Genomic DNA, 60,948 nt, shown 5'->3' with positions numbered 1-60,948 from the left:
GACACTAGTCATCTCCCAGAAGACACTGACTTTTCCTTGGCAATTGAAATTTAACTACTGTGCAATACATAAAAAATCGTTCACCTAGAGTATTAATCAAAATCTCATTTAATTGCATATTTAGTTCATGTAATTTCTTACTGTTAGCATTATCAGCTTGCTCTGGTTAGTTACAGCATGTATTTAATCCCGTAGACTGCTCTGGTATTACTTAACTGGTATGACTGAGCCTCAGTTTGCGAACTGCAATTTATACATATATAGTCAGAATCTCTCCCATCTTGTCCATCAGGGAGGAAAGGAAAGAAGGGTTCACTTGGCTGAGGCTCTAAGATGAGCTGGCTAAGTTCCATTAAGCACTGTTTGTTAGCCTCTGTATTACAAAAATCTGTGAAGTAAACCGAAAACAGGGCCTCAAACAACTGGAGGAAGGAAAAACAAAGGTTGAGGAATAAGGGTTCTTACACCACACTGAGTATCAGCTACATTCCTCTTGAGTATGGCAGATGTTTTAATCCAGACTAATGCTTTTACATGGATCCCGCATCAGCTGGGCTTCTAATTTTTTATTTTTTTTTTTCCTGTGAAATAGAACATAAATTGTTTCTGTCAGGGGACTAGAACAAGGCTGTTTATTCTAACAGACTCACTCAAGCTATGATTCAGTGCAAGGTCTGTTGTAAGATACTCTAGTACAAGCCAAGACAGACATAAGAATCCAGGAGAAAGCAAGAAAAGTGAATCATCACCTTTCAAGACTTTGGTGCAACTCTGTCTAAAAACATCTTAAAAAGTGCAAAACCAACTAAGCAAATACCTATCACTGCTGAGCATTTTAGGCAAAATCTCAGACTTACCAGGCAGCCCAGATTAAAGCACAATCTTTTAATCAATTATCTATATACTTTTGAGAAGCAATAGTACTGTTGCACAAGCCTTTTAGCATCAAGCCCACACAGCAAGATGGAATCCTTGTGTTCTAAGTAAAGTGAGTCAGGTAAGATGAATTAAGGAAACTTTTCAGATTGTCATCTGCAAATGAATTATATTTTCAGAAAAGAAATCTCAAAACCAGGTAAGAAACACTGCTGTCAGTTCTTTGATAAGGAATGGTCATGGTAATTTCAGAAGTCAGGTTTTTAAACATGTCCTGATTGAACTTGTTCAGTAGCTGGCTGGGGCAGGCAGACACAGGGCTGCAGAAGTGGGCTCTCTAAGAAGTCACCAGGAGCTATCCCCAGTTTGCACAGAGCCAATTCCAGCTGTCTCCATGATGGACCTGCCACTGGCCAAAGTTGAGCCTGTCACCAAAGCTGCTGGTGTCTCTGTGATAACATATTTAAGAAAGGGTAAAAAACTGTGTGGTGGCTGGGAGACAGGAGTGAGAAAATCCAAAAGAAACAGCCCTGCAAACACTAAGGACAATGAAGAAGGAGGGACAGGAGGTGCTTTAGGTGTGGAGCAGAGATTCCACTGCAGCCTTTGGAGAAGACCATGGTGAAGTAGGCTGTCCTCCTGCAGGGTCACCCCACGCTGGAACACATGCTGAAGCTGTCCATTTCTGAAGGACTGCACCCCATGGAAAGGACTCAGGCTGGAGCAGCTTGTGAAGAACTGCAGCCCTTCCAGATATAACTCTCACAGGTATATTGTGGAGTCTTGCAGAGGATGTATCTGCAAGTGTCAAGGATGTTCTCTGTTACTATGACATGCTTTACAGTGCAAATTCTCCAAGGGTTTCTCCCCCACACTACATGCCTCATTTTCAACCAAATCAGTTTGTTCTCCTGCATGATGATCATTCTAGAGTCATACTGTTATTTACACAGGAAAATAATTTTTTTTTTTTAAGTAAATAATTCTGCGTATGAAAATCAGCCCTTCTGGCAACAGCATAGGCTCTGCAATCACAGATAAGATGCAGTAAGTTATCTGTTGTTAGTTTTGGGTTTTTTTCCCTGAGATGTGTTCAACTCAAACCCAGACATTTCTAAACACATGATCCCTTTTAATAAATCTTAAAGAGGCAATAAAAAAGTTTGACTAAAACCAAACTTAAAACAATACATTATGATTCAAGGAAAAGATTTTATTTTAGAGCTAACAAGTTGATAATAAATAAAGGAATATAATAATGTAATAACAGATGTTCTCATGCACTTAACACATACAATAATGCTGGCTTACACTGCTGTTTGGACAAATTGAGAAGAGGTATTTGGCAATATTATAAGTTTGAATGGTTTAGAGATTATAGAACAAGAAATTATTTCTGCTGTTTTTACATTTCTTTTATACAAATTCAAATAAATATTAATACATCTATTTTTCCTCAGATTTTCTGTTAACTTTTAACATGCCTGATAACTAAGCCACAGTAATATACAACTGCCAAGAAAGAGTATTTATGAATTATACTTATTAATATTCCTAAAAACGTATCATATTTATGTCACATTGTGCAAGCTCTTTAGGTGAAATTCGATTTTTAGGAAAAATTGCAGAAAATTTAAACTCATTAAAACGTATCCAGTGCAAAGGCCAGTCTAGTCCACACATTATGGTACTGTAATGTAAGCCAATATAATTTAAATAATGAAACATGCCTATATGATTCAGAGGAAGCTGACTGTTTTATGTTTTAAAGAGCTGACATCTAATATGCAGATTCTGCAATATCAGACATTTTTCAAATCTTCATGAGATGGCAAAATAATGTTAAGACATTATAAACAGGCGCTTTTTTTTTTTAGGATAACTCACATTAACAGTACTATAGTGGCCAAAAAGACAAACTATTATAATAGAAATCAATCTGATTAAAAAATTAAATATTCCAATTAACACTGAAAAAGTGTTTTGCAATAATTATTTACAGTTCATTAATGATACCAGTGTATAACTTCACACAGTCAAAGTATACCACTTTCCAAGCAAACCCCCATTCAAGCATTCCATAGCAGGATGTTGTTAATGCACAACCTATCAGTTTAAAGAAGGAGATCGATCCGTGGTCCAGAGTAACTCTATATATGGCCACTTGGTCTGCAGGCAGCGTTTTACAGGAGTGTCATCAGTCTGAAGCATTGGTTCTTCAAAACCCATTACAACTGCTGTGCCTTCTACATACATGACCTGTCAGAATAAAACCAATTATGTCAGCCAATCTTTGTCTAGAAAGTCTAAAATGAGATTATTATTTTTATGGGATTAGGAGAAGATTTGCTACTTTTTTTTACTACAAATATCAAATCCGTCTAGTTCTATATACATTTTTTTTTTTTAATGAAATGAGGTATGAAATAAAATGTAAGTTAATCTCTTAGACTTAGTGCCTGAAAATCCAGATCAGGCCATATTCATTTGACTGTTTAGTTCAACAGACAGTAAAGGCAAAACTGGGGAAAAAAAAAATATCTATGCAAAAATTCTGTCACAACAGAACTACTACCACTGCAGTTGCTAAGTTTGCTGTTGTTATTTTTATGACAGTGTTCCTTAGACCCAACTTTTGGAATTAATTTTCCATAAAACAGAACTTCTGTTGCAAATCAGCTCTATTCAAAACTGTTTAAAATGGTATAAGCAGCATCCTCTGAAAACAAAAAAAAATAAATTTTCTTGATTATGTATAGATCACAGAATCATCAGAGTTGCACGGAACCTCTAGAGATCATCTAGTCCAACCCCCTGCTAAAGCAGGGTTGTCTAGAGCACGTTACTCAGGACTGCATCCAGGTGGGTCCTGAACATCTCCAGAGAAGGAGACTCCACAATCTCTGTGGGCAGCCTGTCCCAGTGTCACTCTCACCCTAAAGAAGTTTTCCCTCATGTTCAGATGGAACTTCCCATGTTCCAGTTCTCTGTTTTCAACAGAAAATATAAATGCATCTTGGAATGCTTTTGCCTGTGTTTTGGGGTATGAAACTGCTGGAGATTTCACTGCCTTAATACTCTTCTACCTTAAATGGTAACTCAGGAACTAACTTAGAAGCAGTCCCAGCATGTCACTAATACCTCTCCTTCCAAGAAAGCAGAAAATTAAACAGGTCATTTTTGTCCTCAGGTTCCAAAAAAATACTGATTTTTGATGCAAGTCTGTAGTACTAAAATATTTCACAAAAATTTCCAAACATCTCAATTTAGGTGTGTGGTCACTTACAGAAGCAGTTGCAGTTTATCTATGTTACAAGTCTGAGCTTTACAGTCCAGATCACCCTTCTCACAGATAAGCACGAGAAGTGCTCTATTCAAACCACAGGCTGAAGAGATAAAGTCAAGCCAACTGATCGAATGGACTTACTACAATATGATAATGAGCACAAAGCAGTTTCCAATTCCAAATATATCACTTTGGAAGAAAACTATCAATGTAATAGTTTTGTATAGAGTCTGTTTCACGTTAAAGTATTTTCCCTGTTACGATTGTCAGTTTTACAATTTAATGCAGGAAGTAATCTCTTGTTATTAGAGCTAGATTTTTGTTTCTTAAATCTTACCTTTTCGTTATAGTTAGATTGCTTCAGTCCATTGTAATGGTAAACAGTGAATGACTCTGAAACCCTAGAGTCCTAGTAGGAAGAAGACAGTTAATTCAATGTAACCTATACACTGTGCCTTGACAATCTCCTCTCTTTACAACTAGCTAGACAGATGCATTTAAGCAGGAAGAATCAAGGAAATTGTAAAAAAGTAAAAATTTCTTTTAGGTGAAATCACCTTGGAGATTTTATTCATTTTACCTTTCTTGTAAGAAATTACAAAGATATGTCAGTAAATTAATGGGTAATGCCCCCAAGAACAAATTGTAATTTTCTGTGTTCATCTGGACACTTAAAGCTACAACCTCCACCCTAAGCAGGTAGAAACTGTCCTAATATTTCAAGTCAGACCACTTACATAGTAGCCACATGCACATGTATTTATGACTGTTGAATGTTACTAAGTTAAATATTTACTAAGGACCAGATCCAATCTCTAACCTTCCATTTGAGAGCTAAAAAGTAGTTTATGCTCAGGCTTGCCTATCTGTAAACTAACAGTGAAGACACCTGTTCAGCTGAGGCGTAACAGCAGATGTGCTGCAGTTGTCTCCCTTTACTATTCCAGGTTTTTAAATACTGTAGTCCTAAAAGGACTGAAAAGCTTCACTGACTCAGGAAAAAGAAATCAGATGTAATACCATCTCTTTTATGCCTATTGGACCAGGCTCCAAACAAAAGTCTATCCCTTTTTTAAGTATATGGAGGTAAAGGCTGGAACGAGAAGCAATCTGCTCAGATTACATCCATCAGATTACAAAAAGCCCTCGTTCATTTTTCTCCTCTTAAATGATTCAAAACCTTATCTCTGTATGGGTCTCTCACAGCAACCCAGGCTATTTAGTGGACGGAGGGTGGTGAAAAGGGAGGTAAGCATTAACTCCTTACTCAGAGATAAATAAAATCAAGCTTTGCTGGGAAAGAAAGAGGACACTTGCTCTTTTCCCTGAGGAAGATATGCTCACCCTGAAGGAAAAGAAGTGCTGCCTTCCTGTTCCTGTCCCATGGATGTAAAAAATTTTGTGCAGTTATTGTTTCCCAAAACCAATAATTCCCTGGGCCACCAGGGAATTGAGGAGTCATTGGGCTTCCTGTCTCAGGCTGAAGCATCTTTGAATCTTTTTCTTCTAAGCCAACAGCTTTGAAATAGAAAGATGAAATCCCTTCCTGCTTCTGAGATGGAGTTCAGCACTTTCTAGGAGACTAAGAATGGGGTTTTGAATATTCTCAGCAAAGAAGGAATCAAATCCAGATCTCCTGAGCACTACCTACATATTTAAATAATTGCTTAAAGGGGAACATCAACAATTCCAACCATCACTGGGATCTGCTGTTTTCTCACAGTATTTTGAAGAAAGACATTCATCTTCATTTCTGCAGAATTTCACTTTCAGAAAGAATAATGAGGTGTCAAGATGGGTAAGGGTTCCTGGTACCTGATCTACAGAGCACAGACAAATTGGACAACATATCCATGCCCTCAGCATTCATTCAGTAACTGACACTGGCAGGTCCCAGTCCAAAATGTGCTGGTTGTTCAGACTGTACCCTTAAGGCAGTAACACTTCCCATGTTTTGTACTGGTGCCAGTGAAGGTTCAACAGCAGAAGCAAAACTGAGTGGTGGGAAATGAAGTGCAGCAGGGAATTAGTACTTGATGGGTAAGCATTGACTAGGGGGCTCCAGCTTTACAGGAGGGAAGAGTTCCTCCACCAACTCTCAAGGTAATTAAGGTGGGGATCTGCCCATTTTTCCACTATGCTGCCTCCTTCAGCTGCCCTTCTTCACTCAGTGATGCTCTGCAGCAATGGGCAACACAGGCATCAGCCACATAAAATAGCAGTTTTCTCCTCCAGCTACTTATGGCCCATAGTACTGGAAAGCTCAGGTACAGCCAATTATGGAGGATATGCTTTGGCTTTCTGAATTTCATTCTACACATCTTGGCCCTAAAATCAAGCACTGGAGCATTCTGGATTTGCAAGTGTAATATAATTATAAGAAATAAGATTATATTAAATTGTAAAGATATTTCTACTTCTGGATATAAAAATAAAAGGAAGAAGAAACAGTTGGCCAATATACAATGCAGATGTAATTCAGTAAATCTGGAGAAAATGAGCACTCTAACTTCTTTATCCTCTAAATGATGAGTCATCTCTTAATGATGTATTCAGTTCCTACCATCTTTGGAAGTGTAATTCTGATGTTTTCTGCATTACCAGACTGTGTCATGGTACAATGTACTACATGCAAACAGTGCTGCACAACCCTTAACAAAAAGTCTTCCCGAGGGCATTTAAAAATATGTTTCACATGTCCTTGGTTGTAAAAATTAAGCCATATAGTCTCAATGATATGTTAAGCACAAAAGGCTCCAGGAAAGTACTCCTCAGCCCTTCTCTTGCCTCACCAGCCTATCTTTCTGTCACTGGGGAAACCCTCTCTCATCTGCCAATAAGGCATTTGCAGGGCCATGGAACAAGCCTCCATAAACCTGCAAAGAGAGCTCTCATCCACACCAGTTCCCTGTTCTGGTTTATCATGTATCTGTACAAAGAAGTCTCTGGTGGCATGAGGGAGGCAGTGTGAAGGCAGAAAAATATGGCCCAGGACAAAGGGAGAAGAGGACAGCAGAGCTGGGTTAACGCATGCTTGCTTCTCAGTGATGGTGCTATCTTAATGAATATATGTAACAGATTGAGAGACTGAAAAATTTTCCATTACCCTGGCAGATAGTAACTTCCACATATACTAAACAGAACTCTATCATGTAGTTTTGTTAAACTGTCAAAAATTTTACATTATTAGAGAAATACATAAAAATATATGCAATGAAATACATTTATAACCTTTTCCCATTAGCTAGTTACAGCAGGCATTTGTAATATTGACAAAAAACAGTATGGTAATTTATTCTTACAAAAACTAAACTCAGATGAACTTTCTGAGGAGGGAACCAGTTGAATTTCGTGTGTAAAATGATTATATATTTCCTGAAGTTAATTTTAGAACTTGTCACTACAATGAGTTTCCTTCCAGATGTAAAGCTGACAAAATCATGTACACCTTATGCAAAACGTTAAGTCTACAGTTTGTTGCATAATCCATTAAGTTATTTGCTGGTCAGCTATGTCAAACAAATATAATGCTTGTTAAAAACAGTTCTATGATATTGGTGGAAATGTTTAATGAATCTCAAAGACAAGCAGAATAGACAAAGCTCTGCAGTAATAAAGCTATATTGATTACCTGCTCAGGGAAAAATTCTTGCAGAAAAGGACCCAGTAATATGATGCCTAGTCCTTCTGGGTCTAATTTGGTCTTCATGAGATTTACACTATGACAAAAACATTGAATATAAAAGTATTAGTAAGACATTTTAATTCTTGCATGACTAAGTTATGCTGTGCTACTACAGCACTGGCTGCCAAGTATAGCAATACTATTCTATTTTTAATCAGTTGTGACAACTGCACCAGAATGGCATGCGAGTTGCCGAAACATGGTTATTTTAAAATGAATCTGTTATTTTAAATTAAATAAGTGATAATTCTGCAGGATTACCATATTTGGTAAAATAATTTGAAACCCATATAATCTAAAACTAGGTTTACAGCCCAAAAGGCGCTTTGCTGTCTTGTAAGCATTCTTGAACTCAGATACATAAACCAGTCATCCTTTAAATACAGCTCTGTAACTGCCAAACAACCTGTTTTTAAAAGGAGATTTGAAAAGCCTCCAAGATTTTCTAAGTAACACTGAACTACAGTTAAGTTTAACAGATGCATTTCTTTTTTACATCAGGTCCTTGATATTAGAGAAGCCAAAAGAATACTAATCTGAAAGCCTTACTGCATGAATATGGGATAATTTCAGGTCACTACAAATGAATTCCAATTATAATGTTATATTTCTATTTAAGCAATGTATTTCTATGGGCATCAAACATCTACTTGCATCTGCCTGTCCTTTTGCCTAAGTTGCAAGCTGTATCATACAGAAGAATGTCCTGACTGGGACAAACCAACAAAGTATCTGACCCAGTATCCTATTTCTGACATTGGTCAGCAGTGGATGCTTACAACAGAGTACAACAGGGCAAACACACAGTGACATCCTTAGTTTACCCTCCCCATTTCCAGCCATCTGCTGCTCAAAGACATCTTCATTGAGAGGCCGTATCTAAAGCACAAAGATACGTATTTTTTCTTTCCTGCATGTGCCTAATTGGCTTTGATCCCAATATTCACTTGTGGCGTTTAATGAACTGCACTTGCAAAATTAAAATTTATCTATAGATTCTGGAAGTGTCTCCTTCTGATTTGAACATGTAACCTGCTAATTCAGTTCGATGACACCTCAATTTTGTACTGTGAGAGGCAATTAACAATAATTTCCTACTGGTTATGAAACTCCCGATTTTAGAAACTTCTCTTATATACCAAGGGTTGTCTCTTTTCCATGTCAAAGAGTCTTAACCTGGTTGTACTAATACCCATTCTGTGCCTTTGATTAGTCTTGTTGCCTTCCTGATACCTTTCTGCAATATTATTTTTTTCAGGTAAGAGTGAAATGCCATTTATACAATGGCATAAACCCCAGAAATCCCACTGCAGTGTCTACCACTGTCGTTTGAAATCTAAGATACATAGTATCTAGTTCATAGCCCAACAATGTGTATATAAAATCAGGATTGTTTTATCCCAGGTGCATTCAATTTACATTTACTGTATTGCAACTTCTGTTACCCTGTCTTCCAGTAACTTCTGCTGCTCTTCCATGCACATTTTTAATATCTCAAATACTTCTGTATGAGCAGCAAACTATCATATTCATCCCTACCTTCAAATTCTCACCAGTGCCATGACAAATTCACAGACCTGATACAAATTCTTGTAAAATTCCTCTGATCAGTCCTTTATCTACCAAGAAAAACTTCCTTCTTATCCCATGTTTACACATAAAACATTTGCATGTGAATTTTCCCCACATTGACCTTCAAATCCTTTTCCAAGTACTGTTAGTCATTTGACACCTTCTCGTGCTGGTACTACTTAGACTAGTAAGTAGTAGACTTCATAACATTTGAAAGGACAGAAAATGGCGTCAATTAAATTTCAAATGGCTGTGCTAAGTAAACTGGTAGTCTCCACAGCCATTTTATAGAAACAACTGGTTTAGACCCAAATAAACTAGACCATATGTTTCCAAAAATGCAGAACCATCTTTTGGAGCTGTAAAAAAGTAGAATCACATAGCTCTTCTTTCTGGGTTATGCATGTAGTGGCAAAACATGGTAAGCTTTGACAACGAAGGTAAACTGCTGCCACCGAATATTAGTCCTGTCTGTCCACACCAGATTTAAAATAAACTACCTTTTCCTCTGATAAATTTAGCTCTAAAGTTTACTCAAACTGTAGCATTTGGTGGAAACAATAGTGTAACTGAAGCAGATTCAGCTTCAAACTCTGTAGAGAGATCCAGTGCTGATGCAATGATAAGCTGCCTCTGAACACCTTGACTCTGTCTCTTCTGTTGCACAGTATCACCCTCATTAACAAACAGAAATATATTTATGACTATCTCCTGAATATATAGTAATGCAGTAGCTTAGAGGGGTTATTTTGGCTTCTCATTATCACTATCAAAGGTAGAGACATTTTAAGTTGAATTCCTCTCATTTAATTTAAAGCTGGCTTAAACACTTTACAAAGACATTCTGTGCTCAGAAAGAAAGCTAGAAAAAAAACAGAAAAATCCCCAAATTATAATTAATATGTGGTTAATTAATATTCTGTGGTATTTAATATACTTACTATTCAGGATCTGAAACAAGGTCCAGAGCCTTCATTACATCTTCTAGCAGAGTGTCAGGTATAAAACCATTATCTGAAGAAGTATCAAAGCTTCTCATTAGAAAACCAAATTTTACTAGTGTAAATACTGCATATCTTTATCTTTAAAATTTGCAAACAAATGGTGATGTTCTAGAAGAAACAGTTTTCAAAAAATTCTCTCACACTTAAAAAAAAAAAAGAGGAGTGCAACACAGGAACTGCAGTCTTCACACACTTAAAAGCATAATACTTGCTAAGAACTAAATCTCTATATAGCAATCTCTGCTAGATACCTGAGCATAACTGCATTTTTTTCCCTTTTCATTTGTTAAAATAGTACCTGAATATTAGACTTTTCGAAACATAAGAAAATTTTCTCTGTATGCCACATACATTCAAGAACAAAGATCATGAAGATTGCAATCACAGCAGGTAATTTGTTTTATGAAAATATAATATGCAATAAATCAAATTCTGTTTAAGCTTTATGTTAATTACAAAGAACATTACAAAGTTAAAAAGATTATGCTTGAAAAACTCTACTTCCTATTGCACTATGTTATAGTCAGCTTCCCTTGCTGCAGAATTATCAGAAAATTTATTCATGTCACTTGCAGATTTAACTATTGAAAATTAGTTGTCTCAGGTATTTAATTTCTCGCAGCTCAGGTATAAACAGTATATTACCCTGGCATAGAAAGGTTAATGGATTTGAAAGTGCAGTACTTGGAACAAAATTTATAAAGTGGTCCTATTTTTTAAGAGATATCCTACACAATGCATTATTTATTACTATTTGGAATTTCTCTCTATTGAATGAGTACACTTTCATTAAAAAAAAAATATTTCAGCGAGAAGTACAGCCCTTACCCTCAGGGTCATATGTCTGGAAAACCCTTCTTGCTTGTTCTGAAGGCGCTTCAGGAGCAACAAGGGCCATATCCTTAGGAAAAAAAAAAAGAAAACTTAAAGAATATTCTTAATTCAGATACAGATTACTAAGGAAATATTTAGACATTCTACACAGCTTTGGATCTTAAATTAATAGCAATTTAAATACAACAAAAGACAAATTAAGATAATTTGGAATATTACTGGAAGTGGCATAAACTGATTATGAAATGCATTAAAGATTACTCCATGAACTTCTAGACAAATTTTATGTTTTTTTCATGCAGATGTCGTGGCACAAAAGCTAATCTCTGGTGGAGATTCAGATCTACAGTATCATTACTCATATCTGAAAATGCACATATATATCCCAGTGAAATTTACTCAGTGTAGTATGTGTACACTGAAACATACAAAACTCATGTAGATGCAAAGATGTGACAGAATGTTTTGAAGCCCGTTTCACAGAGTGGCAGAACACAGATTTGTTAGCTGTACAAAAAAGTATTATTTCAACAGTAGCTATTGTAATGCTGGTATTTATCTGTGACTTTTCTCATCTCAAATACAATTATGCTTCCCAAAATATATGCAGAGGCACATGTTGTCTCCTATTATAAAACCAACAAAAAGCATAGTCCCCTGGTTTTATGCCAAAAATTTTTTTCTAAAAAAAGTTGAACTGAGAAGTTATTTATGAGAAATGAAATCTGGCATAAAGGATAAGAAATGCACCTCTTCAAGACATCCTTTAGTTTAAAAGATACAAAGACTTGATGTTCAAAGAGAACATGAAACTCCAAAATAGATCTTCAAAACCTGCTCAGTAGGTAGGAGTACTTAAAATCATACATCTCCTGTTGCAAATTTACAATCATCTATGTTTTTTTCACATACAAAGGAAAATTTAAAAATTGCATAGAGGAAAACACTGCATTTGACAATATCCTTTCTATAGTTTTTCGTCCTCTCAAAGTGAAATTGTAATGCTACCTGCTATGCTATGAACAGGAAACACAAAATCTCAGAAACAGCAGCATTGACAGGAATCTGAACAATGTTAAACTCTGGCAAATTTGCTTTTCTTCGTATTGTTTTAAGTAAATTGATTTATTATAAATAAAAAAGTTACCTTCAACTGTTTAATACAGTATACATAATATCTTTTCTTATTATTTCTAGTTCAGCTCAACTTTGCTTTCTGAAGATGACTTAGACATTCTTTAAATAAAGAATCATGACCCGTATGTACTAAAATTGAGCTCTGGTCTAAACCGTACAAGTCTGTAGTACTTCATTTAAAGCAAGGCACAGAAAAGAAACCAGAAAATGTAGAATTAAAAGATGCAGAATGACCTACTGTTCTTTTAACAGATTAAGAAAGAGAACTGCTTTCAGGAAAGAATAGAATCAAATAATACATCTGACCAGAATTCTACTCTTACTCAGTTTCAAGTAATAGCTGACTCCAAATCAGTTAAGAATTTTAAGTATACACCTAATGGCATCCAGCATACACTTTAAAACTTTCCTGAATGAAAGCCAGCTGCCTAGGACATGCCAACAGGGATAAAATGGAACACAAAATACACTTAAAAATAACAGGCAACAGTTTTACTTTAAATAGATTAATGGTACAGCTATTACTGGCATAAGGGGCATACAATGGGGGTTACAGAGCTCCCCTCACTTCCACATACAGAAGAGACAAACATTAGGTATTATACAAGATTATATTAGACAAACAGTTAGGAGCCATCTGCCCTGTCCTCCAAGGCTCTAAATCACCAGCCCGTTATATACTTTCACTCCTATGGGCTACTCCTTTGCCACTCAAGCAGGATGCAAACATCTACATTGCCAATCGATGCAGTGCACAGAGGGAAGGATTTGGGTTCAATTGCTGTGGTGCATTGGGGGGTCCTGACGTCGCATCTTTATTCGCAATTCAGTTTGTGCCAAATGTCAGTCCTAGAAGCACACGATGCAGAGGCAGAGCCCGTTGCTTGAAGCTCTTGTCCACACTGCAGGTGAGGCTCTCTGAAAGGCTCCCTACTGTGCAACTTCCATGTGTTGGCTCCACCAGGAGAGGAACAGCTTTCAGGACTTCTGTATTGCACATGCCAGCAGGATTCCAAGTCTAGACGCAATTCAAAATAAGCTCTCCAACATGCTAAAGGACTAATGTAGATGGATCTGGAACACCATGTCTGTGGAAATTCTCCTAGTTTCTGAGATGTGATTTGACTTATCAGGACTAAATTAATTCTGGCTCCAGCCTACTGCCTCTCTTGCTGCACAAGTCTTACCTTTCACTGTGACTGGACCGCAGAGCTCATCTTTAGCTCAGTAGCAGGCTACCCTGCAGATAAACTTCTGTACGCTGCAATTTCTCCAATCATCCTGTCCCTGAAAGCTCCACGTGTGAAAGTGTATATAATAAATTAATTTGGCACAAGTCCCTTTGTCCCTCAAGTCTCTCCTAGTGAGAAGTGCTTATAAATTGCCTGATACACTGTAAATATAAAATATAATTTTTATATTAATTCAGTATCATAATAATGTAATTTTAAGGATCTATAGACATGACTAATTTGTAACAAAAACATTTATGAAAAATATTCCCGTGATTTTATAAATTAATAACTAGAACAGTTAAAGAAAAAAGTAACACCTCCAGCTCAACATAATTAGTTTCATAATGCCAAATGATGTATGAAGATGTGCAGTTGTTGCATATGTAGTCTGTTATAATGGGTAATAATTATGTGATTACATAAAATACCTACATACTGTAAAATTTGGTAATTTGATATACTTCAGAACTGGAAAAAATTAATTTTGGGGGATCAGTATTACAAAACTTAGTAAATAAGGGTAGTATTCACTATCAGTGAATTATAGTAAACTATTGCAATTAGTTCTTCATTTAAAGTAGATGATGCCATAGTATGTATAGGTTATTAACAACAAAACTATCAGTGATTTCAATATTCAAGACTTAACTCTAAAGAGGGGCTATTTTTAGTAGGTTCTTATTAGTGAATTAGCAGCTCATTGAGCCAGTGTAACAATGAAGACCTCTTAAAATGGAAGGATATAACCAAAGTAACTTCCAACTCCACATATTATTTCAAATGCAAACTACATCGTTACACTTTGATTTGGGAATATGCAGTTCTTTCCATAAAATCTTAAAGTAATCCAAGAATAAAGACTATAATTTGTGTTGTACTCCCTCCCTGCAAATTATCTTGTTAATGTATACTTTCCAGTATCATGTGATGCAAACCAAAATTTTACAAAATATGCCTCCTGCAACTAACAACAACTATAATTTTTGATAGTCTAATTGCAAATACTGTTTATTTTTCTTGGCATTTTGATTTTCCAGGTCCTTAGTTATTTCAGTAGATGTGTATGTGGGAAGAAGTTTGAGAGTAAGTCAGTGACTGCATTACTCAGTACTGAAATCTCTCCATGTCTTTCAGCTTAACTTTTAAATATGGTAAAGTCTCCCAATTGTTACATATAAATGCTTTTTATTCATTAAGTGTGATTTACTGATGCTCTAAGGAAGTTAATTTCAGAAGGAAACTTAGAAAAGTTACTTGCCTTGCAGAGACCCCACCCCTCATCTTCAAAATAATTCTAACTTTTCACTGAAACTGTTGTCCTATAAATAGTTTAAAAAGCAAGTTTTTAATTATGTATATAAAAATCCCATGTAATTCACTTCCAGTATCCAGAAAACTTTGAAGTTCCAACTAGTCCATATATTTGTATCTAGGGAAAAATAATGTAACTTATCTCCTTCAAGCATCAAAGCTGAAAATGTGACAAACATCTAACAAAAACATACTTCAGCTGCCCAAGCTGATATTTCATTACGTGCCAAAATACATCCCCCATCCCAGCCTTATGAATTGTATTTTGATGTATCCCATGCATTGAAAGGTCCTTATAAGGGAATCCCATCAGAAGTTAATTATAATAATTATTTCCAATATTAAGTACAACATGAGCCAAAAATATTTTTTCACTCATTGGGTCTTACGATACACAAACAAGTCATTTTATATTACTTTGAAAAGTTTTTCACATCAGTAGTACCAGTTATTTCAAGATCCCATGTTTAGCCTCAGAGGCAAAAAACACTCTTCCTAAGTTTTAATGAAAACATTCCAGAAGTTTTCATTCTACAAATCAAAAGCAGAACACAATGGCTAAGCTACACTGGCATCCTGGCTATGAAGTCTTACAAAGATCTTGCCCTGAAATACCTGTTGCCTCTGAAAATGGAATCTGTTCACATATGGACTGCTTTACAGTCCTATACTACCACTGTTGAGTGACACATGGAAGAATTACATATTGTAGCACTCACTTCTTAAAAACTTGCCAAAAGACAATATAGAAACAGTGATATTTTATCAATTATTTAACCTGCCATAATTTACTCCTATCTGAAAAAATGAACATTATTTAACACACTCTTGCTATAATCAGTGTTATATGCTGGGGAGGAACAGAAGTTCCCATGCAATGATAGTCATCCACAATCCAGTGTTGTGACGATTTTTGAGTCTGGAGGGATCAGATAGTTTCATCACTGTTCCTGGTCCAGATGTAACAGTGGGGTTGAAAGACTACCAGTCTGGCTCTAAAAAGAGAGATGTTCAAGAGTCCCATGTGTGCTCAGGGTCATCACCTGCACTAATAGTTCGAAGAGATTATGGTTAACCAATAAGCATTTGGTATATAGGGTTGGGGTTTTTTTTGTGTTGGGTTTGTGTTGGTTTTTTTGTGTTGTTTTTTTTTTTAATTCATGGTTACTAACTTGTTTTGCTCATCATCATAGATGAAAGACTGTGTTTCAAAACCAAAAATACATTATTGAAATTGCAGTCCAGGAGTCAGCAAATTTGAGTTTACTGGAACTGTAATCTCTTGTAATCTGCTCTTCAAAGCAGGGAACATGGTGAAGAAGCTCTTACTTTGTTACATGTCAAAAAGTGAACTGTTGCCTTCCTGTAATGTTTTAAACTAAACACCAACATCTGTGGCAATGTAACTGTCAGGTGGAAAAAGTCATGGCTGCAGAGCTCTTCTTGTATAGTGTTAGCCAAGGCAAGGACTTTTACTTCAGTTCCTCCATATATAGCCCTCAAGAAGGAAAATCTTTTAATCTTTCAAATGTTCTTCAGGAATTTTCCAGCTGTTTGACATTTTTTAATGCTTTCTCTCGTAGAAGGTAATATCTCACAGAGCAATCTCATATTCCACCAGCCAGCACATGCATTGTAAGCATTCTGTAGAGGGTATTTCCACACTGCAACAACTATGGGCAATGGCACCACTGGATTGATACACTTTTAGGAAAGGAGTAATCTATTGCATGAAATGAACACCCTTGTTTCCATTCTTCGCTTGATGCCAGATTAACTATTAAGAAACCTAATATTTACTTCCTAATTGTTTGTATACTATGCAATGATCTGTAAAGCAGCAGGAAATAAAAGCACACAATTTACTGAAGTCAAAGCTTTTGGGCTGAGAGTTTAGAAGGTCTTCATGAGAATGAAAGAGAAGTTTATGCCTGTCTCTTCCATCTCCTCACAAATACTGAATGACCTACAAATTGATGAGGGTGTAATAACACCTGCTCTACTATCAAGAGTGGAGGATAGCATCATGATTTTGGGAAAATGTGAAAAATATCCAAATATATGCAGAAAGCTGAAGTGCAAAATAATTTTGAACACTGAAAAGCCAAGGTATAAACATCCAAATGAGAAAAGGGCTTGTGAAGCAAAGTTGTATTTTCTAGCTAAGATCTACTGTGATCTGAACATTAACATAGACACAACTTGGAAGCCATCAGACACCAGAAGGATTCTAAGTCGTGTAGTAACATATTCAGTATTAATAACCCAACAGAAGGAAGAGGTCTCTAAATCAATAATGCAAAGACATACATAAAACAAGACCTAATTTGAGAACGTTACCAGCAGACTGGAATAGCTGCAAATATAACATGTGCCAAATGCAGAACCAAGAGAGCAACTAGCAAATGTTAACACATTGAGTGAGGTAGATATGCTTTGTGACCAGCAGGAAAAAAAACACAACAAAAAAACCCCAAACAAAACAACAAAAAAAGGGAAAATTAATGCAAGAGCACATTATATTAAAAAAGGTGTGTTTAAAAAACTTCAGGTCAGTACTCTGGACAGCTGTATCCCACTGCACTGCTATCTGAGCAACAGCACAAACAATACCTCACTATTTAATATAGCTGTAAGCAGAACTAAAGTGATAATTGTGGCAGAATTGAGTGGGATATTACCTGGAACAGCCAGGGAAGCTGACTAGTGGAAGACATGGATGATGGAAAAAAAAGCCATCAGCATTTTGTTTTTCACATTATATGGAATTAGGAATAACAATTTTTTATGCAACAGGTTTCTGTAAATAACAATTTGTTTGATATTTAAAATCTGCAGTACCACTAAAAACTCTATAAATTTATTCATAATTTAATAATGAGCCAGGATGCCTGTTCCTCCTGTTTGACAAACAATGCCTATGCAGCATCTGATTACTCAGGCCCAATGAATTCATTACTTTATCAAATACTCTGGAACCAACATTGGTTTCACACCTAAAAAGGACACAGAATACTATAATGATGTTATCAGCCTTTGTTTCTCTGCAGTGTGCTGACTTCAGAATTTACTTGATACAGTGACTTATAAATTGCATTTAGCAATGCCTTTGATGCATTTACTGTTTGCAAGCCACTCTGTATATACTACCAAAAAGAAAGAAAAAAAACCCTGAAATGTGTTTCTTTAAAAAAAACAGTCTTTCATTTGATAGGCTAACATACACACCAACTATGTGTTACCGATACCCTCCTCTCCTGAAACAGGAGACTATAAATCCTCCTAAATGCTGGTGAGTACTCTGATGGGGTAGGACCAAATCAAATTACTTTGCAGTCCCTAGTTTCAGTTTACATATGAAAGTAATTCATTCTAATATGAAGGAAAAAATACTCCTCAGGACTAGTCTGCTAAGAAATGGACAGGAAATTAATCACTATTTCTGTACTGTTTTTTGTCTTTTTCACAACAGGTGCTTTATACCTTCACCACTACAAACTATTCCACTAAAATATAGCCAACGAAATTTCAGAAACGATATATTATTCAAATTATAGTAAAAATATTGTTTCATGGAGATGACTGCACACTAGTAATTAGTGAACATTATGTTCACAGAGTCTACTGCTCATCTTTAAAAATCAGACAAAAGTTTGGTACTTAACTAACTGAAATGCAAACTCAGAAAAAAAAGGTAAAAAAAGCCTATACTTGGAAGGGAACTAGGAAGTTGGAACACTGAATAAATAGATTACTACTATAATCACTTTTCTTCCTAATAGTATTTAAAATAGACTCAAAATTATTGAGGAGTATGATTTTTGTAAAAAAGATTAGTGTGATAGTCATGGTCATTAGTTAAGTATATTTACTTTGTAAGTTTTCCAAAGCAGAAGTGCTCCTACAATACATTAAATTGAGAGCTTAGCAGTCCATGGGAAATACATTCAGTTTTAATTTGTGAATCTAGAAAAGCGTCCCTTAATTGTGCTGGTTTTTCTCTCCTTCCTTGTTTCATCCCTCCTCCTTTGTTTCAGAGGGCATCTCATACAACAAATGGTAATGTTTTATTTTGAATTTTTAGATTATATTTTGCTGGCTCAAAAGTTCCTATTGAAACTGCTAGAACTACCCTCCACCCCCAATCCATTTTACAAGTTTTCATCTAGGCTTGGAAATAGCATGCAAGGAGTCAGTACAAAGTCATTCTCTTATTTACCTCAGCATAAACCAGTATCAAAATGTGTAACATTTCAAGAGAAAGAATTAAGTGACAAAAAAATTGGAATAACTCAAACATAAACACACGAAAAGTGACATCATCTCTCAACTACTTCATATAGAAACACTCAACCTCCCCTGCTGAAAGAAAACAGATGGATGACAAGTCTTTTCCCAAAAGGAAGTAATTTGCTTATTTGCTTAGAGGCATATACAATTACATTTTGTGGTCTGTATCAGCCAACCATGAACAATATCCTTAAATGATCATTGTGAAAGCTGTATATAATGGGATGAATTAACAAATTTCTAAAACTTTGGAGAACATATAGATATGACTGAACGGCTGAAATTAGTCAGAGAATTGGGGTAAACAGTAAGTACTATTCTTTTAGGATGGTAAATCCCAAAGAATTGGTTAGCTTAACATTCAGAGTCTTATGCCTCTCAGTTTAAATGACCCCTACCTTACAATTTCTGTCTCTCAAATCTAAGAACAATTACTGCAAAACCTCATGACTGAGTTACTTCTGTATGATTTGAGTAGTAAGTCCTCATAATTGCTACTCACTATATTATGGGAAGCATGGCACTTCTGACAGGAGCAATGCAAGCATTACAGGACCTTGACCTAACTCCTAAGTGTTCTCACTTCAGAGTTTTTGCCACAAATGGTCAAAATGCCTATCACTGCCCAAAGATTCAGCTTTTCAGCATTCAAAGATGTCAACTTCTTCACCACACAACCTCAGAAAATGGAAGACAATCACACTGCTCTTTAATACTTTTTACATGCAATTTCCTCAATATATATGGGTATATTACCATACTCCAGTCTTGGTAAAAGTCAATAATGTGACATTAGGTTCCATGGTTACAGCTTTCTCTGCCCAGCTCCACATTTTTAATTACTAGACTAGGCTGAAAAATTTAACAGCTCTATAGCTAGATATCTACTTTGAGGACTCTTTATAACTGTATGGCAGGGACTCTTAAATTAACACCTAATAGAAATATTTGAAGATTTGCTGCTGATTTGGCAGGTCAGAGCGACTTTCAAGAACAGAGCAGCATTAATCTCCATGCTCTTCATCAGTGCACAGAAAATTTAAATCCTACTTTACCCCAGAAGTTATTTTTGCAGTTGCTTCATGCATCTCTGTTCTTTCTACTAGATATCCAGACTGTCCCAAAGAGAACCAATTCCACTTATTCATGGAAATAAAAGAATCTGAAACCACATGCTCTGTAACCATTTCCTGAAGTGGAATTCATCAAAATCTAATTTTTTTTTCTTCTCTGAGGAAGTAGTCTGATTACCTGCAATCACTGGTTATGGGTGTAAAAAAACAAAAGGAAAGGCATAGATATTTCTCACTTCTTGTCCAAAGTAAAGGAGTTCCTAAGTTAAACCATAAGCATAATTTATTTGGATATACAGAGGTTACTTTTGCAGAGACCAGAGTTGTTAAGACATATTAGTAACTGTTGAATTTTTACACGTACGTCTTATTTTCCTTCATGGCCATTGTCATTCTCTGTTGGTATTCTGAGATTAAATGCTGTATCCAGTAACACTCCCCCTTACCCCAGTTCTGGTAAACACCACTGACCCAAATTCAAGATCTCCTATAGCAGTGTCAGTATTTGCTCAGTTGTCCCTCTGTTGAACTTTAATCAAAAAGATTGTTTAGGGAGAGAAGTGAAAGTTCTTTCTTCTGAGAGACAGTACTATCAAGGATGCTGAAGAAAGGTCCTGAGAATATGTAGAACAGGTTACAATGATCAAAGTTAGAAAAATAAAACACATGTAATACAAAACCATAAGTACAGTCCTAACACAATAAAACAGGCACACTTTGCTTGAAAGGCAGGAATTGGTAACTTTTTCAGATACCCCAGCCAGGTGTTTCCTCTGCTTATCTGATTCTTCAAGCTTAGATAAGCTACAATACTGTTAACTGAAAATGGATAGCCGATTCTGTTGTGACTTGTGTGCTCCAAGACCTGGGAAAAGACTAAGGGATTTTCCAAAACATTTTCAGAGCTCTGAAGTGTCCCCACGGACAGTTTCAATCACCTGAAGTCACCAGACACTCGTTCCATGCTGTCTTTCCACTTTTGAAGAGTCTGATTTAAAACTTTCAGACGATGTGAGTCTGTATGTCAGCAGACAGTATTTAGAAAGCAGCTCTTAACCTGCCACTGTTCTATTGTTTGTGCTGAAACATCTTGTTATATTTCACGTAACAATTCAACCTGTTTATATTCTTTTATACAGTGTCTGACTACACTATGACATGCCTCAAACTTCTGACTAGTCTCAGCTTGTTATAACTTCCTATGTTACCAGCATCATAAAAACAACCAGGAACAGACCATAGAGTATTTGATCCACAGCACCACAGTCTTACCCCTACATTAAATCATTTAGGGCTCCCCACTCCTCACTTCTTTTTCCCTGCAACCAAATGAAAGGCTGTAACTTTAAAGTTGATTTTTAGAGGACATTTACAATATTATCTATTTGTGTTAGCACCATCTGACAGACCATGCAGGGATATTTACTGTGTCAGATGAAAGCTCCCTTGTTTATTTCTGTTGGTCTGAGGCCATTTGAAAGATTTTCATTCACTGATAGAAAGGGAGGGCAGGGAGAGGCAGAACTGATGGCTGCTTGGATTTAGTTGCTGATGAAGAACCTACATACTCAGTTTTTTCAAGGAAAATATAACTTTTTGCAAATTCAGAGTCCATGACCACTAGGAGTAATAGCCACCCTTATTTTTTCCGTAATTGTTAAGTTTGGATTGCTGAGCATCAAGCAATTTTCTGGCCTTATACACACACAGTTGTAATTGAAAGAAAGAAAATATGCTGGTACTAACTAATTACAGTTCCCTGCTAATATTTTCCTCCCTTCCCAACTATTCACACGTTTTTCCAGCTCTATTAAAATACACATAAGCATCAGTGTTCTGAAGAACTAACTACATAGGTAATACAAATGTTTGGATCTCCTTTCCAACTTCACTACAGCTTGTTCTGCAGATAAGCATACAATATTTTTTGCTTAATGCAGTCTACTTTAGAAATGAAACTAACAGAAGATGTGAAGTGAAGCTTCATTTCGTATGGTTCCAGATTCTGCTTTCTTTCATTTATAAAGAACACTTCAGTGAAGCAGGTGACTGTGGATCAAAACACTGTGATGAGTACTTTTCATGTTTCCATGTTCTGTATAGATTATCCACTGCATTCCAACTTGCTGTGTCTGCATGGTGGCACCAAAATACCTAACTGTAACTAAATGTTTGACTGGGGACAAGTCAGATAAGTCCCAGGACGAAAACCTACTGATGGTCTCTTCAATAAAATGTGCTTTAATCAAAATTTTAAGGAAGAAATTATTTCTGAAGTCCTTTTTTTCTACCTGAAATTTATTTTAGCAAAATGAGGCTAATCATATTTCTGTACATACCAAATAAATTTTGACAATCAAGATATGGAGATGAAAAACATGCAGAGAGAATAAAGTTGCTATTATTTTAGTAATGGAGGAAACTGCTGATCCTGTAGACATTTTTTTAAAAGTAGGAATTGACTCATCTGTCACTGTTCATGCAGAGGCAGTTATAAGAGAACTTAAGCCAAATTACATGCTTTAGTCCAGATTTTTATTTTCACTTAAAGTGTTATCTTCAGCCCAAAGATGCTGTGCTGCAAGTTGCTTATTCATTGAAGAATATATTCTGGCAGACAGCAACAGATGTCTATAGTATGTAATTCAAAATGTTCTGAGACAGAAATACAAAGTGGATAATCCTTCATTCCACAGTTATGAGGACAATGTTTACAGCTGTACTCCACATCAAATGTAAAAATCTGAGTGAAGCACCTAAGTACTCAAGAAAAGCAGCTACCTTTCTTTGAGTAGGGTGGTATGCAGAATTTCAGTAAAACTTTTTGCTTGTGCACTCAAGAAAGGTCCCCAAGATTTCAATGAAGATTCTGTCCTGTTCCCTAATTTCCCTACACAGTAGTGTAGTGTACGTAGTGAAGGTAACAAAAAAAAAAATTCCTTTCTTCTAGGTTTCCAGGCCCAACTGCTCAGCTAATGATGAAAGTGACTACTATTCTGCTTAACAATTACCTAATGTTCTTCTATTTAAACATAAGGGCTTAGGCTTCTGTAAACCATATGCAGCTTGAAAGAATTAAAGTTGTATTTGTTTTTTTCAAACATAATCTGCACTGATTTTGGCTCCACACTCCATTTTCCTCTTTCTATTCTGAGGATTTCTTTCTCATGTAACCAACCCCCCAATAAGCTACAAGTTTTATCCTCAGTATCAAGCACCATTGTGACAACCACACACACTACTTTAACAACTTGCTGACTGACCATTGGCCATGGACTCAAGTTCCTTGCTGTACATTTTTGCATCTAGCTTCAACTGATAAAATAATGGATTGCTGACACAAATCCTGCTTCCACTGTAGCTGACAATCCTGCTCTACCTGAAATGCTCACGAACCCTCACTTTAGGGAAAGGGTGAGTTAAGATATGCAAAGTAAATATTCAAGGACTCTTCTTTTCCCACAGAAAAATTATGGGAAATTCTTTGACAAGCCCATATTGCTTCCTTTTCTGACTTTTTAGTTCCTAAGATAACAACGACAAACTGAAGTTTTCACAGCCTAAGTGGAGTTCAGTGAAGAAAGAGTAACAAATCAAGCTATATTGGAGGCATGAGATGCTGATGACCAGTTACTTAAAAAAACCCAGCAAACAGCTCTCAACATCCTAAAAGAAAGAGCTTTAGAAATTATTTCTACCTTGAAATGGTCACTGTATACACTAAACATTAGAATGTAATAACATTCTGGACTAGTACACTTGACTTGTATACCAGAGTAATTATGCCTATTTGCACTATACTGCAATCCACACAAGGTAGTGACTTTGATGATATAATTCAGAAAAATTGTGGATAAAAATTCAAAATTGAAATAAAAAAACTTTTTAAGGAAAGCCTGTTAGAGGAGAGAGTAAGGCAGAAGGAAAAAACATTCAAAGGAGGATAAGGATTTTTCTATTACCATGGAGTAGGGAAGAGTGAGCATTTATCAGACACAAAGAATTCAGAGAAGCTCTAGTGTAGAATTTGCAACAGAATCTGAAAAAAAATATTCCATGTGCAATATGGACTAATTAATTTAGAGGATTTCTTAATTTATGTTTAAAGGTAAAGAAATACTGCTAGACATAAGCTTCCAATATATTGTGAGGGGTTGGTCAGTTTGCTTTTCTGAGAAAAATTTCTTACTTTTTTGTGTCCTCTTTTTAAAGATTAGGCCAAAGTTTTTCTGGAGAAATTCAAAAGCTAAAGAAATTATGGCTTTAGCTGTGCAATATCTTCTAGCACTTATTTTCAAGATTTATACCTAAAATATTAATATGTAAAATATGAAGTACAGGAAAGTTCATTACTAATAAGTAGTAATAAATATACTAGCAAGCATATTCAATAAACATTTTTAATTTGAAACAAGTGTTCTATAAAATAAAAAAATAAGGAAAACAACTTAAAATCTTCACCTAAAGTAATAGAAATAGTGTAATAAAATTTGGTCCAAGATGTTAAACTGAAAACTCATCTCAAAAGCATTTTATATGTTCCACAAATTACAGTGTATCCCTAAAAGAATAATATAAGGAATTATCATAACAGTCCTGATAAGTTTTTTTAATCTAGAAGAAAAACCTATGATTATAGATTAAAAATTGCAAAAATACTGTCAGGAAGATTAAACAACTAAGTGGCACCTACACATAATTTCCTCTTTATATGTCTCTTGCACTATAGGAGTTTAAGACGATCCTTATCCCAGTTATGGTGTTCTAAAGCAAACCCTTCCCCAAGCCCAACAAATTAAGCTCAAACCAAAAGACTTCACTAAATTTTATTAGATAGCATTAAATCATTTGCAAAACTCTTGTCTTCAGGGGAAGGCTTAATTAAAAGGTTTGGTGACTACAATTTTACATTAAAGCCACATGAAAATCACCTTGTAGCAAGATCCAAATTATGAATTTATGTGGTACCTAGCTGCCTGAGGTTACCAAAAATCAAATCTAACATACCTTGGCAAAAAAGACTGTGAGGTGTGTTTCACTGCCAAGTATCCAAATGGGAAATTTTGGAGACTTCAAATATGAACCAACCTAAAAAAGTAAAACAAAATCAAAACCACATAGGAAACCCAAAAACCACATCTAGTTAGTGATCAAGTTAATGACAATCCAGTTAGTGAAGTCCCAACTGCTCTGAAAACTAATATAAAACATTCAATAATATGACTTAGAATCTAATTTTCATTACTGATTTCCATTTGACTTGGAAAACAATATAGCTTATGATAGTTAGCTGAAATAAGACATCAGTGAGAAAGTAGCATCAATAATATACCTTATTCCAACCTTGGACACATGCTTCAAGTGCTGCACACAAGTAAGTACTCCTGCACTTAACAATACTATAATGAGATGCTAAACGAAGCCTAAATCCACTTGACTTACTAGCTGATTTTGGATTAATCAATTCAGAATCAATGCTTATTTAATAAATGGACAGTTAGTTACAAGTCAGTACACAAACATTCTGCAAACTACATAATCCTCTCTAAGACTGACATAAATTAAAGGAATTTGATAGAAATTGAAAAGGAAGTAAAGAACAACTAAAAAGTCTGTTGAAATTAAGAGTATTAATGCTGTTTCAAAAGCATTATTTGTAAAGCACAAAATTTTACAAATAAAAACCTTAAATTAACAAGTTGTATCACAACAGGAAGTAACTATATGGATTAGGTTGCACTTCACTTACTTGCAGATATTCACAGATGAATACATAAGGTAACTTTTAGACCTTAAACATTTTACATTCAGAATATATTTACTAGTAGTTTTACCATTTTATTATGTCTACTTATTTTAAATGGAAGACAGTTATAGCATAAAAAACAAACAACAAAACTGCAACATTCAAAATAGCAAGTCACTTTGGGACTTTACAATTTTCTAACTATCCACATAACTTGCATTATATTTTATTTTAGTAAAAACATATGCTTCTAACCAGCTATATTAAGCAGGTGCAATAAAGTTATAATTTAAATAGCATCAAACAACATTTATTCAAGAAGATACATTTAACAATTTTATTATGTATCTGTTTTAATATAGTAATACTCTCATTTTTAATCTGAAGTTGAACATACTTTAAAAGTCCTTTAATGTCTCCAATTGTGACATGAAGCTTTTAGTAATATTGTCCAAGAAACCCACAACACCTTAATGGAAGAAAAATTCTGAATTATGCATAAAACAGCTTACCTTACAATATCTCAGAGATTCCATCAATGTCAAAAAGCCTACTGTTGCCTGTTTATGTATACCAAGAAGTTCTGTTCAAAAGAAAACGAAAGATGTATTCAAGAAAAAGTATGCAAAGCCTCTTTTAAGCCATTTTTCCTTACTTTCTAAGTTTATCAAGTAAGAACAATTTTAGAAGTCATGCAGTTTTGGCAACAAAGGCAAACCATCAAGGTGCAGTCAAAAACAAAAGTTTAATACTTTCTCTCTCTACAAAATAAGAACAGCCAAATGGATGTTTTAAAAAGTTTACTGTTGATAGCTCCTTTTCAGAAGTTTTTGTATTTATTAGGTGATGAAGTACTTAAAACCGACACAAAAATTATTCCCAGAAAAACTTAAGACAAAGTTATCTTGAAGAGGAAAAAAGTATATATGCAGATACGCATTTTATTTTCTTTCCTTTTTTTTAAGAGTTCCCTACCTATATTTATCTTAACTTCACATTCTGAATAATAAAACATAATTTTTGCGAATAATAGTTCTGTTAGTAGGAAAGAAAGCATTCACTTAATTTGATTTCCTGCAGACTTCCATACAATGTACCATACAGCTCTCACACACAGCTGTCAGCAGTAGCTTAAATATATTTATGCACTACTGATTGGAGGAGCACTTACAGGCCTTATTTGAGGCTCTCCAATAAAGAATGAGAAGGCTCTCTAAAATTCAGACTTAGAAACTAGTTATAATCATAGTATTTGAAGAAGCTCTGGGCTTACACATACATATCCTCAACAGTAAAAGTACTTGAAACAGCCCTGCCAGGTCCCTGAACATTGTCTAAACAAAGAGCAGCACATACCAGATTCTGCAAATAAACATGGGAACATGAACCATGACAAATTTAACAAGATCTGCATTTCCTTTTTTCAGAGAATGTTGATTTTTGTATTTGAAAAATGCTTCTAAAACCCTAATTCTCAACCACATTTTTAAACATTGATCATTCAGGTACAACAGCGTAAAGCTACAATGTCTTTACCATATAATCTAAGAATCATAGAATGTTGTGGGTTGGAAGGGACCTTAAAGATCATCTAATTCCAATCCCCCTGCCATCGGCAGGGTCACCTCTCACTAGATCAGGTTGGTCAAAGCCCCATCCAGCCTGCCCTTGAACACTTCTAGGGAGGAGGAATCCTCAGCTTCCCTGGGCAACCTGGTCCAGGTTATATCCTATATCAAGCAACATCAACAGTGTATCTGAAAGCTATTAGGTTAACTTTAGCCTTTAGTCACTGGTCCACCCATGCCTCCTTCAGAATTAGTCAACAGAGAAGACACACACAAAAGCAAATCATTGTTCTCAGATGAATTATAAGGAAACAAGGGGAGACAAGCTGCCCTAAATCAAAGTTCATCCCTGTGAATATCCTCACCCCACAGAAACAAAAAACATCACTGGAAGAGATCTGATAACACCAAAGTGCATCTAAGAAAATGAATATGCACGCATCTTGTCAGAAAGTTGGCCAGTCCTTTTTTTAAAGTACTTTTGCAAAGTACTCGATTTCTAAAATGGGAGAAAACAGGCGCCTTTATAAAAACCTCGGCCAAAATAACGAAGGCTTTAAAATGTAATGACATCGTTATCAACCGTATCAGAATGCTGCCACCTAGTGACAATATGAAACACCAATGCTTGGCACGAAGAAAACACAATTACAGCATTATTTTTCTTCATATTAAATTTATATACTTCATATAAGAATGACAGTCTATGAAAAAGCAGAAGGAAAAAAATATCTACCTCTGTATATCTCCCCCCTGTGGATAACTGTTCAAAAGATTTGAGTAAGAAGAAAGTTTTAAAGAGGAATATGTAGATAAAGAATCAAGATAATTTCACTGGTATTTTTACCAATGGTGAACTCCTACACTATTTGAAAAGCGTGCAATAATGTAAGAGTCAGAGCCCTAAGTATAATCCGCAAACTATCTGGAAATTCCTGAAGTTTGCAATTCAGTATGTTCTTTGTCACTGATAAAATAACTTACAGTAACTTCAAAATGGTTTTAAAATAATTTTAAAGATTTAGGTATTAATTAAAAATGGTGTATCTAAACAGCTGAACAAGAGGTAAAGCGGCTTTACATGACTTCTGAATAAAAACATAAGGCAAGTGCCATTTTGAAAATTCAATTTAGTAAACATATTTACTTATGTTATTATCATCACCTATCTAGCATTTTTCCTGTTCCTGCATTGTGGCTGAATCTTCTCACTGTAGCTTCCTTGCTGACCCTGCAAATAAACCACAAACCACACCACATCCATTGCTTTCTGCAGTTCCTTAGCACCACCCTTCCCTTGTGCCAGGGGATACCTTGCCCCTCAGTTTCGGAAGTTCACCTACTGATTACACCTAATCATTGAAGTATCTAAAATCACTTTCTGTTATGTTTACACAAGGAAAAATCAAGCAGCACATGCAATCAGCTCTGTACAATGCTAATGTTGAACCCTTCAATTTGTAGTTGCTTGACCAAAGGAAGCAAGCAACCAGCAACCAAACCAGAAAAACATAAATAAAGACAACTTCAGAAAATAGTCACTAAACACATTCAGTTCCTGTTATTTTGACACCTGCAGCCCTCCTTCATAAAACCTCACCACCTTGGTGGAAAGGATGTTGAAGGTTACAGCTAAAGAGAGTCAAAACACAGGAGGAATGGTTGAAGGAGAAAAGAAAAATGGAGAAAAAGATTGGTAAAGGACATGTGTCAATGTATCCAATACTGTCTTGCCCAAGAGCTTGTGAACAGAACAAGCTGTTCTTTGTCTTTCTTTCTGAGAGTCTACACAAATAACTTTGTAACAGATACTAATTATGACTTAAGACAGGGAATAAACTGGGTTTTATTATAAGTATCTCAAGGACTTGAAAATGGCAGGCACCAAATAGGAGTTAAGTGCAATTACTTGACTGATAAAAAAACCAAAAAGGACATATAACAGCAGATTCTTAAGATGAATTAAAGATTATTTTCTGCTCCTCCTCTTGCTCCGAAGAAAGACATATGTTTCTATGGGAGTTCTGGTTCTGGCTTTTTATGGCAGAATTTACTCAAAACCTAAATATGGAATATTACTCTATGCAAAGAGTTCAGTATTCTCAGAGGTGGTGCCACAAGTGCCAATTAGAGGACAACAACCATCACTTTCCTCCACCTGCTGTCCACATTTCTTCTCATGTAGCCCAAGACGTAGCTGGCCTTCTTTGCCAGAAGGGCACACTGATGACTCACGTGCAACTGCCCACAAGGACCTTGGGTCCTCTTCCACAAAGCTGCTTCCTAGCCAGCCACTGCTGCCCTGTGCTCTTGCATGGGCTTATTCCATTGCAGATGCTGGATTTTGGTGAATTTCATGAGGTTCCTATCAGTCCATTTCTCTAGCCTGATGTGTTGACCAACATTCAAAACTTGCAGAGACTGCACTCCCATCGTCCAGGTCATAAGGTAACTTATAATTTCAACCTGTAGCTGCCAATTTTGTATTCACTGATATTAACATCAGATATCTTGTGCAAGTGTGTTTTATGTCCATTTGAAGTTTGCTTCAATCAAAGGACAGCAAAGAAGGAGACTATCAAAACAGAGCATATTCCAAATCCACAGGTCAGCATCTCCTTGTACATATTATGAACAAGCATAAACTAAAAGCAACTTACTCATTCCTGAACATTCTCTGTCTCCATCCCACACATTAGAAACAGCATGTCCCGTCAAAAGGAGGTTAATCAAACTTTGGCTATATAACAGAAAGAAATAGCCAGTTAAAAGGGAAATACAATTTATTTCTGAAAAAGTGGTTATCTCTAACAAATGAAAAAATTGTGTTACCCGGACAGCTAAGGAGATATTCTTTAAACTATATTTCTTTAATCAGTGCATACCAGCAATGCTGGTATGATCTCCACTTTTTCAACCAGCTTGATACAAAAACATAGCCCTGAATCTGAGAATGGTTCTTCTGAAAAAACAGAAGTATTTCCTCAGAACTGATGCACTAAATGGAATAAGCAGCAGAAAAGGCATGCTATGTTAAGTGTTGCTTTTAGCTATTATAAAATTGTAATCGAACCTTTGTAATAATGTAATGTTAATAATTTTCTAAAAGAATGATCAGTTACAGAAGAGTAAAAAATTAGCCCACTAATCTATTCTAAGTCATAGTAACCACATTCTGCAGCTCACCTTCCATGACCGTAAACAGGATCTATCAATGGCTCAGATGCATCTTCTATTTCATTTTTTATGTTTTCAATACCCTGCAGAACAATTACAAACATTTTTGCTCTCTCAAGAAATGAATTGCAACATTTACAACAACAGAATGCAACAGTAAAACATGAGGAGGCTGATGTGCTTGTATTAATTGATATCTAAACACACTTGCTCTTGACAAGAGATGGTAGGGACATACAACAAAGTTTTTATTCTGGCAATGTACTGCAACATGAATGTAGACACCATTCCATCCACTTATCTAATTTGACTTACTTTATCAGTTGAGTGTTCACCTTAAACAGAAAAAGTGTTACATATTCACACTTTCTCTTAATAAAGAAACAAAACAAACACAAAAAGTATCCAACAACCCACAAACCTTTGTCAGTATCACAGAATACAGAAAGAGCAATACTCCAAATCTGTTTGTCCACACTGAATATTGATCCCAAACAGCATCCTTCAGTTCAGGGAAGCTTTTAAATGCTCGTTTACTAAAGACAAAAAAAAACCCAACAAAACATAAAGAGACATTGTATTTTATTAAGCATTAGAATAGTGTCTTTAAACACAAACAAGAACTATTAATACCCAATGTGAAAACATCCAGGTAAAAGCAGAGTAAAAGTCTTGTTATATACAGAATAACACAGCAGCTGTTCTGGAGTTGCTCTAACTGCCATAGGGTCATTATTATTCATCCATCAAAAGAACATAAATAATTCTGGAGCAATATGCAAAAAAACCCATTTTTTGTATGCAAACCCTAACTATAAAGATACATATGCTTGTTGGAAAGTCGAGTGGCTTGAACTACAAAATACTGTTACTGAAATTGCGATGTTTGCATGGTATGATGTTCTGAAAGACACTCAGTCCATAACCAGTGTAGAAAAAAATTTCCACGTAACCAGGTAAGACTATCTGTCAAGTTTTCAGAGTAATTATTTCCCACAAGAATTTGATTTTGTTTGACTCTAGCTTTGAAAAAATCAAAATGTTCAAAACCACAAGTGGCACATGAACATTTGGGAAACTATGCAGCTGCTGCCTGAATGATAAGGTAACACCAGGTGATCATATGTTTATAAAAAGTAAAATAAAAACAGAGGAAAGCAAGAGATCCACCAAGATTTCAGAGAAACAACACACTTTCTATTTCTTGGGATATTTAGAGCTAAATACTGCTTTTCAGAACATAAACATTATTGAGTAAATCAATCACACTCTGCTTATCTTACACAAACTTAGGTATATTCTTTTCTTTTTGATTTCTTACTTTACTTATAAAGTCTTGTTTAAAAAAGAAACGCACATCTGCAAAAACATATCCATAGATAGGTTTACTCTGGCAAACACTTGAGATTTTTAAACTAACTTTCATTATTAATAGAGTATACAAGGTAATGCAAGGCAGTCAATTCCAAAATACATCACTCATCATGCTCTGAAGGCATGTGCCAGAGCATTCTCTTCCAGTGTGAAAGACTGAGAAAAACTGAAGTGAGTACCACACGTCCAAACATCAAGGGGCTGAGGAGGAATGGGGGGGGGGGGCAAAAAAATAAGTGTTTTCATCAGGTAAGGTTACAAAAATTTTATATTCTTTCTTCTTGACAATGGGTTTAAAGAAACTATAATTACTACTGATACAATAAGCAGTAGTTATTTCTGTTCTAATTAGTAAATTTTCCATCTCAAGTGTTTTTTAAAATTCTGTTGCTCTTTATTCTGGGGACTTCTTTGTATAATGATTACAACTGTTCACTTTGAAAATAAGAGGCTGTTGCCTTAAAGATAAACTCACTAAAACTTTAAGCTCTGTATTTACACCCCAAAAATAGAACAGTGTTTAAAGTATGAAACAAAAATCAGTATTTCATATGCAACATTATAATACATGTTTCTTATGTTGTCTCAAATCAGGAAAACTACTAGATGACAATTTTGTTTTTGTTATATATAGTACAAAGTATTTCAGATAGAATCACCTGTGAAGAAGACTGTATAAAGAATTCAGCACTAACATCTTTAAGTGTGAATCTTAAATAGCTGCATTCACATTCTTGAAATGTGCAAGATATTCAGCCAACTTTACACATTACATTGCTCCATTTTTATTATAAAGCCTAATGCTTATGCTCAAAATAATACTGCATTTTAAATGGTAAAATGCAAAAAAAACCCAAACAAGCCAACAAAACCCCCAAACAAAAACTTGAAATCCAAGTTTAACCTGATGTGTAACACACAAAAAGTTCCTTTCAGGGCTGTGAATATTAGTGAAACTTCAATACAGTGTATTTGAAATATTCCAACATATTACTTACTGAATTAATGCATGAAATCGCTCAAAGCCAAGCTCTTCGACAGCCAAGGCAGCTATACACAAGAGACACTTTTCAGCACTACACATGGCAAAAAAAAAATGACACAAGATACACACAGCAAGCTAGTATACTTTCAAGCTGTAATTATATTTTTATTTTTAATCCTCCCTTGACATTTAAAATTGTTAACTGATTAGTATAAACTAATTTACTGCAACATTAAGATTCCACCATATAAATTAGTGAGAACATTACTATTTGGACTAATCAATTTATTAAAAGCACAAAGCCACTGCAGTGCGTAAACTTTAAAATATCTGTCAAATACTAAGCTGCTGGTTTTGTACAAAACATAGCTGTCACAAAGTCATCAAGCATATGCATACTGTAGATATAATTTTGCAGGTCAACAAGAAGTATTATTTCCTAGAAAAGCAAGCATGATTATTTGAATAATTTTATCCATGTAGATAGGCTGTATTTTTTCTTCAAATACACATTTCTGTCACCAAAATTTCTCGTTTTTTTTTTTCCCCATTTTAATGCTTGTTTATTACAAACAAGTGAGTAATTATTCTACACAGTATTATACATCCTGTTTTCAAATAAATTCTCATACTTTTAATAATGTACAAATAGCCATTCAAATAAGTGTTGCATCCAAGACAGAAAAAAATACAGCATTAGTGTCTTCCCAAGTTCAACACAGGCTTTATACCTTTGTTCCCTTTGCAACATTTCTAAATCAGGGAGATAAAATGAACTTTTACAATAAAATTTTATTTTACCAACAAAAAGTATACTTGTCAGTTGTGTAATCACCAAATTCTGTCGGCATTAAAATATTAAGGTTGTAGCAGCCTTTAGTGCCATCTACATCCATAGCAGAATAAATACACAAGAAAGAAGGATCTGCTTTCTGACAAAGGCCAGTTAATGCTGAATATTTAGAAAATGTCTGATCTAGCTAGTTATTTGACTGTACACAATTTATTAAAAACCAGATGCAATTAGGGCTACTACTCCTGATCAGTTCTTCCCACTAGAATTCCAGAAAGGGCTTTTTATGCCCTTTCTGATTGTATTTTGAAAGACACATTTGATCCGCCTACCTGCATATGCAACTGATTCTCCAACAATAGTATACTTTAATTTTTTAATTCAGAAATAAAGCAGCAGTACTCTTAGGAGTGTCAGCTTTTGTCCTTCAAAAAACTACAAGGAATCACTAAAATCAGGTTACCAAGCCCAGAACTAGGCTTAAAATGTATTTTAAGACATTTTTTAAAAATATGAAAAAATTGCTGAAAATGCTACAGGAAGTAATCCTGCTCCAAAGAACACGTTTTTGTAAGTAGAAAGTTAGAGGGACTAAAACATATAAAGCAATCTTTGAACCTGGGAACTTGCACTACTACAGCCAATGCATGGCCAACAAGAAGTCACTGGTATACACCACAAAAGCAGATGAAAAATGCTATTGCATTCAGTAAGTGTGCTCGAATCCACCTTTTGTTCACACAGCAGGATAACAGTTTCATTCTGTTACTACAGAACAGAGTGAAATGGTAAGAGAACTACTATTTGAAACAAAGGGAAAGAAGTAGAAATCCTAAAGAGAAGTGTAACTATTCATAACCCAAACAACGGCCAATAAAGACAGTGCTTAGTGGGAGAAAAAGAACAAACAGCAATAGAGCATGAGCTGTATGAGAAATGCAATTGCATAGAAACTCTGAAATTATACTCTTATACTACATCTAATCATATTTCATGGTTTTATTATAAATATATTTACGTATTCAATTACCAAATAGCAGCAGTCTGCCATGTGGAATTTTATCTGTAATACTCCCCCACACACATAACCCATATCCTAAGTCCTACCAGCTATTACAATGCCTGTTTCTATTCTTATTGATTACAGCAAACAAGCAAGAAAGGTATTTTATTCCTTTACACTAGCAGTGACAGAACTCTGCATTATCAACAATATCTCCCTCTCCACATTTTTGTCCCAAGCCTAAATAGGCAAGAAGGCTATATTAAAACAGCAGGACAGAAAAGAAAAACAACTAAAACCTTAAAAAATGTAGCTTAAATCGGGAAGAGTATTGCACTATAAATATAAGGTAAAATACAGTTTGAACTGTAGAGAAGATACAAGAAGTACATTTAGTGTCTAGCAGGGAACATAGAATATGAACAATGAAAGAGATTAGCATGGCAAAAGCAGACTGTTCATGGTAAAACGTATCCTGCTCTTCCTAAGCACATTCCATGGTATTAAGGAAAAGTCAGGCAGAACTTGTAGACTTGAACAGAAATATGAAAAATGTAGATATGCAATAGAATGGATTAGTTCATTAAATGTCAGTGTTGAGAGTAATTACTAATCGAGTGTGCATTTAAAACCCTTTCTGCTGAACATTTTCTACAGCTAAAAGTCTTTAGAATAAAGAAATATATTAATAAACTAGACAGTAAAAGTCTATCAAAAACTAGGCTTTACTTCACTTTTCTTCAAAGGAAACTTCATCATATAAGCAAGAGCTTCAGAGATAACTGGAAAATTCACAGAAATTAGGAACTTCAGGTTGCAACTGCATTATTACCTCACAAAGGAAATGTTTCTTCTTTTTAACAGAAAAGCTGTAGATACAAATTTCTGTTTAATACTTTTTCTTAATTAAAAAAAAAAAAGCTCATTTTGGCACTCTTATGTGGTAACCTGTTTTTTCAATTAAATTACATTTCAATTATTATCCTTTGAGCCATCTAGAGCACATGGAGCATCTCATAGAAGCAGATGAAGATGACTTGTAACGTAAAAGAGCTCCAGCACTACTAATTGCTATAGCCAGCTGCGCACGTACAAATCTACTTGTACAATTCTTACTTTGTAGTTATGCCACAAACTGACGAATAACATACTCCTTCCATCAAAAGATGGCACCTCTACAAGCATGTTCTCATGTGAAGAGATTTTCATACTTCTTAAGGGACACATTGGGAACAAAAACTAAAAGAAAAAGAAGCTTATCTTTTAATATGTTAGGTATCTCCTAATGAAAGATTAATAAATACACATCTCATCAATAACATGGCACCTTTACAAAACAGGTTCTCATGTAAAAAGTTTTTCATAATTTCTAAGGGACACACTGGGAACAAAAAGTAAAAGATAAAGAAGCTTATCTTTTAACATGTCAGGTATCTCCTATTGAAAGATTAATACACATCTAGACAATCATGTGCGCACATATCAACCTGTGATGTCACTGGCTCAGCAGCAGTTAGGTATGACTGGATGCCCTATCCGAGATGTTCACCAGATCCTTGATGTCAGTAAGTAATGAAGGAATCAAGACATTTGCAAAAAGCAGGTAACCGAAAAATTCTAACCTACAAAAACATTCTGTTAATCTTCTATAAGGTGATTTGATTAAGATGTTTTGGTACTGCAGAAAATCAAAGGCAAAAAGGCTACATCTCCGTAACAGGAGATTCAGAATATTTTAGAGCACATGAAGTTTTGCAGAATTTCCTACAAAAGCTCTTCTGAACTAAAGCAACAAGTGACAAGTTAAAATATTCCTCCAGCATTAGGAAGCATGTAGATTTTTCCAAATAAAAGACATATCAGGTCCCAATAAATTACAAAATAAAATTGAAATAATTATGGGAATTGCTTCAGGGGAAGCATGTTAGAACTGCAGTGATAGACTGCACATTCAATAAAAATAATGTCTCTAACTACAACAGACAAAAATTACCTATTGCTAATGGAATCACAAAGGCAAAAACCCCATCTGAGCAATAATAACGAGCAGTGGCCCCTCAAAAACAATGTATTACTTCACTAAGTGATGAGCAATTTAGAACAGAAATACATCTTACAAGGTTGCTCCTCTTGGTGACTAGATTCTGCAGGACTTTCAGAAATACTAGCAGTTTCTTCAGTTGTTTTTCCTCTTATCCATGTTGCCAGACAGTATGACTCAGAATTATCAGAGCAAGCCATTTCCAAAATATCACATAATGTATGACAGAGAAGGTTCTTCTGCTCCTCTTCTGAAAGAACAGAAACCTATGTGAGTTAAATTGCTACTAATCAATATCTTTTAGAACCTACCAGTATTCTTTCATACATTAATGTTATCTAAATAATAAAGTTTATTAATGGATTTTCAATCCATTCCCTTTCCTAGTAAAGCATTTTAATCAAATAACTACAAAATACAGAAGTACTATGGACAGGCAGCAACCTCACAAATGGGAGTCTAGAAACATGCAATATATGTACTGTATGCCCCGTAAAATGGCACGGCAGCACACAAAAATAAAGTGTAAAATACTTTAAATCCTTCGTACTAGGACATACTTTACAAATAACTAAACCAGAAAAAATAAAGAGAAAACAGAGGTCTCAGTACCTGCACAGTGTCTCCAAGTAGACTTTTCACTGGTAAAAAGCCTCTTCAAAAGGAATGCCTTTGTTATCAAAGCATAAAATAATATTAAAACACAAGACAACACTAACTTCTACATTGTGTCACAAGCAAAGGATTTTTGCATGTTATTAAAAGGGTTTCAAGCTGCTCATCGTTCAGTAGGAGACCCTAAGCCTGCACTGTTTATTAATTTTTCCCATTCAAACTAACCAGAAAAGCAGCCTCACACATAGGTTCAACATTATTGATTTTGAACCTCAAGTATGCTTCAAATACAGAGTATGTATTTACATAAACATCTCAAGACTACTTGGACTGCAGTAATGGAAGCACAATTATTTTGCTATGTAACTGATGAGTACTACAAGACAGTCCTAGTCACTTGAAGAAACCTGTTTAGTAGTTAAAAAGCCCACCTCTTTTAATCATTGCAAGTCGTAACTCATGGATTAAAGAAAACCTATTTATCTCCATATCCCTGCTTTAGTTTCCATTAACACTAATGCTGTAATTAAAAAATGATGCCCTCTTCTCCCATCACAGATCTGTTGTACAACTTTTGTAGTAACTCACAGCAGCAGTAGGCACTACAAGGTCTGTTTGATCCCTTCCTCCTCACCTAGATGAAACACAGGTCACTTTTAAATAGGCTTTAACTACTTAATTTCAAGAAAAGTCGAATTACACATATACCTGGAAAAACACTGTCTGCAAGAACATTTGATATGGTAAAGACCTGGCACTGCCTTCAAGGAGCCAGGTGGTCCTATCCCTTACTCTTTTTACTCCCCCCACATAAATGACTCGTAATTCTAACATCAGAGATCAAACAACTCTGTGGTTTTAAGACCACAGAACTAGGCAGATCCGTGTTTCAGAGTGTGACTGATAATAAAATGTTTCTATTGATTGGTTACAACCTAAACAAATAGAGCTCCTTTCCTGTGGTACAAGTCTTCTGGTGGGACCAGTGTTTAGTGTCTTGAAGTTACCATAGAATCACAGCACTAATTGTAACAGAGGTTTTCTGACTACAGCATTACACGCACCAGAAATGCAAACAATTACATGATGTCCGTTGTCTGACCCAGATACCTTCCAGTTCATGAACAGATTAATGCTGCTACATGACTTTAGTATGTCTCCTCTATCAGTGGACAAGGCATCAACTCAGACCTAGACATAATTGCCGAATTTCATCTGTGTGTAAGAGGATTCAAGAGTAGGTTACCAGAAAAAGCAATCTAGCCCATTTTTGCCTGTCTCTGCAGGATGCCCCTAAGAGAATGAAGAGCAGCTGCAGGTTAGACAAACTGCTCTAGCAGAACAGATCCAGCCTATAGGTCATATATCTACACAGCAGTCAGAATTGACCAAGACCAGCATTTCAGAGTATGCGCACAGATACAATGATACAAAGATTCAACGGAGTAAGGAAAAAAAAAAAATCAATCTCACAGTTGGTTGAGCCTATCTGAAGCACAAGTGAAATCGTAGGCATGTATCCAGAGTGAAATATATTCACCTGACATAATTCAACTACTCTGCTATCTAGGATTTTCTCTGAAAGTACATTTCTCTTTTCCTTACATAGCAAATCTTCTTAGGGTGAATATATATTACTTCAAATATATTTAATACAGTTTGCTAAAGCAACCATTGTGACACAGATATTACGCTTCTTAAGGAGACAGAATTTAAGACATGAGAAAGGATTATTATTACACTCATATCTGATCTTTTATTTCTCCCCTTCATCCAGCATTCCCTACTTTAAAGTTACATCTTCTTAGTCAACCTGTTGCATTTCCTCAAACAAATAAATTTCTGCAAAATTATAGTTCAAAATCAGCCCATCTCTGCCTTTTTACTGAGGTTTTTGTCTCCTCCACACTGCAATTTTAAAATCAAAACACAATTGATCTGCACTTTAAAATTATTTTAGTTCCACATTAATAAAGAACAACTTTTGGGCTCACTAATTCTAAACCATTCCTATAATAAATGCATCTTACCTGTACAGGTGCAATCACTGCACAAGGGCCACCTTCAAATTGTTCTAATGCAGTTGATTCAGATTCACTAAAGACAAATCCTGTAAAACGAAAAAAGACTATATTTAGTGAAATAAATAAAGAAGTACATGTTTATGCATACTCCTTCCCTAACAGAAATGACACCTGATTTATTCACCTTTAAAGATTAGGCAAGTTTTCAAGATTTTTTTGCCCTGATAATGCAACAGAATATGATTAATTAGACGAAGAAAAAAAAAAGTCATGAACACAGGTGGGAGCATAGAACTGAATTATTACCACAGCAATGAAATAATGATTATAAAGGGCCAACAGCTGTAGTTTTAAACAAAAGGATTTTTAACAGTAAAGCTGTCACTAAAGGGCATGTAGCTAGATAATTGAATAATAGTTTTTCTTTTATTATATTTATTTTAGATAAATTCAATTTTTTTTGTAAATGATAATATTTTTGCTTCACATATGTAAAATAAATAATCTTTGGACCTTCAATGAACATGCGCAATACATTTTAATTCCCTATGAAGGGCACAGTATGCTTCCCACTGATCTCATTTTTGGCCTGCCAGTGCTCCCTCTTCAGACTGAAATATGCTGAGTAACTCAAATTACTACTTTTAACCATGGAAGCAAGCCCCTTAGTGGTGTTCTTTCACAGAAGATATGCTATATTTACTGATACGCTTTATTTTTTCCCTGTCCATCTTTAATTTATTTGTATTTCAGAATTATCTTACAGTCACATAACAGAGCAAATGCTGGAGCAATTAGTGCAAAATTCTTGTTAGCACCTTGCCTTTAAACTTGTATTCAAGATATGGTGATTCATAGCTTGCATGTCTCACAGATAAATGCACATACAAGAACAATTACCTTGATGAAACTAACACACAGCAACTTACTCACAATCAGTGACATTTTGAACTTTATTCTTTTAAGTGCTGATAAGATCGTGCTGAAGTGACTCTAGTTCAACGTAATCTAGAAACCATGAAATGGTAGTCAGCAACTAACCGGCAAGTGCAAGCAAGTGGGGGCAGGGAAAAAGGGAATACACATGCATACTTCTGCAGCACTGCCAGTCTCAGCGAAAAAAAAAAAAGTATTCTCCCACAATTTTTCCTTTTCCCAGTTCTGTATCATGACATGCTGTCATACCAAAAGCATTGAAAAAGCTGTGAATTTGAAGCAGGGATATGCATCCCCTGCAAGCACACTTCCACACTACTGTATGAAAGGTACAACATACCAAGCAGCACAAGAGAGGACTACTGCAAATTTTCTAGGCTGTATTTCATCACAGAAGTGACAGTTGTCCAATGACGATGTGAAAATTTTATTTAAGATGGATCAAGGTACTCATACTTCTTAAAAACACTGGGTTTCCCCTGTATCTGACAGAAGGCTCCAGGTGTTTTTTAACTGAATGCTCAAAAGTGCACTACAAAGATGTATTTTATATCCAAAACCGAGATGCACATCAAGCCTGCGTTCTTAGACATGGCATCACCTAACACAGAAACAAAGCTCCATTAATCCGTACTTCAACCAACATTTACAAAAACGTCATCTCCCTCCCCTGTTAACATGCCCTAGTAAGAACTATCAACAGTCCTTTAAGCTTTCTGCATTAGTTTGTGCAGGCTTATCTATATTAAAAGGTAAGTCTTCCTCTACTTTGAAGCATTACCGCATGTTGCCTAAGCACACTGCAACAACAGGGTTTTTTAGTTGTTTTAATGATTGAATCACTGCAAAAAAACAACAACAACAACATACTTGGATATGGTACCATTAAATCACACAAGAAATCTTGAACTCGATTCCCATTCTTCAGGCTTGTTATAGAAAGCATGAATTATCTCAGCTTAACCCTGCCCTATTTTTTAAAATTGCTTCCTAAAAATAAAGAAAATGGAATGTGATCCACCAGAGTGAATAGAAATTTGAGACAGACAAAGCAAAAATTGATATTACACAGAATTTGATAAATACAACCACAGTGAACAAACATATAATACTTAAAGGTACACTTCATTTCTTTCTACCTAAATGCTGTTTGATAAACATCAGGTTCTAGAAGCTCTTAAGCAAAAAAATAGGCTTCAGAGATTTTGATATTGGTAAAATTTCAGAAACCAGCAGTCTGGAGTCCAGCTGGGTTCAAGTCTAACTCAGCCTGCAATCAAACCTACTTACCTTTTTTTGCCCTCCACAATAATCACATTTTGGGTACTCTCTATAACACACATCAACTCCACGCTCTTCCTTATGGTTAGTAGGAATGGCCTGGCCACCCTTTAAGCTACTACCACTCGGTGGATAAGGAACTGGCTGGATGATCGCTCTCAAAGAGCTATGATCAATGGCTTGATGTCCAAATAGAGATCAGTGATGACCCCTCAAGGGTCAGTACTGGGACTTTATTTGGACTAGTTTAACACCTTTTGGTGACATGGCCAGTGGAATGGAGTGCACCCTCAGCAAGTTTGCTGGTGACACCAAAATGTGTGGTATGGTTGATACACCGGAGGGAAGGGAGGGCATCCAGAGTGACCTTGACAGGCTTGAGACCTGGACCCATGCCAACCTCATGAAGTTCAACAAGGCCAAGTGCAAGGTCCTGCATCTCGGTCGGGGCAATCACAAGTACAAAGAGAGGCTTGTTGGGGAATGGATTGAGAACAGCCCTGAAGAGAAGGACTTGGGGCCGTTGGTTGATGAGAAGGTCAACATGAGCCAGCAATGTGCATTTGCAGACCAGAAAGCCAACTGTGTCCTGGGCTGCATCAAAAGAAGCATGATCAGCAAGGCAAGGGAGGTGATTCCCTCTACTCTGCTCTTGTGACACCCCACCTGGAGCACTGTCCAGTTCTGGATATCCCAATGTTAGAAGGACATGGAGGTCTTGCAGCAAGTCCAGAGGAGGGCCACAGAGATGATCAGAGGGCTGGAGCATCTCTGCTATGAAGACAGGCTAAGAGAGTTGGGGCTGGAGAAGAGGAGGCTCCAGAGAGACCTTAGAGCAGCCTTCCAGTATCTGAAGGGGCCTACAAGAAAGCTGGAGAGGGACTTTTTGTAAGTGCTTATAGCGATATGATGAGGGGTAATGATTTTAAACTGGAAGACTGTAGATTAAGATTAGACATCAGGAGGAAATTAGGTGAGACACTGGAATTTTTTTTTTAACACCAGGACACTCTAATCATCAGTAATGCTGTCATTTTACAAAGGATACTGTATACCTTCAGTGTTTCCCACACACAAAAAGAAAGCAGGGTTTACTACAGCAATACCACAACAAAAGTCCAGTTACTGGGTTGTGGATAAAGAGCCAGTAAGTCCTAGAAGGGTTTGAGGAACGTATCCAAATTAACTGCCAGGATACCATTAAATTGCACAACAGAGCTGCGAGAAAACTAGGTAAGATGCCAATGTTCTGCCTTTTCTCACACCTTTCTAAAAACAAAACAAAGGAGTTCTGTGAAACTTCTGAATTTTTATTAAAAATTCTGAATCTGTACCCTGGTGAGAGCCTTCTATGTGAGCATTTCTCAAGGTTGTTTATTTTTTAAGCCTGTCAGCCTTATCCAGAGTAATGAGCGGACTCACTAGCACCATATCCTTTCTTAAAAGTAAGAACAATGTCTTCTCAGGCACTCCTTTTTAGGCCCAGGCAGCAGCAAAGAGCTTTAGGGTTCACTAATTTTATAGACAGTTGCGTTGCAGACCATTTCAAATTCTTACTACTCTGTATGTGCTTTCAGCTACATTAGCCACCACGCCCATTAGCTAGAAAATGCAATCTTAACTTAATTTACATGTTCACACTCCATTTTTTTCACAGTGAATGGTATCTTCTGTTCTCCTCTCAGTTTAGCAGTGCTGAAAGGGCACATAATATCACAGTCCTCAAAAAACTATATTTCTGCCCCAAGGCCTAACTTTTCCTTCAGCAAGCTTCACCAGAGGTTCTTCAGAATTAATTAAGACAACTCTGCGTTACAGAAGTACATAAAATAATAATTTAAATCTCATATAAAATAAAGGGATTTGAAAGTCTGTCTAAAACTGCAAAATATGGTTATTTTGTCTGTAAAGACAGTATCACTACCCCAAAACCAGTATGCCACTCAAAGGGACAAAAGAAGAAAAGAGTCTACCACTATAAAATTGAGACCTACAATTACTCCCCAGAGAAGGCTGTGAAGTTGTTCTTCCCAGCAGGATGCTGCTGCTGCTTTTCCAAAAGCTACTGCTGTCTCACATTTCATAGTAATATGGCTTGTGGTAACTAAAAAGATCACTTCCTACTGGCAGAATTAGCAACATCTACTTAAACTGAAGTTAACATCTTCTACTTAAACAGAAGCTTTAAGCTGGTAGTCATCAATACTTTTTGTTTAAAAATCTCAGGGTTTTTTCACACAATGTGCTAACTCCCGGCAGCAGGCTTGACTCCCAAGTTCTTACTTAATATTTACAGATGCCTTAAAAGCAGTCCACAGACCATGACTTGAACACCACTCACCACAGCTTACTTTGCCAAGTGTCTCCAGCATCAGTGAAGCAAAAGCTTCAAAAGCAGTTCCACCAAAAGATTTGAAGAGACAATACTTACAGCAGACAAAGAGCAACAAGCAGGCAAAGATAGGCCAATCAGTGTAACACCAGCTTACAGAATTCGTACTTATGTATACCCTAGCTTTGATGTTTTTCTTTTCTTCCTGATTAACTGTTTACACTGAGTAATACGGAACTCAAAGAGACAGAGAGCAGACAAATGCCAATACTGAATAAATGACAGTCATCAAAACATTACAAAAAATGTATATATATACCAATGACTCTTTCTCTCCCATTACTCAAAATTAAACATTATAAAATTAAACTCAAGGGGAACATTTTTCAAATTTAAGCATTAGTTTATGACTTTAAAGAGTGGCAAGTGTACTTCTTTCACTTAAAATGTATCTGCTTGTCTGGTAAAAATACTAGTTACTAGTGACCCTAACTTGATTGTGGTCTAACAATATTACAGCTCCAGTGACTTAAAAACCATACTATAGAATCTAGCTCCTCAACCAAGGATGTAATAAAAGCCAATTTGGTGATGTTTAGAAGTACTACATCAGAAACAAGAGTTTCAGTAATGTAAAAAAAAGGAAACCTGGAAAGAATATGGGAGAAGAAAACGGAATTTGTCAGTCTACTCACCTAGCCTACAACCTGGAAGCTAGAACCAGATCGAGATAAAACAGACCTTATTACATTGTATGTTATACATATGTACATCAACTGTAGTATTAATACCTTCACATCATGCTTTTGAAGTTAAATAGTTGTTTTCAAAAGACTGTCCTACATCTTTATTTACAAAGACCAGTGAGAAAAAAAGCTTAGGTAATTTTGAAACGATGCTGTGCTCAAACCTGCCAGACATTCAGTTGTGCAAACCCAATGTCACGTGCGTCAGGGCTGATCTGAAGAGCAGCTTTATGAATGGAATTTGTCTCTTGGATCAATGAAGAAAATAACTTCTAATACAGTTATGTTTCTTTGGGGTTCAGCCCTCCTCCTAACTCCTTCCTCCTAACTCCTGTCTATGCCAGGAAACACCAAAGACTGAGCCTTTGCAGTACATTCCTCTGTGGCCACTTTGTGATTCATGAGGTTCAAACTGCAAATTCTGCTGCAATCATGAAGACAAAAAAATTCTATAAAGTAACAGCACACAAAAAAACTCTCAAAACGACTGCAACAACAGCTTCACAGTCATGCCTTTGTTAAGTTGGGAATCAACACAATGTATTTAAAGTTGCCAATGCAGCAAACTGAGGGAATTACTGTCAGTAACTTCAAACAGCATATCCATGTTGATAGGTCACTTGTGCTAACTGCTTGCACATCAGTCTGTACTCAGTTTTGACCTAACAAATATGATGGTTAATGAGTTTGGTGCATGACAAGGATTTGTGAACACTGCCATCTTTACTGAGAAACTGACTGGTTTGAGTCTTACATTCCTCAGCACACTCCCTACTATACTCTTCCTTCTAAATGTAAATTATAGGTCTAAATTTCCAAAAGGTTTAGGAAATGACCAGACGACATTCAGAAAGTATCTGAAATAAACACCAGTGTTGGCACTACATTCTAAAAAAACAAAAAAAAACACCAAAAAATAAACCACACCACCAAACCATTTGTTTAAGCAGGCGTCATTTGTACTTCTTTGATACTTTCTGCACATATGATGTGAAACAAGGATCTGTCTTTTACATTCTGAAGCCCTGGAAATAATAAAGCTTGATTTACAGGTTTGTGTTTGGTGGCTGGTTTTTGGTGTGTTTTTTGTGTTTTGTTTTGTTTTTTTAAATCTTGATGAGTCAGTGTTGACACGGCTCTTTTGCAATAGGTAAATGGTGCAGCACTTTCTCAACAAAATAGAAACTGAAAGTTGGGTAAATGCATTATAGTGCTACACAACATAAAGGACTGACAGTGACTTTTGATTCCCAGTACAAGGCCTCCCAACAGCACACTAAATTATTGCCATGTCTTTTACTACACAAAACTGATTACATACTAAACAGGATATAGAGAAGGAAACAGACTTGCTACACAGTATAGTTATAGGACTTTTCCCTAAAGAGAGATAGGAAAGAACAGCTCATTTCCAGGGATCACCAAGAAGACAAGAGGCCTTTTTGATCAATATTTCACAGGATCACAAGCATGGAGCATTACAACACACATTTCAAAGCTGAACCTGCTAAAATTTCATAAACAAATAAACTATATTGGAAATGTCACTTTCAGTTATCTAACATTACCAGTTAAAAAAATAATTAAGCTTTTTAACATCAGTTCTTTTTCTCTGACTTTGCAGAAACCTTGCACGGAAACAGCAACACTCTACCAAAACTTAAGAGATATTTCAGAATGTAATTATAATTCAATAATCAATTCACTATAAAAACTAATGCATTTACTAGGCCAGCTTTAATTCTATAACTTAAAAGGAATTTAGCAATCCCTAGATATTTCTCACTTAATTATCTGAACATGATTAACCTAGGGAAAAAAAGTATGAGAGCCTAGTAATGCACTCTGTCAAGTGACAGGGGAGATGCTGTGCAGGTCCCAAATTAACATCACACACTCACTTACTAAAACTATGCAGATAATAAAATTAATGTTAAAAAAAAGAAGAGCAAGGAAAAGAGAACACTAAGAACACACTTTTATTTCAGCCAACTTAAACTTAGACCTGAACGTACTACTTAAAAAAAATCTAAATTCCACTATAATACGTGAATTTTCTCTAGGAATTGTTACAATCTTCATAACCATTACCAGGATTATTCAAAGCCCACAGTAAGTTACAGAGAAGGCTTTTATTTCCTTTTTTTTAGCCAGGACAGGTACACAGATTAACATCCTGCACAGAACTTTTATCAGTAAGTCTCTGCACTACAGCTTGCAGCTGCATTCTGAAAGAACACCAGAAAGTCTCCATCAAGAAAAAACTACGTGTAGGTTGTGTAATAAGGAAAAAAGATCTTACAAAGACAACAGGTTACACGGTTATTGCTGGTTTATCTCTGGCCACATCCTAAACACAGTGTGCACCTGCTTCAACGCCAAAGAACCAGTTTCAAAAAACCTTGTGTCTGTCCCAAGCCTGACCTCACTCTTTAGAAGTCTATTCGTGACTCGCATGTTCTTCAACATCAAAAAGGCAACTTACATCCACCCTCCCGTGAGCTATGTAAAACAATGCTGCAAAATGCTATCGAAATACATTTAAGAACCATTTTCCCTCCCCTAGTCTTGTAAGTTCCTTAGAAGATTTGTGCCATAAGACAACCAAGCTGCAAATAAAATAATTATACTTCAGCAAGCGAAACTGCTGCATCACTTTTCCCGCGGGCCGCAGGTCGAGCTGCCGGTGCCACGGGAAGGCGGGGGCCAACACCCCCCCCGCTCCCGCCCGCAGCGGCGCGGGCCCGGCCCCACGCAGCGCCCCTGCCGCCCTCCCCGCCGCGCACGGACAGACCGCGGGGCGGCCCCTGCGGGTGCCCGGGCAGGCGGGCCGGGGAGAGGCCGCCGGGGGAGCCGGGCGGGCAGGCACGGCCGCCGGGAAGGGCCGGGCGGGTTGCGGTGCCGCGGCACGGCGCACGCAGGTACCTTGCGCCCAGCGGCAGAAGATGGTGTCGGCCAGCCCGCGGGGCCCGGCCTTCTTGCCCCACACCAGGTGGACAAGCTCCTGCCCCGCCTCGGACATGTCGGGCGGCGGCCCGGGCGGGCGGGCGGGCGGGCGAGGCGGCGGCGGCGGCGGCCGTTGCCCTGCGCGGGGCGGGGCGGGCCGCGCGCGCCGGGCCGGGAGGGGCCCGCTCGCGCCGGGGCGGGGCGCTCGCGCAAGGGGGCGGGGCCGCGCCGAGCACCGCCAGGAGAAGCGCATGCGCGGCGGCCCCTCCCTTCCGCCTGCCCAGCGGGCCCTGGCGCTTCCGGGGCTGCGGGGCGGGGCCGGGGGAGCGCGGGGCCGCCGCGCTGCGGGGCGGCGGGTGAGGCCGGGGGCGGCCGGGGCGGCTGTCAGCGCCCCTCAGCGCCCGTCAGCGCCTCCCTTGGCGTCCCTCGCCCTCCCCGCCGACGCTCCCGGGCCCGGCCGGCGCTCGGCTCGGTAGGGGCTGCCCCGGGCGCCGGGCTCAGGGTTGGATGGTGCCGAGGAGGTCGTGGCACTAGAGAAGGTGACTTTTTCACTCTTAGTGCGGTGGATGAAGCAAGAGATCTCTGGAGTTCAGAGTCATGCCCGCATAAGTTGAGCGTTTCCTTCGTGTATTTGTTGTGTGGTGCTTTGTGGAAGCCCTGACCCAACATACAGATGAAGTGTAGCACTTACGTGGAGTATTTTTACAATTTTAGAAGCAGTTGTCTTACCGGGCAGTACCTGTAGTTTCACCTTAGTTTCCAGTGAAGAACGAAAGGTATCCGTATTATTTCCTTCAGCTCCTTGGGAGGAGTGTTAGGTAGACATCCCATGAAAATGAAGAGGTTTAGGTTTGGAAAGTAAGTTTTGTTTATCTAATTTAGTGATGATTTTTTTTCCCAGTTGAGATTCTAGAAATAAAGGCTCAGTCTTTTTATGAAAGATGGTTGTGGTGGTTTTTTTGGTTTTTTTTGTTTGTTTGTTTTTTTCTGAAAGATGATGGTCGTTCAAATGGGAATTCTTCATGGAGGTTTTGCAGTCAGTGTCGTGCACAAGATTAACATAAAATTCTTCAGGAGGGTGGTAACCACTAACGTTGGCAAAACTGGCTTAAGGGTGTTCTCTTAGAATAAAGCATTTCAGGCTCAAAAGTTTTCTGGTTGAAACAGTATTCCATGTGCCACTTGGAATTGTCCATGTGGAGTACAGGTGAAACTGAGCAGTAATACTGTGCCATCACACTGTCACACACTCACTGGTTTTACGGTGATGGGGCACATACTGAGACTTAGATGTGCAGTCATTCTGAATTAAATATGAAAATGGCTAATATCAGGGTGTTCGTAAGCTTTCTGACATGTCATGCCACAAACTGATCAGAAGATGGTGTGGTTTTACTTCAGATTTTTAAGCTTTTTCAAATAACTTGCATTTTTAAAATAATTACTGACAAGCCATCAGTTTCCTTCAGTATTGATTAATGGAATGGATTCTGATTTGCATAAGTAATGCTTGTAATGGACACTGATTTTAAACATAAAGAGTAACTCCAAACAAGTGGAAAGAATTTAATTAGAATTGAAGGTATAACAAAACCAGGTTCTGTACATACTGTAATAAAGGCCATCGTGTTCTTTAGTTCTTGTGTGTTTTGAATCAACTGTGCAGTAAAATGCACTTTTTCTTGTCAATTTAGTAGCTTGATACTAGGTATAGCAGGCTTGAAATTGTAAACATCTGATGAGTAAGAGCAAAATGTGAAAAGATAGATATATCAAAGTATATTGAATACACATGACGTGTGTGAGTTAAGAATGGTGTGATGGTGCAAGCGTAAGCTAGGTCAACAAAATTCCTACTGTCCATTAATAGGCTGGCTTTACAAGGAGGAGGAAAGAACTGCAAGATTTAGCCCATCTTTTCAAACTGCTGCTTTCATTCTGAGGAAGCAAATTTATGCTGCCATGGACGCTGGGGTGCAATCTGAAAAACTGAATTCAGTGAACAAGCAGAAAATGGAGGGGAGAAGTCACTGCAGAACAAGGACATTGAGCCTACGTCTGGACGATGAGCACTGCTGGTGGAAGAGAAGTGGAATGGCACCACCCCGGGGCACCAAAATCATAGAATCATAGGGGTTGGAAGGGACCTCGAAAGATCATCTAGTCCAACCCTCCCGCCAGAGCAGGGTCACCTAGAGCACATCACACAGGAAGGCATCCAGGCAGGTTTTGAATGTCTCCAGAGAAGGAGACTCCACAACCTCTCTGGGCAGCCTGTTCCAGTGCTCTGTCAAAGACTCCAAAAAAAAAAGACTCGAAAAAGACGCGAAAAGCTCCTCCTCCACTTCCTTCTCTGGCACATGTGATCATCATGTGCATGTTGTGAAAAGGAAGTTAATGAGAATGCCCTTCGATTTCATGGGTGCGAACAGGTATTCACACTGAAACAGATGTATGGAAAAGCTCAGTCACAACCTCGGGCATTCTGAGCCAGAAGAGGTTCTGCACTTTGGTGAGCTCTAAATAAGCACAAGAGGTTTACTTTGCATTGTACAGTGGAAGAATACTTAGTGGCCATGCATTTGTGGTCATAGCCTTGTAGGTGAGCTAGCACCTAATACTCCTCTAGTCACGGGATCAAGTTAAATTGAATCTGTATGTCTAACCAGAGTTAGAATTACTAATAGCAACATTTTGGTGTAGCAGCAGTTTTGTTGTGTAGCAATGAAAGTGAGGTTTTGGGCTAATGCCCTGCTTTATGTAAAAATTATTTCCCTTTTAAAATGTTTCACCAGCTACTGACTGTACTGTATACCTTCTCATACTGCTAACTTGTTCAATTTAATCTAAACATAGATATGAGAAAAATATCTTTAGATTTACTCACTATACTGACAAAAGCCAAGACAGTCATGAAAGACACAAGATGTCAAGTGACTTGACCAGTCTTAATTTGGATGGCATACAACGTGTGGAGTTTAATATAGAGAAATAAAAATTAATGAATCAGGGAACAAGGGAGCAATTTTAAGCATATGTGCCAGCTGGAACAATCTTCCATGTGCTGGTTAGGAAAAGCATTAGGAAAGTATTTTGGAAATATCACTGAAATCATTAGTCTCACTAATACAAATGGTAAACTCAACTATTTGCTACTCAACGGTAGCAAATAACACTGAATATGAGCGGCTGAGACGGTGGGTATCATCAGTTATGACTTTTGATTTCTCACAGATCTTGTAAGTTTTGAGCATTCATAAGTTTTGATATGTTCTATATGCATACCAAAGAATTGGACTAGAAGATACATGTCTGAATTTATGTATGTAGTTGGGTTGCAGTTAGCGAGGAGGAAACTAAATAGTGGGATTGGGGGAAAACCATATTAGAAGACTGGTATTTTGGAATTAGAAATGTACTGGGACTTCAGGTTTTCCAGGTTGTTGATTTTGCTCACTAAGGGAGAAACTAAGAGCTCAGTTGGGTCTAGTATCAGGTCGATTTGTAGCTACTGTATTTCAGAAACAGAATGTGTGTGGTTTGTGGTCTGAACTCTGATTTGAACCAAGAGTGTGCAAGTCAGCACACTGATGTGTGGAAACATTATTTTCTAAAATTATGAGGCAGTAGTATTTATATCTTGCTTCTGTGGACCTAGAGCTGTAAGAACTGGATTACTGGAAAGTCAGGGTTTCATGAAGATAAACAAAACAGCAGACTTCTCTGGATTCAAGTCTTTACCTTCCTTAAAATGTTTAGAGATATGCAATCAAAAATCACTGTTCTACAGCATTGCATATATTCTGAACCGTATGTACAGATTTTAACTACTTTTTCAAATAGTTTATATTAAATGCACCTGGTTTTCCTGTTTTACAAAAAATGTTGGACTGCCATCATGTGGTTAATTTGGTGATTTAATGTGCACTTTAAGAAAGAACTGCAAGTTTTCTTTAGTTTTTTTCCTTGAAAATAATCTTCACTATTTGTTTTTTTTTTTTTCCTTTATGAAATGCTGCTGATTCCCTCTGAGAGTTAGTTTGGTGGTTTTGCTTTTTTTAAGAAAACATAGCAACTCCCATTTCCTTCTAGTCTTAAAACCAGACTCACTTGGTTTAGCTTGATTCTGTTGATTTCAGTATGTAACATCTTAGAAGAATTCTCCACTACACAGAAGGAAAAGATAAAGAACATAAGCATATACCTTATATGTGTGCAGCCCATTTTGGTTTCCTTAATGCATTTTTTTAAGGAGTAAGCCTATTCATGAAAGTTTGTGGATTACGTAAGGGCTTCTGGGTTTATGAACTGTTGGCAAACTGCAATACAAGTTACAGACATTGTACATTTTTGCCACATAAATCTCAATAAAGTTCTTCCACACTGAGATAGCTTTGTCTTATTTGTCTTTGAAAATGCGTTGTCTGGCTTGAGTAGTAGGAAAACAAGTATATTAAATAAATGCCAGGCATCTTAGTGCAGCTCCAAAGGGAATCACAGGAATGTTGTATAATTAAGCTGTTCTGACATTAGTGAGGAGGTTGGCTCCAGTATTGAAAGATTTCTACAGTTCCATTTTTCTGTTTACTCCTTTTAATTACCTGAAACCCAGCCAAACCCCTCCCCCAAATATCACACCATCAGATCTGTAGAAAAAGAAAAAAAAAAAAAAGTTTTAGGAAGCTGAAACTTTGTGGTCAGCTAGAAAAGGCCATAGAACAAAATCACAAAAGTGTTTAGTTGTATCTCTGTTGGGATCCCTACCTTCCTCCTGATGCAGATGTATTTGGACTTTGTTAATAGTGCAACACGAAGGGTTATGTACCTATTTGCACTTGGGGTGATTTCTGAGAGGGAACTTTGATAGGAAAAATACTACTCAAAATTCCTGCTATGTTCACACTTGTATCTGGGGAATAAATAACATTCCAGTTTACAAGATGCCAATTACTCCCTCTTGCAGCAGAGTTAAGCTATTGGCTGTGTGTAAGCAGCAAGAATGGGTGACGTCGATTCTTCCAACTTTTCGGTTAAGAGGTAAAGGTAATTGTAGCAGCAGTGATGAGAAGGAGGTGGGGGAGAGGCACTTATCCCTGTTTTTTGCTTGAGTCAATGTCCTGGTTTGAGCCAAGATGAAGCCACTTCTCCTTTTACTGATTTTTTTTTTTTTTTTCCCCATCAGTAAGCTCTCTTTTAACTAGCAGTAAATGTTCCAGCTTGGACTGATAATAAATACTGGAATGTTTATGCTACTGCTGAGACTTCAAGGTCACGTCTTTGCTCTGCTGGCTCAGACACTACTGGGAGATCTATGATACTCCCCTCCCTGTAGGAGGCTGAATTAGACAGACAGCAAAACTGGCCGGAGATATTCCATCTATCTGCATAAGCTCAGAGGAAAGTCAGAGATCACAGAAGACAACTTCCTTCCTTCTTATTTCCTTCTCTTCTGTCCATGGCTGGCATCCAGGGAGGACTCCGTCCATCCATCACCATCGACCCTCAGGCTCGAGTCCTCCTGACCCTCATCACTCTGTTTTCTCCAACAGCTCCGGGATTCTTTGGGACTGTTCACAGCTAAGGAGATGCTGTGGGAGTTGCTGGGGGTCGGGGGAGGCAATAGGGGTTTTGTACATCTCTTGAACATGTTTGTATGTAATTGTATATATATATATATATTTTTTATCATTAGTGTTTAATTAAAGCTGTGTAGTTTAGTTTTCAATCCAGAGCGTCTCTCTCCTCATTCTCTCTCTCCTTTCCTACCTGGGTGGGAGGGGGAGGGGATCGAGAACGTTGTTGTCAATCCTGAGTCAAACCATGACAGGCAGTGAGGCACTGAATGGAAGCAACAGGAATACCATGTCATACTCTTCTGCTCAGTGTCCCCATCCTGAATTGGGATAACCTTGTAGGGATTGTTGCCTGGTGAAGGAAAAGACCCTACAGTTCAGGGAATGGGTTGAATAAGCTGCTTTCTGCCAACATGAAGATGGGGAGGGAAATTAGGCTACAAAAAGTAAATTTTTCAAGTGCCAAGGGACATACTATGGTATCGAGACTTGCATAGTTAGTTTTTTCTCTTCTTTAGCCTACTTATTTTCAGAAGAGAGTAAAACTTACTGTATTTTGACCTGTGCATCAGCACCAGATTCTCTGGAAAGGCAGTGTCCAAGTCTAAGCAACAGCTCTAATGTCTCTTATTTTCTCTTTTTAATTGATGAATTAGTGTCAGATTTGAAAAAATTCTTAGAGGACTGACTCCTACTGAAATTATAGAAAAAAACAAAATTGGCAATTTGTTGGTAGATATTTGCCCTAAGAATCTCTTGATGAGAAAAAAACAAGCTACTGAGAGTCCTGAGCATGTTAATGTTTGAGGTTGACACCTTTATGGAAGGGGGAGGAATTCCTGAAGAATCACAACTTCCTTCGATAGCCAGTACAGCAAGCTAAAAAAAAAAAGAGTTCTTGCTTTGCATATATATCATATATGTATATGTGATATCTTCATGCTACAGGCAATAGTTTAATTTTAGGTAAGCTATTAAAACTGCTGGAGCTGTAACTCTGTCAGTTGCAGAAACAACCATGAGTGTACACCCTATATTCATAGGGCATAATTCTACTCACTGTTGCATTTCGTTTAAGATTTCTAAAAGTATGATGGAAAATGGACTATTTTAGAAGCAGCAATTTATTCACTTTTTGCAAGTTACCATGGCATTTTTATGTTGTTTAAAGACAAGAGTTTTGTGCGGGTTTTTTTCCCTTGCAAAGCACACTGAGATTTTCTATTATTTTCAAATAAAATTTAAACATCCTTTATCCTTATGTGGTCACTCAGTGTATGGCTCACAGCAAACACTTTTGGATGACAGACTGCAATTTTTTTGGGAGAAAAAGAAAAAAAAACACACATTAAGAAGTCTGTGATTAATAAGACTATTGGGGATATAATTAAATTAAGAATGTCAAATACGGTGATGCTAATACTGTATCTCTGGTATTATTAGTTACAAGTGGCTCAGACAAGCTTAGTGTGACATGAATGGGCTAATAACTTGCTGTGCAGTCACTGCTCTCTGATTAGTTGCAGAGCTTACCTAACAGTGACAATGTGGAGACAAAAAGAAGAACTGGTAATGTAGTTACATTTTTACAAGTCATATAGAGTCATCCATTGTAGTAATGTGAACTACGTTTCAAATTGTAAAGTTATTTGAAAGTGTGAATTACTTTATTTCAGTAAAGCTGAATTTCAATATATTAATTGTCTTGAAATGTTAGAAAAATTAAATACACATAATTTAGTAAAAATTGGATAGGAAAGTTCCAGTTTTGCAAAAGGCCTGGTTTCCTGTAGAAAATTTCATCAGTTTAGACCAGCTTTACTTTTTATCTTGGAAAGATTGGGGAAAAGTTGATTTTACTGTGGAAGTTTTGTTTTGAAGCAGGTGAAGTGCTGGAAGAATGCAGAGTGAAGAGGTGGTTCAGGTTGCTGATAGGAAGCAACAAGGATACTCAGAAAGTGCCCTGTACTGCAGGAACACAAACCTCATTCTCTTCATGTGGCAATCAAAACAATTTGACCATTTAAGTGTCTTGCTTTCTAAATTCTTCTTCTTACTTTCTCAGGTTTTCCGTTTCAAATTCCTCTTTACTTAAAGCCTGGCACAGTGGTACTCCTCCCTTTGTGTTCTCAGCTCCTCTGTGTCTGCACTGCTTACCTGTAATGACACTTGCCTTTTGCTTAATTTTCCATCCTTAGCCACTTTTCTCCTTAAGTATTAGTATAAATGTTGTTGCGTTTTTATTCTTGGAACAATCTGTTTCTTCCTGTATGATGTTTTGTCCTTCCATCTGTTATGGAAATTCATTATTTCATCTCTTTTCACAGAGGTAGCCAAAAATCCCGTTTACTTTCATGCTGATACCCTTCCTGCAAAAGTCTGTGAGTTCCTTTGGCCTGTGACATGGTTGTTTCTGGACTGCATTCTGCAAAAGTATCCCATACTAGTGATATGTTAAGAATACATAAGAGGGAATGCAAGGACAGGAGACTGACCAGGAGCAACCATGTTGGGAGCAATGATTTGTTTACAATCTGACCTCAGAGGAGATGGCAGACAGTACTGAGAAAAGCACCCATCAGATGGCAAACCTTAGGTAAAGGAAGGTCATGAGTAAGTTGCTGTAACTTCAGAATTGATTTGAAATAGCTCTTCTTTCATTACGAGATGCTTATTTGTTCTGAGATGAATTCCTACTTCCTCTTTATAGAGGAAGTAAATAATAGGATTTTATACATAATTATAACTTATATAGCTTTTTGTATAGACTGTATATGTGTGAGTCACATTGTGTTAGCACTCAAGCTCAACATTTTGAAGAATGCAACCAGCAGTTGCTTCATATAATTTAGATTAACTAGTTTACCACATTTGAATAAAAATTCTTTTCCCACTAGATGGTGGTGTAGTTTCACTAAAATCAGCACCAAGGTATCCTTGACACAATCCTGTGGTAAGAAATTAAGGGTCAAGAAGCTTTTATTTATAGTAGTTGAACACCTGCTTTGGAACACACAAATTGAAGGATTTCAAATTTATGGCTTCCCACAACGACCATGACTTGTTCCTGTTTTACATAGTTTGGCATTTTTACTGACAACTTTTATTCTTGAACATATAAACCACTTTATTCTTTTTTTTACTCTTCAATTTCTCCACAAACAAAATTATGCTGACATTTTTGTTCACTTCCCATTTTCTTTCTTTCTTTATAACAAAAGAATAAAGACTAATAAAATCTAATACCCTTTCACCTGTCATTCTATGTAGCAATTGATAAGCATCAAAGCTTCAAGAGATAATTGTGATCAAGAACTGTCTAGAAGAAGTGGGAACCTAGCCTCAGTAGTGCATTCCTCTCTTACTTAAAAATTGTGTGGATGAGTAGGAGCATTTCATCAATGCTACATCTCTCTGCAAGTTAAAACAATCTATTCCTGAAACAAAATAATTTGAATGATTCATGGTCCTTATGGACCATGGACCAGAACTGCAAGTACTAGAAAGGGTTGTTTTTTTAAAAATTTTGCCAGTAGATGGAAAGAAGTAACTTTCCCTGTTTTACACAAATTTGGTTTTCTTGGAGTTTTGTGAAATTATCAATTCCAGAATGGTCTGAGCCTATTAATAGGTGTGTTTTTTTCTCACTTCCCTGCTTCCCTTTAAAATACACTCACTAGTTTCAGGTATCTTAGAAGGAGTTCTTAATGAGATCCTACTCCTGATTTGCTCTGGAAGCTATCTGCATTTCAGTGTATACCCATTCAGCACACTTTAATGATGTCTTCTTGTTTTATTGTCTCTTATGCCATTCTTATTGCCTTGTGCAATTGCCCTGCAAGTCATATATGCTCACTCTCCTGTGAATCTTTCCATAGCCTCATGCTTTCATCCAGCATGCCATAGCTTCTTGGCAATAGTCATTCACCACCATCATCATTATCATAATTATATTTCCAGCACCATGTGGTAGCTCTCATCCTCCCTTCAGATGTTAGCTATTCCAACTTAGTATGGCTATTATGTAGTCCTCCACTGTTGTGTTTGTATTTGCTGTCCATCTTTAATGTCTAACACATGGCATACCTTGTTTTTAATACCAAGGAGATTTATATCCCCGAAGCGACATTTCTTCCTTTGTATCCAGTATGTTTCCTGTTGCTAAATCCATATTTCAGACAAGAAGCTAATGACTTGCAGTCATTCAGGCAGAAAGTTTGTGTAACTGTGCTTGCATTTTTTTCTCTAATTTGGAAATGTAGTCAGAGCAATCACAATTACAGTGACTGTGTGAAAGGACAGTAATTGCCTATGCAAATTATGCACACAATTTAAATAATTTTTCTGAAGATTTAAGCTTAAAATAATTCCGTCCTTCTCAGACAATTAGAGGTGATGAGAGTCCTCTAGCAAAATTCAAAAGTATGAAATGATATACCTATTACCTATTTCTCAACTGTAGAGTCAATGGAAGATATTCTATGTTCTTTATCTCCTGCTTCAAACTGCTACTTGTTTTTGTTACTTTGTAGTGGCAATTACAGTTCAGTGGCAAGTAATTCAGTGTTCAGTGTACAAGCATTTGTAATACATCATGTAACACATATACACATATGCCTCTTTGAATGATGTTTTGTGAAGTTTAAATTGCATTTATTAAATGTAGTAAAATTCTTAAATAAAGAGCATTAAATAAAGCACCATCAAGCATATGTTTAATCATGGCAAAATCTGTTCTTCCAGTTAAATGGTTTTCACTATTTAGTTGTTAATGATTATAGATCCAAACCATTTGAAAGGATCAAATCCATCTTTAACTGTGAAATTCTGCTTATTCTGCTTCATGGCAAAGCAAAATTTTGCCAGATGTTTCAAATGTCATTACTGAAAAGCTGTCCAAAATTAGGGGAAATTTTAGCCCAGTTTTCTTTTAAAATATATATGAACTCCTGAAAAGTAAGGCTGAGAAGAAAACCATTCATTCAGCACAAGGGTAGGACTGCTGCTAACCCTCCTTTAGATTTATCTGCTGATTATTTTTTCTTGAGTATTATGGCAACTCTCATCCTAAGATGGCTGGCTGTGGAAGACAGAGGAGACACTCTGATGTTCAAGCATCCTGTTGAGTCACTAGAGTGGGTGAAATTGAAGTGCTTGTTATTAAGTTGTATGAAACTGGTAGTGTCAGAGCCTGTTCTGCAATTTGACATACAGTACATCCATGCATAGTGTTCTACAAAACTTAGCATCACATGGATGAGTTTCAAAATCCATTTGTCTCGACTGTCACCACCACTTTTTTTGTTCCAAAATCATCATAAGCAGTTAGCATTGTTATACTTTCAGCAGCATCACCTACATACAGAGAAATCCTAGGCCAGTTTTCCTCTCCTTTTTCTTTGATAGCTTCATTCTGGAGCAGTGCAAGTGAAAGCAAAACTCAAGAGCTTGTCAGAAGCTGTGAAGCTAATTTTGTGCTACGATGAATCACATGACAACAGGCACATTTTTGGCTTGGCACCTTTTTCATATGACATTGAAAAGAAAAATCAATGTGCAGCTTAACATGGCAGAACTTTCTACAAGCTTTGTGTATTTTGGGATTAATTGTATTCACTTCAGGCAATTGGTGATGAGGGTGTATACCCTAAATCTTGCACCTCTGGACTTCCAATGTTGCTGCCTTTGCATCAGAAGTTGCTGCGCTGACAGAACAAATACAAATCCTGACTTCTTTTTTTGAACTTCACAGAGCATCATGTTTGCAACGAGGAGTACCCCTGGGGACAGAGAAGTTCCCTCCCAAAATTTCAGAAGAAAATACAAAGCTAGCAGGGAACTGGTTACAGCTTCCCAGATTTCTGGATTATTTATTTTTCTAGTTGCACCAGTTGGAAACAGTTGCTGAGTAACAGGTTCCTGGGTACTCTGTCCACTTCTCATAGGTGATAAGCTTTCTTTAGGTTACCTATGTGGTCTGTGAGGGACGTCTGTGTTCCATTCTGTGATGAGATGACCAGCTCAGCAGGTAAAAGGAGAGCAGTGGATGTTGTATACCTTGAAATTAGCAAGGCCTTTAACAGTCTAACCAGTGTTTTGACTGCCTAGAATTCAATGCTAGACACGCCAAGGCAGAATTTTTATGGGTAAGGATAAAAGGGAAGGGCAATGAGGCTGATGTCCTAGTGGGTCTGCTACAGACTGCCTGACCAGGATAAAGAGTCTGACGAGATGTTCTTTCAACAACTTGGAGATGTCTCACTTTCACTTGCCCTTGTTCTTGTGGGAGACTTCAACTTACCTGTCTGCTGGAAGTACAACACAGCAGAAGGGGGCCAATCCAGGAGGTTTCTGGAATGCATAGAAGATAGCTTCCTGCTACAGCTGGTAGATGAACCTACCAGGGGTAGTGCCATGCTGGACCTACCATTCACAAACAGGGAAGGGCTGGTGGAAGATGTAATGGTTGGAGGTTGTCTTGGGCACAGTGACCCATGATACGATAGAATTTTCAATATGTGGTGAAGTTAGGAGAGTCATCAACAAAACCTCTACTTTGGACTTCCAGAGGGCTGACTTTGGTCTCTTCAGGACACTTGTTGGGAGAGTCCCTAGGGAAGCAGCCCTCAAAACCAAAGGAGCCCAGGAAGGCTAGGCTTACTTTAAGAATGAAATTATTATGCAGGTGCAGGAGCTGCTGTCCCTGTGTGCCGAAAAAGGAGCCAGCGGGGAAGAAGACCAGCCTGGTTGAAGAGGGAAGTGTTACAAGAACTCAGAAATAAAAAAAGAGTCTATCAACTTTGGGAAAAGGGGCAGGTGAATCAGGATGTATTCAAAGATATTGTAAGGACATGTAGAAAGAGAATTAGAGATGCAAAAGCTCAGCTAGAACTTAAACTAGCTATCTCTGTAAAGAATAATAAAAAATGCTTTTATAAATACATTAATAACAAAAGGAGGGTCAGGGAAAATCTTCATTCCTTATTGGATGAGTGGGGGAACTTAGTAACTGAGGAGAAAGAAAAGGCTGAGGTGCTTAACACCTTCTTTGCCTCAGTCTTTAACAAAAAGAATAGCTACCCTCGGGACAACTGGGCTTCTGAGTTGTTAGGCAGGGATGGGGAGCAAAATCCCCCTCCTGTAATCCAGGAGGAAGTAGTTAGGGACCTGCTGTGCCACTTAGATCCCAACAAGTCCATGGGTCTGGATGGGATTATCTCAACCATCTTCAAGGGTGCTAGTCACTGGTTCAAAGCTCACCTGGCAGCTGGTTTTAAGTGACATGCCTCAGGGATTGATGCCAACCATACTTGCCTTCAGCAACAACTTGGTTGACTGGATAGAGTGCATCCTTTGCAAGTTTGCAGATCATATGAATTGGGAAGAGTAGTCAGTGCACTGGAGGGCAGGGCTGCTGTTTGAGGAACATTTTCAGGCTCAAGAAATGGGCTGTCAGGAACCTAATGAAATTCACCAAAGACCAATGCAAAGTCCTACATCTAAAA

General features: G+C 37.0%; 1 protein-coding gene across 4 annotated transcripts; it reads right to left on the bottom strand.

Annotated features, from left to right (window-relative positions):
* Positions 1-2,068: 2,068 nt before the first annotated feature.
* Positions 2,069-48,015, bottom strand: MINDY3 (MINDY lysine 48 deubiquitinase 3). 4 transcript variants are annotated; one of them, XM_051609783.1, is made up of 15 exons: positions 47,850-48,015; positions 39,636-39,715; positions 37,603-37,660; positions 37,067-37,240; positions 33,167-33,218; positions 31,216-31,330; positions 30,804-30,877; positions 30,278-30,357; positions 26,562-26,632; positions 25,311-25,391; positions 11,252-11,324; positions 10,361-10,433; positions 7,794-7,881; positions 4,500-4,571; positions 2,069-3,135 (listed from the first exon to the last, which is right to left on the bottom strand). In XM_051609783.1, the coding sequence occupies exons 1-15, from the start codon at positions 47,944-47,946 to the stop codon at positions 2,986-2,988; spliced, it is 1,338 nt and encodes a 445-aa protein (XP_051465743.1). In that variant the 5' UTR covers positions 47,947-48,015; the 3' UTR covers positions 2,069-2,985. The 4 variants fall into 4 exon arrangements, with proteins under 4 accessions (XP_051465743.1, XP_051465744.1, XP_051465746.1 ...); XM_051609784.1 differs by lacking the exon at positions 47,850-48,015 and adding an exon at positions 41,436-41,563; XM_051609786.1 differs by lacking the exon at positions 47,850-48,015 and adding an exon at positions 40,906-40,919.
* Positions 48,016-60,948: the final 12,933 nt, after the last annotated feature.

Source organism: Apus apus, chromosome 2, assembly GCF_020740795.1.
Source record: "Apus apus isolate bApuApu2 chromosome 2, bApuApu2.pri.cur, whole genome shotgun sequence".
Classification (NCBI taxonomy): Eukaryota; Metazoa; Chordata; class Aves; order Apodiformes; family Apodidae; genus Apus; species Apus apus.
Note: the sequence above shows the minus strand (reverse complement) of the source record. Positions and strands in the feature narration are given on the sequence as shown.

Excerpts from the sequence above, each read along its gene's own strand:
- MINDY3 (XM_051609783.1), bottom strand. The coding sequence starts at position 47,946 with ATGTCCGAGGCGGGGCAGGAGCTTGTCCACCTGGTGTGGGGCAAGAAG. Across the intron at positions 30,358-30,803 it reads CCTGTTTACGGTCATGGAAG|CCAAAGTTTGATTAACCTCC; the intron begins GTGAGCTGCAGA and ends TCTGTTATATAG. Across the intron at positions 7,882-10,360 it reads CTTGTTTCAGATCCTGAATA|TGTAAATCTCATGAAGACCA; the intron begins GTAAGTATATTA and ends TTTTTGTCATAG.